The sequence below is a fragment of the Juglans microcarpa x Juglans regia genome, chromosome 2S, assembly GCF_004785595.1.
Source record: "Juglans microcarpa x Juglans regia isolate MS1-56 chromosome 2S, Jm3101_v1.0, whole genome shotgun sequence".
NCBI lineage: Eukaryota > Viridiplantae > Streptophyta > Magnoliopsida > Fagales > Juglandaceae > Juglans > Juglans microcarpa x Juglans regia.
Genome location: NC_054597.1, coordinates 6,062,263 through 6,113,573, shown reverse-complemented (window position 1 = coordinate 6,113,573; position 51,311 = coordinate 6,062,263). Strand labels below are relative to the sequence as shown.

Below are 51,311 nucleotides of genomic sequence, written 5' to 3'. Positions count from 1 at the left end.
TTTCTAGAATATCTATTTATTTATTTACTTATTTATTATTATTATTATTTTTAAATCTATATAGATTGATCATGTTTGTAGAACTCCTCCATATACCTGAAATTCCTGTTGCAAACTGTACTTATTGTTGAGGAGTTCAGAAGCTTTAAATAATAATTGCTTATCTTTCCTCAAGGCGTGTTTCTGCATCGTTTCCCTTCAACAAATTCGGCATCATCTTGGAATATGGTGGTTCGTATGGCTCATCTAGAATAAACTATCTTTCCCCAAAGTTGGTAGGGTTTCCTCGACTTCACTTCTTGAAAGTGGAACTGGATAAATCTAGTGCTTCCAAAGCACTCTGTGAAGGTGTTGATATGCCCCGGATCACAGAAATGACAATGTTAACTCTGCCCTACATGACAATGGTAAATCTCCCCCACATACTTAAAAACATATTTCTTATTTGTCTATTCCTATTTCTATTCGTCAAATTACATGCATATCTTTGCTAATCACCGGTCACATGTCAGTGGGCATAAATTAGTTCTTATTCATATTTGTTCATATTTATGTTGCACAGTTTTTGAGTAAAGTGAAATATTAGAAGATAAATATAGATTGTTACATGTTAAGAATATGTCGGCTTTGACTTGCACGTCTATGAAATACAAAAGTGTACCTGATTTCTTTCAACCAAAAGCTTTCTAACTTCAATATCCTGAATTTGAAAGTTATCACTTTGTAGGTGATGGAGGCTCTATCTAATTAACTTGGTAGCATCTACCAATTTTGACAAAATCCCGATATATATATATATATATATATTTTTTGTTTTAAGTTAAAGTTTGATATGTGCTATTCAATTTGATATTCGTCATGAGCAGAATGAAATGGAAATTGAATATGACACTGGAACTGTCTGGTATGGATGTTACCTTGCAATAATATTGTGGAAGAGATAAAAAATTTTAATAATTAAAATTTTCATCAGGCAGACATGGGGTTAGATCCATTAATTGACGTAGGGCTTTAGTCTGTTCAGGCTTTACCTTGATTCGGTAGCAAGTTATCTGTACCTTGATGTGGTAGCAAGTTATCTGGAAAATAAGTAGCAATTAGAAAAAAGGCCATCACTCAATGTTGGTCCTGCCACAACAGTGTTCTGGGAAGGGAGACAAGCATATTGCTTGTCCAAATATTTCTCCTTTTATGATGTGCACTTGTGTGTAGATTAACCATTTTACCTAGTTCCCATTTTTTAGGTTGACTATTCCATTCTGTAAAGTAACATTTAATCCTATTCAAAACATGGCATGAAGTTGCCGCAGAGAATAAAATACTTGCAACCTGTAATCTAATGAGATCAATAAAAGCTAGAAAATGTGCTGGTGGTAAATTGGAACATAATACTGATACTTTCTTATTGCCAACAAGCGTCAGTCATTTTCTCCCTTTAACAAGGCAAATTGACTAGGTAAAAATCAGTGGCATCACAGTTTGATCTGATATTATTTTCAAGCTTAAAAAAACAAACAACAATATGGTTTGTCGCATGAGCATTAGATAACATCAAATTTGAGACTACTTTCAATAATGGGTTAGAAGTTCATGATACCAATCTACTAGATTGATGTTCTATCCTTTTATTGCAATTAATCATCTCATTCTAAGGGTAATGCCAGTTCTCGGTTCATGTTGTTGACTTATTAGTTTGTGGGCTTATTTAAATCTCTAGACAACTATGCTAACACTTGTTGTATCCTAGGAAAAGAGCGAGAATATGAACATCCAAAAGCTAGAGAAACTGATAAACTTTTTGCCCATTGAAGGCAAGTTCACTATGGGACCCTTGGGAGCTGCAGATGAAGCAGAAGCTTGCTGTATGCCTCTGCCAGTTCCCACTGTGCCATTTGCTATGGAATCAGAGAATGTTTCACAAATCATGGTACCTTCCCCTGAAAGAATCATTATTGTGAACACTCAAATTTTTGATAAGCAAATGATAGTATCTAGAAGAAGTACCTACCAAAGAATTCTTGCAATGGAGAAAGAAGGAGCACAAGTTGTGGAACGAGATTCAGATTTGCCTGTGGATGTTATAATCAGTTCTGCTATTTGCCTAGTGTGGTATGATTGCAGAAACATTGGAAAGAAAGCAGCTGCATTAGATGAGGCTTCTTCTTGCTTACCTTTGTGCATTGAGAATGTTGCATCAAATGTTTTAACATTGCTGAGTTTTACTTTCAGTGGCTGCTTTCTGGTAATTTCTGTATCTATATGGCTTACCTTTAGGGCGCTAGCTATATCTGATCTTTCATTTTTCAAACGGTTCCATGGAAAAAATAATGCATTCTCCAGTAGGGCTGCAATACAAAACTGAGCAACTCGATCTTCAGTTGACATGATCTTGGTGAGGGTTATTTGAGGAGCCTTTTGTTCAGGTTCTAGAAAATACAAGCTGATCTGGAGCAACCTATTATTTGGCTTTACTTGATTGTTCACTCGATGCTCCTAAGATGATGAGCAAAGCTTGAGCAGTACCCTACTCATATTAACTCTTTTAGGCCCTTGACTCGAGAGGCAAAATAATACTCAAAAACATACATGTGTCTTCTTTTAGACTTTTTTTCTTTTGAGGATTTTGGAATACTTTGAATAAGAATGGTAAATCTGACCTCATTCATATGCTACCACCAGGAAAAAATTGCTGATATATTTTCTTTTGTTTTGGGGGGGGGGGGGGGGGGGGGGGGGGGGGGGGGGGGGGGGGGGGGGGTGTTTAGCCTACCATCAGCATTCCATTATGACTCCTACATTTTATTAATTAAATTGGATATTTAGTTCATATTTTAACAGTGAGGTAGAATAATCTAGAATAGCTAGTTACAAGATGAAATTTATTCTTACTTGCTAAAAAAAGTGTTTTTTGTTTCTCAGGTCTTCGAGGGAGAAATCAGCTTCCTTTCCACCATAATGGAATCATCAGATGGACTCTATGCTGCAGCAGCGAGCCTGGGAATTGATTTACAGATCTTTTGCTCCTATTCATCTGAGATGACTGATGAAATTATATTGAGCTGCATCAGTTATGCCACTAAGTTGACTAAGGGCCTATATCCTAAAATGCCTGAGTCAGAAACTCTTGCAGAGTCATTTCTCACGAAATTTCCTTCCATTAATCCTTTGATGGCTCATGCTATATTGTCTTCAGGAGGCGTTCTCATTGAATTTCTTGAATGGTCACCTGAATTCAGGACCCGTGCAATCCAAAAATATAATGTTTCTGAAGAGAGTGTCAGATTGTTTAGTGCTTTGTGCAAATACGGTGAGCGGGAGGATTCTAAGTCAATAATGACAGACTGCTCCTCAGTATCTTCTGGCCCTGACTCAGAAAAGTGTCATTTTAATATTGGTTCTGGAAGAAGACGAAAATACAGCGGTAGCCCTCACAAAATTGACTTACATATGGATGCATTAGTGAATTTCGAGACATTATACAAATTCCCTGATGACGCCTTGGATCCTTCTCCATTGTCCAAGCCAAATAATATGTGGATGTCAAAAGATCCTAAGATATTTGATCGGTTCAGAAAACCTAGTACACTTCCGAATGGGCTTTTTGGTCAAAAACAGGGATTGGATATGGATATGTTGACAAATCCCTCCAGTTTACCCAATCCATGGGATTCTCAGTTCTCTAAGAGTCCGCAGATGTCAAATGAAATAAAAAGGCCCTATTTCTCTTTTAGTGATATAATGCCCGGTCATAATCAGGTATCAGATACTGCTATGATGAACAATTTGGATTGGCATGGCATGAGGAAATCTGAGAATCAGAGTGGGGACATTATAGGTGAAGTTATTGATCTTACTGATAGTCCAGTATCAGGTCAGGATTTTTCCTCTATTGGTAGTTCCATGAAATTCTCACTTTCTGTGCCTGAGAGGGATAATTACTTGACAAGAAAGTCTAAAACTGCTAGAAAATTGTCATTTGGTAAAAGCAGTCACCCACCTTGCTCAGTGGCTGCTGAGATTAACTCAAATTCAGATATCTGGAGTTTTAAAAAAGTTCAGAGGCAAGATTTCCCAGAAGTAGCCAATGATTACCAAGTGCTCTTAGAAGAGGGCTCAACAGAGAGAACTGTAGCAGATTCAATGGGGTTAGCATTCGAAGAGAACAAGATATCATCTTATGGGGCAACACCGCTCTCAAATGCCCTCAGTTCAACTCATCCGCAACAGAATTCACCCTGGACGATAGAATTTCTTAACAGAATCAGGGAAAAAAGCAGATTGCGTCAGCAGTCCCTTCCATGTGACACATCTTCTCCTTGTTTAGGGTATTCAGGGAATATATCAAAAGTTTCTAAGAGAAAAAGTCCCTCTATTCTTGAATTTTACAAGTACCAAGGAAGCAGCATGCCTAGACCTGAACAAAAGAGGCAGAAGAAATCTGTACAGTCATCAAACTCATCCAAAAATAAAAAAGCTTCATCATCTGTTTTTCCCACATGGACCCCTTCTGACAAGAGAGCACGAAAGGTTTGTCTACACTCCCTTTTCATTTCATAGACAGTTGCCTTTGTGTTCTATGTAACTTCACAGCAGTTTTATTCATCTTAAAATATTTTAAGACTCAACCAACTTCAGACGCTATCTTTTGCAATGAATGGAAGTGGAAGCCAAAGTAAGCTGGTCTGGAGCGATGGAACTCATGGTCTGAGTAAAAAGTTTCGGAATCAACTATAAAATGGCGAGGAAGTTTTTCAGCAACATCAATTAATTTAAGATTGTGACGAGAAAACTTCAGGTTGGTTCTGAAACCCGGCACAATAACAGCGGCGCCTTTTCTCAGTCTAATAATAGAATGATATTTGAAGTATGATAACTCACGTTTAACTTGGTTGTTTGCAGCCAGCTAGAGTGCATCTGTTTTAGACAGAGACATTGCAACATGTTTCGAAGCATATAAATAAGGGGCGTCTCAATAGTAAGCTTCAACATCACAATTAGTAGTATGTTACATCACAGTCTGAAGCACATCTATAGTTGGCCTCTTAATGGTAAGCTCCAACATCACACCTGATAGCCTACTATGCTACAATAGAATATATGGCGAATAGTATTGAACTTACTTCACTGATGCATTCTGGTTTACGCTCAAATGGGCATTCTTCAACGATTTTGCATAAAAGCCGTCTTTCTATGTGGCACTTAGTAGAAGTCAACTCCTTCTCAAACTGATCACTAGATTCTGATTGAATATATTTCCCTAAAACGTGGCACTAGCCACATACGCGGGAGGTATACAAAGATTTCGATGATTTAAAATCTTGCAAGAACTAGCGCACTGGAAAACATGGAAAGATCAAGAAAAGAGGTGTTAAAGATAGAAACCAGTACGAATAAGGAGGTATGGACGCCCTGAGGAAAGTTGACTTATAATGTGAGAGAGGTTTTTTTTAATCAGTGACTTATAATGTGAGGAAGTTTGATTATAACTTATATGATATAATAAAATATCAAACTGATCCAGACAACTGAAATGTCAAACTAGTTTCGGATCTCAAATTACTTAAAACTGGCAGAAATAAAGGACAAAAGTTGACAATTTTATCTAGATGATAGTTTCCAAAATCTGCGCCAGTAGTTCTGTTACTACACATTATATTTGGTAAATACCATGTTCCTACCCTAAACTATAAGGCCAGTTGCTTATTAAAAAAAACTATGAGGCCAGTTGCAATGTTCCCCCTATACATAAGTTCAATTAATCAATGCTGCTCTGTATGGGATTAGTAACAATATTCTCCTATCTTTAAAGGTTCTATAATTTGTATTTATACAAATGATGGATAAATGCAATTCACTTCTCTTTTTTCCCTTTTCCTTTTACACGGATGGTCTATTTATTGTCAATAACCATACATCAAAAACATGAAGCTGATGTTAATTTTTGAGAAGCTCTTCAAAATGGTAGTGAACATGGTCGATATTTTTACTTTTGACAAGGCTACAAACATTTAAGAGATCTTTTTCATGCTGTGTTTTCATAGAATGGAATGAGATCCCAGCTTTGTATAATTCTTCATTTTAGAGTGTCATATGCCAGTGAATACGGGAATCCCATAGTTCCTTAAGCCCCAGAATGTAGAATTAACTGGACATAGAAAACTTTTATATTGAGAAAGCATTTATAGTTTCACAGTATTGGGATTCCATGAGAAATCCAAATCTGCTCAACCAAACTTAGTATCGATATTTATAAGTGGTTATATGACGTGAATCTGAATTGGTATTCCAAGACACATACCTGTTTTTGAAACTCTTGGTTCACCCTCCAACCCTTATTTATGGCAGATAGAGAAGCCATTTGGACCAAAGACCAACGGTTTAGTACGAGTATGAATTCATTGACAGCAGTTAGTTCAGTAATTTGGGTCATCTTATAATTTTTTAAGAAAAGAAATCATAAACCATTTCAATATTTGTTTCACTGTCATTATGAGCAATATAAACATTTTATAGTGGCAAATTCCAGAGATTAGATAGTGTTTCCTGCAACTGTATTATCCAGATGAATATCATAAATGAGTAAGTAAAGGCTGTTTCATTTAAGAAATGTGTCGATGATAATTGAAAAAAAATACATTCTTCTTGACCAGATCTACAGGAATGCAGATCCTTGATCTGCTGTCTGAGCATATCAGGACCATTGGTTGATTTTCTAGTAATCTTGTATTGTCCCTGACTCCCTAACTGGATGAGCAAGAGACGCATACGGAAGTGTTACTTCACAAACTTTACATTGTTTTCTTGACCACAGTTCAATGAAGGTAATGGTCACACCTGGTTTTGGTGCTCAATTGTTTAACCATATCTTGCTGCTGCACTAATGCGAGGCTCCATGGCTCTTATATCCATCATGTTATAGAAAGCTAATTCTTCTTTCCATTCTTGAGGTTTCGTACAGTCATCACTAGTTGTTGCCTTTCACCTTCAACCTCTGCAAACTTGAGACTTATCTCTGAATATCTCTCTTCCATTTCTTTCAGCTCTTTTTCCATATATTTGTTCCTTTGCTTCAGCAATGCCACTTCAGATAACAAGTTGGTATAATTGTTGTTGTCCCCAGCATAGAAAGTGGAGACCTTCACCTCTTTCTCAGAGTGGATATCTCCTCTCCTGTTAAAAAAATAAAATAAAAAATTATATATAAGAAAACAATCAGTAACTCAACTTTGTCTCCTATGACAAGCGCACCTATGCAAATAAAACGTGACAGCTTGAAAGCTAAATATATCCATAACAGGGTACTTGTAACGGTGCAGCAAATTGAATTAAAAATATATGAACCTAAGCTCACTTAATCCAATGCTTGTACCTTTCATGTGGTACTACAATATCTTCTTTCTGCAATGACTTGTCTTCGGTAGCACCCATTTTAGAAAGCAGTGGGTTTTCTTGGGCATTTTCTCTTTCTTCAGATTGTCCATTGCAGTTCATGAGCTTCTTCTCCTTACCGGTCATTTCTTCTTCCTTCTGTAGCTGATTTTTAATTTGAAATATTTGCCTCCTTAAGTTTTCCTTCTCCAATTCTTCTTTGTCCAAGACATCTTTTAACTCATTATGCCGGGCGTTAAGGTCTTCCACTTCTGACTGTAGATCATTACTCATCGCTTCCTTCTCATCTTTTAAGGACCTCATAGCAATAAGCTCTTCATGTATTTTTTCTGTTTCCTTCTTTGCTGAACCTAATTTTTTCTCCAAATCACCCCTTTCTTTGTTCCATGTTTGCATGAGCATCTCCTTTTCACCAACAGATGTCTTAATTTGTTCCCTGTCCACCTGCTCAGAGAAGTTATACTTTTCTTTTGTGAGCCTTTCTACCTCTGCTCTAAGCATTTGGATATCCATCAAGAAAGCCTCATGGTCTTCCCTATCATGCTTTTGTGCATATTCGAGTTGCATGGACTTTTGGTCTAGTTCCAATGACATCTTCTCTATCTTATTTTCATCTAAATGTATTTGGTTCAAAAGCTGTTGCTGTTTCACTTCATTCTGATGTTTGATTAGTCCAAGCTCTTCATTGGCTTTTTCGAGCAGTTCTTCCAAATTTATTTTCTGCAGACGCAATTCTTTAGCTTCTGTCAGTGCTTTTGTGGCCTGCTTCTCATGCTCATCAAACTTAGATGCCATTTCTACTGAAAGCCTTCTAAACTCCTCCTGGAGACGCTCAGCCGTAGCAGCATTGTTCCACCTGGTCTTCCTCAAGCCCTCCTCTGCTCGGATGGCTCTCTGTTCCTGCTCAGTTTTGGCACATGTCATGGCATTGAGATTTTCTTCAAATTCCTCTGCCTGCTTCTCCAGTTCTGTTTCTAAATTCTGAACCTGGATTTCAAGTTCATTTATGGAGAGCAAAGATTCTGAGAATTCCTCAGTCTGCTTCTTGAATTTTCCTTCTAATCTCTCTATCTGAGATTCAAGTCCTTTTATTGTTTCCATAGCCGCTAAATATGCATTTTGTGTCATTTGTTCTTGTTCCTGGTTCTTCTCCAACTTCAATGAGATATCATGGTTTTCCTGCTTCAAAAGCTCATAGTCCAAGACTAGCTGTTTCATATGCATATCTAGCTCTTCCTTGTGTTTCTTGTAGAATTCTATTTCCCCATTCAGGTCTCTAATATTCTGCTTCAACAAATCTACTTCCTCCGAATTATCATGCTCTTTAGCCAATTCTTCCAGTGTTGAATTTTTATCCCCATTCATTTTGGAGGTGGAAAGATCAGTTATTTCCCTATTTTTTCTCTCCAGCATTTCTTCAAGATCTCTTACTGCATGAATTAAATCCGTGTTTGAGTCTTGTGTCTTCTGCAGCTGTAACTGAAGATCCTTATTTATATTCTTTTCATAATTAAGCTCTTGCCTCGTTGCTTCTAATTGAACTCTTGCACCTGTAATCTCAGACTGCAATGTTTTTGGAGCTTCTGCCTCGTTAATACGTTTAAGTTGTGACTTGAGTTGTTCACATTCTATTTTGAGTGCATCTTTCTCCTCTTTGAGGCTAAAAACATTTCTCGATAGGGTGTCTCCTTGTTTCCTCTCTTTCACAATTTGTCTCCGAAGTGACTCTAGTTCCATTTCCGATACTTCTGCTTGCCTCATCAGAGCAGCAATTTCATTTTTGAGTTTTTTGAGGGAATCATCTGATGCCTCTTGCAACTTTTCTCCTGGAAGGTTGTCCTCGGGGCTGTTTATTGAGTCAACTAAACTTCCGTATGAAGCTGAATCCATTGAGCAATCAGTGTTTGACCTCCGATGCACACGATTTTTTGTGATTATGGAATCAAGAATTCCCTTCTGAGGCATGGAGTTCCGTCTGATATGTGTGCGCAAGCTGGTAGGTTCGTAATGGATGCTATTACTTCTCAATCCAGGATCTTGTTGAGTACTTTGTATAGAGCTGGTATTCCAGCATGATGCTAATGTAGCACTAGAACCAGTAGATGCTCTGGAGATGCCATTTTGTTCAGATATTTGAGACATGGTTCCATTCCGATGCCTATCCTGTACAGCAATCAACAAAGAATTCTATAATGACTCTTCAACGATGCCATATATTTCTAGTATTTTGATATTGTGTCATTTAATCTTATTGAAATTGTTATTCAGGAGCAAATAGGAAAATACTAACAAGTATATGACCCAAGACCTTACTTTGTACAAGTTTTCATCCGTACTGCAATTGCCCGGTTGGTTCTTCAGGTCTTTGTCATGGGAAAGCGATGGAGCTCTATATTCTTCACTGTCTCTGTGTTCAAAATCTTAATCATGTAATTTGACTTTTTTAACAGAGAACAAAAGAAGAGAAGAAAAAAGCAAGCTATGGTGAATAAACTAAATTTAGTCATTTATTTATTTATCTATTTAATTTGCTTCCACTTACTTTTGATCAGTAGCTTCCTCCATCTTCTGAATTGTTACCTGCCTCAATAATTATTTCAAATATCAGGAATCACAGAAGAAACTAGAATCCAATGAAGATGCAGTTCTAATAATTTTTTATTGTGTTTGTTGTATGTTTGTAAGTTACATGTAGGACGGCGCCAGAGTTGGCAAACTTGAGGGGCAGAGAAACAGCGGACGGCTTGGCTTCTGCGGCAAAATCTGTAAAATCAATTGAAGCTTCTCCGAGATAACCAGATTTCGATGATCCCTGCAAGAACACATCAACTTGCCATGAAAACCCACTCTGAAAGTAAAATCAAAACTGAGAAGCGGCGACAATGCCATACAGTTGAAACAATGAAATGGTAGATCTTCTCGTTGAGATTCCCTGTTTTGGGATCCTTGATGAATTTCACTTTCTCATATATAGGATTCTCCCAATAACAGGTTCCATCCTGAACTGCTGCTCTCTCTAGTCTCACCGTTGGCTTTCCAACATCCTCCGGCACCAAAGATATCACCAATGTAGATTTTTTCAGCTTTGGCACCTGAAAAAATGGAGATGCAAAAACCAGGTAAATTGCTCCATCACACTATCCACTCTATATGCATTTCCATGTATATTTCACAGATAAAGTCAAACCAATCACACCCAACTAAAACAAAGCCCATCTAGAAAATAGTAACGGGAAGAAACACTCTTTTCTTTCGCTTCCCCAAATTCATACCTGAGTTGCCTGAAACTCCATTTTGAATACAGCTTTGACCGTTTTCTTCTTGCTCCATGACTTGAACATGTTTTTCTGTCTTATATATATATATATATGTATGTATGTATATATATTTCAGATCTCAGCCAAATCTCACTCACTCACCTCACTTAGATTTCAGGAAAGATAGTTTGGTCCTCTACTACTGCTCAATTCAAGAATATTCTGAAAGCAAACAAAGGATGTGTGGTACAGTTAAAACCTTGTAATTTTCCAGCTTAAAACACTAAAAGGATTCTGGTAAAGGGTCTGCAAGTGAGAAGTTGAAGATGATTTAGATAAAGAAATGATGGCAACGTTACAGTACATAGTAGAGGAAGCTTCTCGTTAATATTTTAATCAAACCATACATAGTATTCGTAAGGGGAGTCAGACATGAGTGAATCACATCATCGTTTACTTTTGGCTCGCATAAAGCACGAGGCTTTATGGTTTAAATGACATAGATGACCCTGTACTTCAGAACCGTCTACTGTAGCGTGTCATTCTCACTTATTAGGAGCCATCTTTTTAGGTTTGGGTTTCAATGCGGCCTTTATGGTTTTGGTTTGCTGCTTCTTCCATTTGTGTATTCCGATCACAAGAAGATCGTGAATAATTAATGATTCTAAATTCTACGTTTAAAGCTGAAAGAACACACATATATAATATGCATGAAGTCGTTTTTTTTTTTTTGGAATATTCTAATTAAATTAAACATCCACATTTCAATATAGTAAAAATACTTTATTTTTTTTCTTTAATTGACTGAGACACCTATTTCCTTTTTTTTTTTTTTTTTTTTTTTTTTGGGTCTCTTATCGCTTTTGCCTTCTATGTGTTTGCTCTTTTCTCTCTTCACCCATCTTTGAAGAGAGCCTGCTGCCTGCGGTACAATACTGGAAAAACATTATTGGACCAAAACCATAGTGCTTTGATATGTGCTCTTGAATAATCAATGAGGCAGCGGTGGCCCAACAAAACACATATGCCTCATAATTAAAAAGGACATATATATCATATCCTCTCCCTACAGACCACGATATATAAAGGTAACTTTTCTCTTTTCACTGAGCAGGATGCATAAAGCTGCTACATTTATTATTTGGTACCTCATTTGGGATCAACGGCAACCACCACTTAAAATGAGTGGGAACACGTGGGGACATGTGCTCTCTCTCTGAGTTCTTGGGGGCAATATTTATCTTGTGGGATGGATGGATATACAGCTGTTAAGCAAAAAAGAAAAGCAATTTATCGTGTCAGACTCAAAATGACTCTGGCCGATAAATATCAGTATTTCCTTTCTGAAATTTCGTATGGTAGCCAGTGAGCTTGCCACTTGCCAGCTATATGTTGTACACGCCGCCCTTTCAGTGTTTGACCTTAATTCTTGATCTGTGTTTGGAAACAGTGCTACTCATGTTTTGAATGTCGTATTTGATACCGTCGGCCATTCATTAAAACGATATATTTTGATATTAATATCATTTCATGTATCGTTTTAAAATAATCAATATATATATATAAATTATATATTAAAATAATAATTTATATATAAATACATATATATATATATATAAATTATAAATAATATATTCTGAATTGAGAGTCAAAAAAAAAAATTAAAAGTCAAAATATTAATCGGTATGAATCGAAATAGAGGTCGGTACATATTAAAATATAGACCGATACGATCAGTATTTGGACTGGTATAAAATATATATAATACTTATACCGTACCAATAGTCGGTACGGTATATACCGGCCATACGGTACTATATTTAAAATTGTGTCTACTAGTCAACTCCTACCCTTCTTAACTTCCAACTGAATTAGTAAAAGGAGTAATTTATACCACAACCTTGTTAGAATCATGTGTTTAACTTGTCTTCCCTTTTCTCGCAGTGTGCAATATTGGACCCCCACCCGGATTAATAACATGACTTTGGTACAATATTATTTTGGTCATGAACGTTTGTATTATTAATTAGGTGCTTTTGCATGCTTTGGTACCATATCTTGGTCATCATAAACATTGGTTAGGTGCTTGGAAGGCAAAGTACAACCTATTTCATTATTATTTTTTATTGCTTTGTCTGAGAGCTACTACCATTTGATTCATCCGGGGGAGAAGAAAATTAATATGCTCAAAGTAAAGGAAAATAAATGCTACTACTTAGCTAATAAAATAGTGCAAAAACAAATTATATTAAGTTACTAATAATTAGACTACTTACTGTATTCGAGATAAAGAAGTATTAAATAGGATCACGAACTCAGGACAGTGCAGGGTTTAGTTTGACTTTACGAATTTCAGTACTCCAGCAAACAAGTAACAGAACCCAGCATGCACAAGTAGCTATAAATAAATAGGGGATTCTTTAATCAAGAACTATTAATTATCTTTACTTTTATCTTGGTCATTTCCTTTTATAAGCAATTTAAACTAAAAAGTGATGTTATAGTTACAAAGAAATCTTATAAACTATTAATTATCTTACAAAGAGATCAACAACTATTAATTATCTTTACTTTTATCTTTGTCATTTCCTTTTATAAGCAATTTAAACTAAAAGGTGATGTTAGTTATAAACAGATCTTATAAAGTAAATTAAAAAATTAATGTGATTTTGTATGCTATGTTTAATTTACTTTACAATAAAAGTAACAATATTATAATTTGACATATCATATCAAGTCATGTTAATTTATAAATTTATTTTTATAAGATCTCTTTACAGTTAAAGTATTTCTCATTTAAGTTTGTTTCATGCAATATCTACCGTTTAAAGAGTTATTGTGAAGGAAAAAAAAAACCATCCTCAAAAAACAGTTTGAAAGAAGCGGTTTGTTTCTAAATGGGATTAGGTAAATATCTGAAGCCCGCAGAATAGTGACTAGCCGAGCCTTGAATTCTTAATTGTGGGCTAGCCCAACAAGAAATTAATATGATGATGGGCTATAACTTACAAAATCTTGTTGAATGCATGCTTTTATTTCTTGTGAAAAAAATATTATTTTCTTTTATAAATTAAAAATACTGTACTTAATATCTTATTCACAAAAAAATCTCCCTATAATTGTTTGCAATTCATATATGGATTAGACTCATGAAAGAAAAGGCGGGACATGAGGTAGTTGGTACGTAGAGGAAAAGACACGAAGCAGGCTGGGCCCCAAAAGTCATCAATCAGAGTAGGTAACGTGGCATTCATCCAGAATACATAGACATCTTCATATGATCTAGGTCAAATAATCTTAAATAACTTGGCAGGAGAAAGATCGTAAATAAAAACACGCGGAAGTCTTCACATTGTACACGTACGTACACAATCTATAAAAAGGTAAATATGCAGTTTAGTCCATACTATCGGTGGCTAAACGACGTTTGCCACATCTGCATAATTGAAGAAAAAAATAAAGTATGACTTCAAATATTAAAATAATCTAATGCATAAGAGTGAAATTATTATTTATTTATGTTCATAATTTATTATGAAATTTAAATTATATTAAAAATTCAAATTAATTAGATAATTTTATTCTTAAAAATATTTAGTAAAATTTTATCATTTATTTAATGATGAAAAATTAGTATTTTATAAATTAAAGTTGATTTTAAGTGTATGATATAATATTTATATTTTAATTATCTATTTTATGTTAGTTTAAATCAATATTTAAACTTCTACCGTTAGATTAAATCTGAAGATTCAAGATGAAGGGTTGAGATTTAAAATCCCAAACCTAATATTTTCTCCCACGTTTCCTTTCTCTCTCTTTGCAAAAGTATATAATAGTAACAATTCATTAATTAAATAAAAACTCTTTAAAAGTATATTCTGAACAACACCTAATTAAAAACATCATTATTTATATAAATGGGTCAACATACAAAATCATCATTCAATTGACAAGCTCACGAGAGTTCCATATTTAAAATCACCAAGTTTATAAACACAATTTGTTACATAAATATTATCAAGTTTATAAGCAAAAATAATAATAATAGTAATAATAATAATGCATGTTGAAGTTACGATCAAATATAATTGCCCAATATATGCATGGCAACATGCGTATAATGTCGTACGGTATGTAGTAACTAAAAGTTGATAAATTCAAATTTGTTTGTTCAATAAAAGGGTCGGATGGAAATAAAATTAGTGAATTGTATAGTATAGGTCAGATTAATAAACTGATCGATGCTGTAAATGGCGATCTACAAGGCAGAAATGATAAAAAAGTAAATAAAATAGAGCTCAAGTAATAATGCAATACGAAATGAATAATTTGGTTTCACTCACCAATTACGTGCATGCTAGCTAGCTAGCTGCATGATTTAATCATCACCACATGATATACATAATTATATGCTAGCTAGTTTTTTCTAATTTAATATGGACTCTTATCCATAAATATATACATGATAATATGGTTTACATTATTCCTAACAAGACATACTATTTACTTGTTGTAATTTTTCAAAAAAAAAAAAAAAAAAAAAAAAAAGAAGAAGAGTGGCTCTGTAGCCACTGTTGCTTTATTGAGGACTCCTGCTAGGGTATTTCATGTGTGTTTTTTTTTTTTTTTTTTTTGCCTTTTTTCACATGTATTTTTTAACCTTTTTAATTTTTTTTTAAAAGATAACATCATTAAAAAATATTTCTTTAATTACCAAATAAATATAAATATAAAAAAAAAATCCAGAGAGCCAGCTGGAAGACTAATATTTTCCAAAAATAATTGTGCCTGGCTAGTGTATATATACGTATAAGTTTATGTGACTATGTCATATTGCACGTATGCCAACCCATCTAAAAAAGTCAGGTCATTTTTGTCAATACACTAAAAGAGTTCAAAACTTTTAGAAGATACTACACAACAAATTATTTTTAATGGCAATTTTTGTAATTTTTGTAAGCTATTTTTGTACTTTTTTGTAAAACTGAAGATCTAAATGGACACAATTGTAATAATAGTCAGTTACATAGGGGTATATGCAGAATAAAAAGTATAAAAAAAATATTATTTATTACTGTTCATATGAGGATAGGCAGAATAAAAAGTGTAAAAAAGAAATATTATTTATTACTGTTCATATTACTTAGTCAATTACATAAGGGTATATGTGGAATAAAAAGTGTTAAAAAAGTACTATTTATTACTGTTTATATGAGAATAGACTATGCCGAATAAAAAGTGTAAAAAAATACTATTATATGAGGATAGGCTATGCGGAATAAAAGGTGTAAAAAAAAAATATTTATGTTACTGTTCATACGAGGATAGCCCTTTTTAAGGTATAGGAGATATTTGTTTCAACATCTGAGGAGGTGAAGGCTTTTCCATTCGCGTTTGTGGTTCAATTTCTGGGATTGCTGGTTTGGTTTTGGTGTTTGTTTGGACCCTGCATTTTAGAGGTGGTTTTGCATGGGAAGCTACCAACAAGTCTCATCTTCAACGTGAGTACAACGATTTTTTTTTTTTTTAAGACTATAATACAAGTAATTAAATCTATCTCTTGATCAATTTAATCTTTTAAGATAAATAGTGATATTATATGATATTAGAAGAGATGTTCTAATTCGAATATTGACTCTATATTTTATTTTATTTAATTAAATATTTTACATGTTGAATTTCATGAATTTATGTGATTTTGTTGGTGATATTTCAGAGATGGTTTTATAGTAATTGTCTAGGTTTCCATCTGTTACTCTTTGTTTGCATTGGGTCCATTTTCTCTCTTTTTTTTTTTTATTTTAAATAAAAATCTCATTTTAGTAATTTCTCATATCTTCAGTTTTTATTTTTATTTTTTATTTTTATGTCAAAACTCAAGTTTGTGATTTTTTTTAATATTATCTTTTGACAACAATATTTCTATTTTTTTTAATGTTTTCATATATTCGTTTTAGAAATTTTCAACTCTTATATATATATACACAAACACATACACAAAATGTGTATTGCCATATATAGTATTTACAGAGGAAGGACATCTGCATGTACACATTGTACAGCAAATGTACAGAATGCAGAAATAATACCGAGTGCAAAAGAGAGCTGCTACATAGCATCCATTATAGTGGGTGCACACAATGCCTTCACTATGTGGATGCTTTTGGTCTATGTATATTTTTTTTCACTAGACGGCTTCTCTCGTCTCTCTCATCCCTCCCATCGTCTCTTACATAGCATCCACTATAGTGGGTGCACACAATGCCTTCACTATGTGGATGCTTTTGGTCTATGTATATTTTTTTTCACTAGACGGCTTCTCTCGTCTCTCTCATCCCTCCCATCGTCTCTCTCATCTTGACGCTCTCTCTCATCCTCTCTCTCTCTCCTCGACTCTCTCTCATGTTGACGCTCTCTCTCTCATCAAATCTCTCTCATCCTCTCTCTCTCTCCTCGACTCTCTCTCATCAGAACGACTCTCTCACTCATCTCGGGCTCTCTCTCCTCGACTCTCTCTCATCAGATCGACTCTCTCTCTCTCTCCTCGACTCTCTCTCATTCCTCATGCTCTCTCTCTCTCATCGTCGGTCTCTCTTTCTCATCAACTCTCTCAGTCTACAGTAATTTCGAATTTGAGAGATAAATATTATAGGATATTTTCATCATTTGACTTATGTCACGTAGGGTATGCAGCGGTTGCACCCACTACAGTGGCTTCTCCCCAGAATTTTTCAGTACAAAAATAATGGGATTCATATTTGTAGTAAACAATTTGTGGAAGCTTGAACACACACACACACACATATATATATAATATTGGATACCAAAATCATTTTATACCATTTCATCTCATCTCATCATTACAACTTTTTAAAATTCTCACACAAAATATAATAAATAATTCAAAATTTTCAAATCTTAAAATAAAAATTATATTATAATATTATTTTATTCAACTTTTAATAAAATATATTATCTCATCTCATCTTAACTATGCAGCCAAACAAATAATTTTGTTGAATTTTTGGACGTTTTGCTGTACGATTAGCTAGTCATGTCTACCAAAAGTTGTATAGAAAATGAATAATAAATATATATATTGTAGAATTCATTTTATGTATTTGGCGTAGCAAATAATTTAGTACTGTAACAAAATTGTCCAACTTTAATTAAAACTTAAAAAAAATAAAGTATTTACAATGGATTATTTACGACAATAATAATTACTTGAGATAAAAACAGACTCATTTTAATATAAAATAATTATTTTTGCTGTAAATAATTAATCACAAATAATAAATAATTTTCTTGTAATATTTTTTCTTGTAGTATTTATAAGTGCCTCGATCGGCCATATATATATATATATTTGTTACTATATATAATGTCATAGATTTGGAGAATCAAAATTAAAATGAATCCTGTCAACTGGATTTGTAGCTTGTGATCATCATTTATTCACATGAGCAATACTTATGTTTGGCCATTTATTTCTTGTACTGACCACTACGTGACGTGGGACTTAATTAGTTGCCCAGAAAATGATGTTCATTATGATCTACAGCCAATTGGCAACTCATGAAATTGACTTAATTTAATGAAAATGATTTTTTTTTAATAAATTTTCCAAAATTTTGCAACATGATCAGTACTTTTCTAACTGATCTTCCTTTTATAAAAATTAAAAAAAAAAAAGATTTATTGATTCGATTAAATTGGATTGTCAAATTGTCTAGTTCTACTCGATCACTAGCATGCAGGACCCAGCTTGCCCTTGCACTTGTATATATACTCCATTAATATTAAATGAAAGCCATCCACCGGCCAATAAGCTGACGCCACATCATGAGCCATTCATTAATCCAAAATAATCGATGCTAATAAAGGGGGCCGTTCATCGAATATAATTAAGTTACACGTGAAATGACTTAATTACAAAATATCACATGATATTCTATATTATAATATAAGTATTGTTTAATTATTTCAAATGAAACGGAAATAATCTTATAATTCCATACGTACATGAAGTGCCTCAATACGAAGATCGATCGAGGACGCTCTTGAGTCTTCGAAAGCAATTTATATATCTTCCGACGTCGTTCCATGATTCCATCTTCAAATAATCAGGTATTTGCGGACCATTAATTTGTTAGATCTTAAAAGAACATGGCATATTAATATATTAATCCCATACACCATCTTTATACCTATTTTATCACTTATTAGAGTACTGTGATATCACACTAATCTGCATCTAAGGGACGACGACCTTGTATTATTATTATTATTATTATTATTATTAATGTATGATTTGTAGCTTTTGCGGGGCCGGTGACAGCTAGCCCAATGTGCCGACGACGTTTCACTCCGGCGTACGTACACGTAACATTCAAACGATATTTTGTCATGAAAACAAATAGGGAATCTTCTCTTTCTCTCTAGCGTCGTCGTTTTCGATAACCTAGCTAGCAAATTTGTCTCCTTCCTAAAAGTCCGTTTTGTCTCTCTTAATATATTACAAGACCATATATCCTTGTCATATATCTAAGGAATCGACGGCCTTAAACCAGCTTCTAACTAACAAAATAATTTAAAATAAAAAACAATCACTCGTAATTCTTCAGAAAAAAAAAATATATATATATACATGATGCATTAGATAGAACTAATGCTATTATATATCTTGCATTAAAATACTTTAATCGTGTGTTTTTCTCTTATTTGTTTAGAATTAACGACAATTACAAGAAAAATGAATATTTATGACTAGTCATTTGTGACGAAAATAGACTCATTTTAATAGAAAATAATCATTTTTAATAAGAAATAACTGATCACAAATAAATAATTTTCTTATAAACATATATATTAGTTGTTGGTATATTTTTAATTTGTTGCGTTGCCAAGGCCACTGCTCCTTGTTCGTTGCAAGAAAAGTATGATCAAAATTAAGTGGAGATTAGCTCTGATATATAAGTTAGAAGCCTTGAATAAGATATAGCTTAAGATGCAAATGTAAAATATAGAGGAGATGCATTATGATAAATGCTACAACCACTAAAAAAAAAAAAAAAAAAAAATCTCACAAAATTGACATGACTTCATATAATATATTAGATATATTTTACAATAAAAGTAATTTTACAATCTAACGTACCATATCAATTCATGTCAGTTCGTAAGTTTATTTTTGTGAAATTTTTTGTAGTTAAAACATTTATCTTTTACTATTTATACTAGGATTATGAACACAATGTGAATCGAAGACATCTCTCATGTCAAACATATATAGGTATCTTCGGATATTTTGTCAAACACGATCTCATCAGTCAAGCGGTTCTCCTATTTTTCAAAATATCGATCTATAGTTCGCCTCATAGACAGCTCGCTTTTGTTATTGCTCGCATCCCGCGTTGATGATCTTGTTTGAGACTTGCATTCTCCATTGCTTGCGTTGCCTATAGCTTGCCTCCTTTGGTCTTGCATGGACACAAAAATAGTGGCAGACTCCACTCCCAACGTCATTTATACCGTAAAATAATTGCATACTTCAAATTGAATGGTAAAGATCTCATGATTAGTCTGTTAGACTGAAATCGTATAGAAGGACAAGGGTAAGTTTGAGTAATGAGATGAGTTGAAATTTCTCATCATTTTTTTCTTAAATATAAAATATTTTTTAATTTCAAATTTTTTATCTAATTATTATCTCATCATTACAACTTTTACAAACTTTAAAATAAAATATAAAAATAAATACAACTTTTCAAACTTAAAAATAAAAATTATATTCAAACAGTTTTTTGACTTCATAATATTTTTATTTAATTTTTCTTTCTTAGTTTCTAAAACTCAATAAAACAAATACTATTTACAGATCTTTTCAATATTATTCACATAATTTTGAGATACTACAAATGTTCAAGCTCTTAGTTAGAAAGATTTGCATACACAAAAACTTAACATAGAATGATGTGCAAATAGCCTAAATTTCAGGGACTAGCTTTGCAATTAAGCCTTTAAAAAAAAAAAAAAAAGAACTTTCCAAGATTTTAAACGGGTTTTGTACTTTACAACGGACAAGTACTTAAGATTTTTCTATTGGGTATAACGGACATGTAAATAAGAAGAAAGACAGTAATCCCAGATTCCCAAGTCACTGTCGTTGTCTCTGTTTCTGTCTCTCACTCAAGAAGAGGCCATGTGTAGGTGCCCAACATCCAGCTAAGTCCAGCAACAGTTATCTCCCTCTCAACATCCAAGTTATCCAACCCGTCCCCAACTATAATATCCCGATTCCCAACCAACACTTTCTCTCCTTCCCCATCCATCCAGGCTTTCTTATCACTTAAGTTTAGCACAGACATGGCCGACCAGGAACTCATAAAGGTGGAGCCCAAGGTACGCGAGAACCCTCCCCCGGCTCCTTCTCCGGCACCAGAACACGTCGAAGAACCTCCCAAGGATGTTACTGAGGAGAAATCCGTAATTCCACCTCCTGAAGCTCCTCCTGAAGAGAAGCCCCATGACTCCAAATCTCTTGCCGTGGTTGAAAGTAATATCATCTCTCTCCCCCTCTCCTTTTCTCTCTGTTCTTTTTTCGTTTTCCAATAAATGATAAATCTTTTTTTAATTAGCTTAAACTTCGACTTCCGTTTTTTGTTTGTTTTAAATGTTTACGCTCACGCCTCTTTGAATTTTGATCTTATCTTGAGAGGGATCTCTCTGCTACTTCTTCTCTACTGCTTTAGCTTCAACTTAACGTGTTTGGTTGACGAGAAAAGTAAAAGACATAGAAGGGGAAAGCACAGAAAAGCAAAATTAACCGGCTCATCTTTTTATATCGTTTCTTTTCATTCAAAATAAAGTTGATACATCCCTTGGTTGAGTCGAGGGGATGTTTTTTGTTCTTTTTGCATCCTAAACTGATACTTCAATCTTTCGGTGTTCTACTTTGATTTTCTTTTTGTTTAAAAGAATTCTCGGTTCAATTGCTATGATTTGTAAAAACTGTAGAAGAGTTTTACTTCTTATTAGGGATTTTCGCAATAAATTTCCTTTAAAATTTTCTTTAGCTTTAAAAGAATAGCTTTTCTAATTATTCAGGATATCTTTCTTAATAAACAAGCGAATCTTTTTTTGAAGATTTAGGAAATTTCGAGGTGAGAAATTAAGCCATGTTTTATTTTTTGAATCCCAACTACTTAATCAGCTTCAAAAGCTTAAGCAATTCATATGGTGTCTTTGTACAAACCTTTTTTTATTTTTTATTTTTTTTGTTGGGGCAGGGGTGGGGTGAGGTGGATTTCAAACTCTAGATCTCTATTTTGGAGGCTGGGGGTTATGCCAACTAGGCGACAAGCCTTTGGCAAACAAACTTTATTTTTCAACTTCATAATCAATGTCCTATAAAATTCACAAAAGTTCTCCGCATCAAACACCTAGAATATTTAATTAAATTTGGTTTAAGTGTGGTTTATAGTCAAGTAACTCTACTCTAATACCATGTTAAATCACGATTTGTCTAAAAAATTTAAAACTCATGAGAGGAGATAAATATAACAATTTCAATTATGTTTTAACGAACACATGGTTTTATGTAAATTGAACCATGGTATTTTCTATTCACCTTGTCTTCTCACAGATAGATTACATCGCTCTTATCTTCAGTTTCTCTATTATCAGCATGGGAATCAAACTCTTACTTTAGCAATGTTTTTTTAAGTTGGCTATTTTTCTAAAACAAAGTAATCTTGGCAGAAGCTCCGGAGTATGCTGAAGAGAAAAGTACTGAGGGTTCTACCAACCGAGGTAATATCAGATCTTAACATTTCTTTCCTTGTCCTTTCACCTGCGTTCTACAGCCTATCATTGGAAGAAGTAAGTAAATTCAAAATTACTTCAGATGCTGTGCTTGCAAGAGTTGCAACAGAGAAAAGGCTATCACTGATCAAGGCATGGGAAGATAGTGAAAAATCAAAAGCAGAGAACAAGTAAGAGCTTTCTTGAGTACATGTTCTTTCAAGCATTTATGGAGAGTTCCTATCCGTATTTGTTGCCTAGTTGTTGCTGAGAGAACTAACCCAAGAAAATGAGAGGCATGCTTTGACCAAAACCTGTACTATTGGTCTTGAGAAATACTTTCCAAAATAGATTTGCAATAGAAATGGATTAAAGTGCAACTTGAAAGTTAATTTAATCAAACTGATAAAGTCTGTTTAAGCTGATTAAGACAAAAATTGATGTGTATCATTACACTGAAGCGTATCGTGCTTGTTTGTGAATTGACTGAATTGAGATGCTCACTGCTCGGAGTTTTTCTCTGAATGCATTCATCTTACCCTATTCTTGGTTTAGCTCAAAAAAAGTTTGCATAATGTGCCTTTGCTTGAAAATATCTTTTCAGAAAATTCATCACCCAACTAATATTTGTTACCTATAGACAGATATACAATTTACTAGCTCTGAAAGCTTCATTATCAATGTTTGCATGGCGTTAAAGTCTAACTTAACCAAAAGACCTGATGTGCTTTAGTAAGTGCACAATAGCTGTGGCTGCTTTAGAGGTGTATTGATTTTTTTTCGGTTTTATTTTTATTTTTGCTAATTCATTATCATGGCCTGTTATTTATATGCTAAAAAATAAGGCTATATTATAGTAAAATTTTCCTTTCTGATAGAATTCAATGTGAATTTGGCATACTGAAAACCGAGTTGAAATTATTGATAAGGGCTCATAAGAAGCTATCTGCCATTGGGGCGTGGGAAAACAGCAAGAAAGCATCTATAGAGGCTGAGTTGAGAAGGATTGAGGTAATGGGTCACCTATTCATTACATCAAAGATCCTTTTTTTTTAATGCCAATTGAACTGCATCAAACTATAGGACCAAAAAAATAAGAATTGGCTTCATGGTCAACTGCATTATAACGCTCAACTTCTATGTAAGCAGGAAAAACTGGAGACAAAGAAGGCCGAATATGTGGAGAAAATGAAAAACAAAGTAGCTCTGATACACAAGGAAGCAGAAGAAAAGAGGGCAGTAACCGAAGCTAAACGTGGGGAAGATCTTCTCAAGGCAGAGGAAACAGCTGCAAAATACCGCGCCACTGGAACGGGTCCAAAGAAGCTCCTTGGTTGGTTCTCAGGCTAAAAAAATATCTCAGGTCTAGTCGAAATATGTTTGAATTATTTGTAGTTGTTCTTCGTTTTGAGTTAATTTGTTAATTTATATGTGATGTTTCATGTTTGGTTATGTTGTTGGAAATTGGTCCATAGGTTTGTTTGTGTGTTGCAGTGATATATGTGTTGCCTTATTAATTTGTAAAAAACATGTATATTATAGCATGGAGGCATGAAGTTGTTTGAAACCATGGTGTAATATTACTTCGTCCATAACTTCTGGCCTTCAGTGGGAGAGAAAAAGATACACGAAATAGACTATATAATAAATGTTGTAAAGCTTGCTTTATATATTTATTTTTCATTCTACTTAATGTCCTCAAGTTCATATAAGAACTTGCAAGGATCCTGATATTTTATTAAGCAGAAGTTTTGAAAAAAGAAAAAGAAAAAATGGAATCGGCACCTTTTTCATCTGTACATACAGAGGATAGAAGATGCAAATTGGACCATTCTTAAAAAGTTTATCCTCGACATCATAGCTTGATCAAAAGGAATGTTTTTGTGACTCTTGGAATAATCCATCTTATGATTCTTTTCTGGGTGTGTCTTGTTCCCTGCTTGTTGACAGAGTATTTGTTGAAGTTGCGATTGGATCACACTCATTGTTGTACCATGTGTTGTGACAGATCATATAAAGCCCTTATTTCTGCTATCATGACAATATAATTCTACAAATGTTACCTGTGTCAAACAGGCTCTACCGACAAATTCATACTCATCATTCACTTATTATGAGCGAGACACGTTCTGATTTACTAAAAACAAAAGTCAGAAATATACTTTTAATAGAGAGAGCATGTTTTCATACATAGCACAGAACTAAATTTGCCAGAAATGAATGGCTAATCCAGTGAAAAAAAACGTCTCCGGTTGTCTCAGACTCCTACTGTAGTATTTCGTACGAGTAACACAACATATTTTACAACACATATGGTAAAATAATGTTACTCTTATAAGTTAGTTTACAAAAATAACAATTTTTAAAAAAATATTGTTGTATAAAATATTATGAAAAACGATGTGTTTATCATTTCCTATAGGCCCATAGGATCTTCAAGAAGTTGTAAGCAAAGGGAAGACAACCCCTACTCTTATCTCATCATTATAATTTTATCAAATTTTCATACAAAATATAAAAAATAATTCAAATTTTTTAAATTTCAAAACAATAATAATATTAAAAAAATAATATTCTAATAATATTTTATTCAACTTTTAATTTTTATCTCAATTCTTTAGTCAAAAGGCACCTTAGTGTTTCCTGTAGGCCCATATGATTTTCAAGTTTTAATTTGTTTTCTGCTTCTTTTCAGAATAAAGAGCATTTGGTATGAAAATCAAGGAAACCGATTAGACTAACAAAAAGATATACAAAAAGTGAAACTTAATAGGTGCCAAACTATCTATTAAAGCTAAATTAGCTAATAACTAAACTTTTCTTCGCATGTTAGCCTCATTAAACTGCTCTAACCGTGTAATGCAACACCGGAAAGAGGCATTTTGTACTGACATCTAGTTTGGAGCAAAATGTCTATCCTTGAAACATGTCATCACCGTCTGGGAAATCTAGCAGCAGGTCTAATGCTGAATCAGAAGAATCCATGAGATCGTAAGAGGTGAGAGAATCCGAGTTGGCCATTGCGTCGTCCACCATTGGTCGATAGTCATGCTCTTGTTCTGAAGTCATGTTAGTAGTGCTGCCAACGGTGCTGGTGTTTTTCACTTGTATTGTAACATCAGAATCCGAACAACATTTTGTCGATGAAGATGTTTGAGGGACAGGGCTTCGACAGGCTGCACCATCTTTTTCTTTGATAACCCGAAATGATTCTCCGACTTCAGTATTCCAAAGACGGAGGAAGTGATCACAGTCGGTCTGACCCATGGATGAGAGGTTGTGCAGCAACGATTCCATTGACAAGCGTGCCTCAGCCTCCACTCTGGCACTCTCCCACTGTACCATATGGCGAGTTGAAGGAGATTCGGATTTGGCATTGCTTGGCTCAAGTTTGGCGAACTTGGGCACCCATGGGCCACGGAGACGCTTCTTTAAATGAGTGTTCCAATAGTTCTTAATCTCGTTGTCTGTTCTTCCAGGAAGTTGCGATGCTATGGCAGCCCACCTGCAGTGAAAAATCCACAAGGTCCAGAATCCAGATCATGGTAATGGAATCTACGGATTTTATTTTATTTTTTATTTTTATTTCCCTCATAGAACAAAACGCATACTCAATACTGACCAGAATTTATCATTTTATGGGCCTGAAATTGGATTTATTCATAAAATTACAAAATTGATTTACACATCACATATTAAGCTCAAGCTGAGTCATTATTAAGTCCACCTATATACACGAGTTGAAAGCTAGCAATCTACGAGGTGATTTATGCATCAAGGTGACATGATGAAGATTCAATGGAAAGGAAGATCACTCATGTTTGAGACTGAAATAGTGCAAAAAGTTTCATAGCCTAGCAGATTGAGGAGCACTTGACAATGTTCTACGAATATGCACCAAAATCCCTAAGCGAGAGTAAGATAAACACACACACACACACACACACACAGGAGTGACCACTGTATATTAGTACCTGTTGCCGAGCATGCCATGAAGCTGAATTACAGTATCCTCTTCCTCAGAAGTAAACGGACCGCGTTTAATGCCAGGACGAAGATAGTTAATCCACCTAAGCCGACAACTCTTTCCACATCGAAGAAGACCTAGTCAGAGACATAGTTCATTGCTTAAAACTCTGGCAATTAAGATTTACAAAAATTGTCTGTAGGTTCCTTGCAAACATAGAGAAGCATAAAGTAAAGAAATGTCGTGATTTTCAAACGAAGAATCTCTCTGTCTCTCTCTCCAGTCTCGACGGATGGTAAAAGAGACAAAAAAAAAAGCAACTTTACCCATCAAAAAATGTCTTCCAACAAGTATTTTCCCATAAATTACAGCTTCAAAATAGATGATTTGACAAGTCGCATTAAAGCATCATATCAACCCACCAAATCTTATATGAAAATAATCTTTAATGAGCTCCTCGGAAGTACTTCCCTCATGAAAGAGCAAGTTTTCACTCACAAATGCAAGAAAAGCTCTTCCAGAACACTAACCAGAGGATACCCATCTTCCCCCTTTTCAGTAATCTATCAAAGTAACCTCAAACCCAAGACGTCAATGCTAAAACAGAAGATCAAAATCATTCTTATGAAAAGTAGAATATATACCAGCATGCTTGGGGAGGGTACGCCAGCTGCCATGGCCATGCTTGCTGATGTACTGTACCAAGATTTGGTCCTCTTCAGGACTCCAAGCCCCTTTCTTCACTCCTTCCTTGTCACAACACGGAGCCCTTCCCATATCCACTTCCTACCTCATTCACAGACGATGACCCCCACTTCTTTGACGACTTTTAATAGACTTGAAGCCCACAGATATTACGTTCCTCCCATGTTAATACAAAGAAAAAATTTATTCATTATTTTTTTTTTATCTTCTCGTCATTTTATAATATAATATTAAAAGATAAGTTTACTAATAAAATATAATAAATAATCTTTCATTATTTATTTTTATAAGAAGAGAATGAGAAACATTACTATAAAAGGTGGAATAATTCTATTAATTATCTTAATTTTTATCATTTTAAAATAAAATTTTCGTAAGAAGAGAATGAGAAACATTATTATAAAAGGTGGAATAATTCTATTAATCATTTTATAATATAATATTAAATAATTAAAATTTTTTTATTATATTTTATTGAATTTATTATTTAATATTATATTAAAAAATAATGAGAATATAACGAAAACAGAGATGAATAAATTAAGAGATTATACAGAATCAAAGTGATGGGATGGGATTTCCCAGCTGCGTCTGACGGCCATAAATGCTCATGTTTTATGTTGATCTTATGCGGATGCATGGTGGAAGATCGGGCGGCTTCTGGACCCAGTGTTGCATTTATTTTGTACTTTCCCACGGGCTGCTTCGTTGTGAAAGATATTACTTCAAAGAACATGATATTTATTAGCAGAACCCAAGATAAGTACGCACCAGAGATTGTTTGTAGAGGAAGAGATCTTTAAAATTTAATGAGAGGGAGACGACCGTGTTTGGATGTAGAGAAAATTAAAGAAATGCATGGAGAATGGGTGTCCATGTTCCAAATTGGGTCTCGTGCAACATAATTACTTCCAAATCTCGGTCGAAGATTGCGAAAATGTTTTGATATTTAATAAATTATGGGATTTGGAAAGTTAGGAATTCAAATAAGAGTATAAAAAATAATAGATAGATAGTAGTAAAATAATAACTCTATTATTATTCTTCAAAAAAGCCTAGTAGATGGAAATTTAGGTTTCATTTGGATCATCAATTTATCTCAACTCATCATTATAATTTTTTTAAATTTTAATATAAAATATAATAAATAATTCAATTTTTTTAAATTTTAAAATAATAATAATATTAAAAAATAATATTCTAACAATATTTTATCATCTCAACTCAACTCACTTTAATATCCAAACACAACTTTAAATAATTTTATTCGTTTTGACGCGTATATATCACTTGGTGTAAAGTTGGTAAGTTTTTGTATACAAAAAATTTTAAAATAATTTTTAAAAAAATTAAATTTTTTAAAAAATATAATATGTAGAGATTGGAGAGATTGTGCTGTATTACTCTTTTGTATAATGGTCTTTCCTTTTAAAGAGATTAAGGTCCCGTAGATTAGAAGGGATGAAAAATTGGTAAATAATAATAAAATAATTTTAATTATGGTTTTTATAGAATTTTAAGTAAAAAGAAAACAAAATACAAAAATTAAAAATGAGGATTATAACATAATTATAATTTTTTAATAAGAAAACTGAAACAGTCCCGTGTTCAAAGTTGACGAAAAACTGTAGCTGATGGCCAAGGTATATTTGTGATGGTTAAACCAATGCAACAATTTTTACAACATTTTTATGGTGGGAAAGGATAAAAATTAAAAGTTAAATAAAAGATTATTAAAATATTAATTTTATTTTAAAATTTAAAAAAATTAAATTATTTATTTATTTTATTTAAAAGTTTAAAACAATTATAATAATTCAAAATTATCTTTTGGCATAGTGTCATGCATGCCATGCATGTATGTGTGTGGTGGCAATAATTGAGTAAATATATGCAAGTTTTGAGTTTAGATTTTATTAAAAATATAGAAAAATCTAATTGTAAGCGATTCTGTATACTAATACGTACACTCATATTGGTCAGAAAGTAAATTTTATTGAAAACAGTACTAATTTGAATTTAGAATATGAAGGTAACAATATTAGTACGCAGATTAGTACGCAAACTTGTTTGTAAATAGTAAAACTCTAAAAATATATCATGCACGTACGAATGGAAGGATTAGACGTAAGAGTAAAACTATAGAGCAGCCTACTATAGTACATCAGCCTTAATACATCTGAGCTGACTTTTTTTTTTTCCTCTGTACGCTATTTTTTTTTCCCTCTACACACCGAGCAGCTCACTGTACCACATCACCGAGCAGGTTTGTAGCACATCAGCCGTTCTACACGTAAGGTGTGTTGCGACTGCAATCAACAGTAAGCTGATGTAAAGATTTACAGTAGGCGTAATTATTCTGGTTACGTACTTATGAAGAAAAGTATACTATGTGCGTCTGAAGCGTGTCATAGCCTCATCGGTTCTGACCTCGGAAATGACGACTACACACTCTCTATTAATAAAATTTTATAGCCAGAGTTCGTCAGCAACTTGTACAGTAATAATAATAATAATAAAAAGAATAAATATAAATAGAAGTCACTATTAGAAGTATCTATTTTGTATACATGATGTGACATCATCTAGACCATACATCTCCTCAAATGAATGTTAAGAACAATTAACTAGAAGTAACCATACAATAAGTACAAAGTATATATTATTACAATAACCTCTCTCTAATATTACTCATTATTTATAAATCATTTTAACCCTTCTCAATTTATGGCTGTATAAACGGAATTGTAACCTCATTCTCTGCACTTTGATATTAATAGGCATTCAAGTTTTAAACCCGGCTTCCCTCCTGTATTAGCCGGCAGAGTTATTGCTTTTGACAGCCATTTAAAGCAATTCATTCAAGACATTGATCTTCGGTATTCATGTGCAGGTTTCCTCCTTTCGGGAATTTATAATATGTATTCCTTTCGGTGACTTTTCTCAAGGCTTAAAAACCCCTTCGCAAATTTGCATATATCTAACTCGGATACCTTATCTAATCCGCGTTAGATTTGGAGTTGTATTTTAAGGGCACGTTAGAAAAAATTTTCATTTCAAAATTTTTATTTTATTTTATTTATATATTGTTTAAATTTGAAAATGAAGATAAAAATAAATAAGCCGTTATTAGTGCTCTAACCCGCGTTAGATAAGAGTTGTATTTTAAGGGCATGTTTGAAAAAGTTTTCATTTCAAAATTCTCATTTTATCTATTTTTTAAACATCATTTAAATATAAATATTTTTAAACTAATAATTACAATTTTTTTAAACTTTTAAATAAAAAATTAAAAAAATAAATTTTTAATAAAAATTATATTCTAACAATATTTTAAATTTATAATATTTTTTATTCAATTTTTTTTCTTTTTTCGAAATCCTATATAACTCAAACTATCTCACTACTATTCACAAATTATCTTATTACTATTTATAAAAATTTCCTCTCTCTCTGAGCATAATCTAAAAATACTACTATTCATATTTAAAATTAAAAACTTTTGAAATAGAATGGAAGTTTTTAGAATAATGATTATTTAAAATGCTATCAAAGTAGACGATAATTTTGACTTTACAATTTATCTCATTAAGGAAAAAAATTTGATACACTATTTAAAAATGTTAAAAATATAATATAAATAATTAAATTTATATTTTTATAAAATAAATAATATTTACAAGTCTGAAGTGTACAATTCCCGTATACTCCATTTGAGAAAAATGGATAAATTAGATGTCTGAAAAAATTATTTTTTACTAGTAGCCCACACTTTTTTTAAAGGGAGTACGTAGGAATTACACCTTCCGAAACTGTATATACATAGCATTAGCCTTTTTATCGATCTGAATTTTTTAAATAAGTGATGCTTTCCCATTGAATCACGTTAATTTTCTGTTTTTTGAGAAAAAAATCCTTCTGCCTCTTGTATATGATTGTGTGGTTTTTGTTTTACTTTCCACTTCAGACCATTGATCAATGATGACTATATATGCGCGAAAAAATGGCATCAACAGACAATTAGTAGTACTAATGTTTGCATGAGATAAGATACCGAAGAAACAAAGGGATCAGGAAATGAATATTCTTACGTTACTCAATTAATTAGCTATGTCTGTCTGTCTGTCTGTCTGTCTGTATGGTAATTACTTAATTTTGCCACCCCTACAAGAAACCGAGCTGTACGTTCATGATTCTCCTCCGGCTAGGGTTTCTTTTGCACACCCAAAGAATAACTTCATCTCCAAGTAGTACTACTCCCCTCACATGACTTCCCTTCCCCGCCCCCAGCTAGCCCACCCATATTAATTAAGTACTTTTCTCCCTATTTAAGGAGATCCAATTGTCATGATCATCTCTTGGGAAATGGTCAAGCTCACAATTGTTGGAAGAGTGAGGGATGGGTTGCCTCTTGCACAAGGACCTCGATATCTGGGTATTACTGATCATGGTCAGGAAAATGACAACTTCTCATGTTACAAACAGCAGGCAGAGTTATTACTCAGAGGAATCTCAAGAGGAGATCAGTTGGCTCCTTCCAAGATGACTATCCGCCTTGATCACGGCCAATGCTTTAAGTATCCTTTAATTTTTAATTAATTATTTATTTATTTTAATCAAGCATTAATTAAGCTGTATATTTTTTCATGGCGTTTGAAAGAAATTAAGCCATCATATGCAAGATTTGATCATGATATGCAAAATTTACTTAATCTTTTTGACGTTAATTAAGCTACTTGATGGAGAATGGTATCTTCTTCATCACGTTGTGCGATTCTTCATATCCAAGAAAACTAGCTTTTCATTATCTACAAGATTTGCATCAGGAGTTTATTAAGACGTTCGACAATAGCCACATCGAGAAAATCACAAGGCCATACAGCTTTGTCAAATTCGGTACGTATTTTTCCTGTTTAACATGAATCTTATTTGGTTAGATACAAAGAATTTGAAGAAGGAAGAACAAGTAAATCATGGGATATTATGTAATTTATAGTACATGCATGACGAACAGGCTAACATGACCAATTGATACTTAATTGTAACGTTCATATTTTCTATTAATCTCATCATGAGTATATAATACTTTCTTGGAAACTATATACATATATATATATATATTAATGCTACTTTGGTTCTGATCAGATAGCATCATTGGGAATATTAGAAAGCGATATATTGATACAAGAACACAGGCCAACCTATCAAAGCTTAGTGCTAACCGGAAACAAGATTTAGATATTGTAACGAAACACGTGTCTGAAATTTTAGAATGCAGCAGGCAAAACTCAGGTGATATTAATCATTTTCTTTTACGTACGTACTTGAGTTAGCTTGATTTTATATGATCAACCACGAAGTCACACGTAAATCATGCATTTAATAATGTTCCTGTCTTGCAGATCAAATTCCAGAAAGAATATTAATAATGGGGACACCTCCAACTCCCTCGTCAATATGGGGTTCCTCACGCCTTCAGGTATGTATACATACATACATATATACATATATATATATGCTTTTTTCACAGACCTACGCATATCGGCAACCGATCGAATTAAGAACAAGAACATGTTAAGTTGTAAGATTTCGATTTTTTTTTTGGTACACAGGTAATTGCCCTGAAATGGACGCCTATCACGATTATTGTTGTGGTTGCTGTTGTTCTTTTATGGGCTAGCTTCATACTCACAGACAACTTCATCATTTCAAGTTTATAAATCGGCTGAACTCCAATAGTTGAATTAAGGAGCGATACCTTCGGAGTTCAGCATAGATAGATAAGGCCGGGTCGAGATCGTTCAACTTTATACATGACTTTGGGAGAACGTACATACTATTGATTTGCCACATGATCAAGCTTGCAATTACTCGAAAAATGATTGCATTCCTTGTATGCAGATGATCATGTGAAAGATGTAACTTTGATTTGGTCAGTGTACTACAATATGTAAGAAGGAAAATGATAGTTCTATTACTCTCAAATATGCTCACTAAATGTGTCTTCTCATATATTTTTACTTTTTTTATTTTTTTTTAATGATTAAGGCTCGATGTTTAAAAAAATACTTTAAGAAAAAAAAAAACTCATTTACATGATATAGTGTGCATATTTGGGGTGCACATGTAAGAAATAAGCAACTAGAGCAAATTTGCTTGATGAGCATGCAACAGAGTAAGCATGCAAATCTTGTGTTGAATATAAATTGATAAACCCCAATCTGCCGCTCGCCGGGGGGGGGGGGGGGGGGGGGGGGGGGGGGGGGGGGGGGGGAGGGGTGGGGGGGTGGTGTTGGGGGTTGTTGAGGAGAGAGCTTGTCTATTTTGTTTACAACTCTATGCTTGGTGGAACGATAGTACTTATGCTTGAATCGGATTTTCTATGACTTAATTAAGTCTCGTTTGGATGTTAAGATGATATGAAAAATATGTAAATAGTAGTGAAAGAGTTTGTGAATAGTAGTAAAATAGTTTAAATTAAGATGTTTTATGAGATTTTAGAAAATAAGAGAGAAAAAGTTGAATAAAAATATTATAAAGTTAAAATATTGTTAAAATATAATTTTTAATATAATTTTTGTTTTGTAATTTGAAAAAATTGAATTATTTTTTATGTTTTAGTTGAAAATTGGAGAAAGTTGTAATGATTAAGTAATGATTTGATGAAAATGTTCAAATTTGAAATTGAAAAATATTTATATTTGAGTGGTATTTGGATGTTAGAGCATCCTCAATGGGTTTTGTAAAACCTATTTTTATGTAAAATTTGAAGGAAAGTTGTCCAAAAGTGCATCCAACGGATGATGCATTTTATATCTATTTTCAATTTTCTTACAGTGTTGCCGCTACATATAGTGTGGACTGTGCACATGATGTAAACATTTTTTTTTCTCTTTTCTTGTACTTTTTATCTCACAACAATTTCTCTATTCTTGTACTTTTTCTTCTACAAAATAATAAAAAGTATAATATTTAAATGATATGAAGAAAAAATAAATAAGCTAATGTATGGTATATTGTAAAAGTTAATATGTAAAAAAAAAAAAAAAATTTAATAATGTATTTTAAAGATATGAGGAATATCAATTCATCAGGAATGCTCTTAAAATGAGATGTGATCATGAGATCATGTGACGAGACCATTTCATCATCCAAACAGGGCCTAGCTTAGATTTATTGGAAAGTCGGTCCTACCATAACCTCTGTCGGATCACCATGCATGCCAAAAAAAAATTATAACATGTAGAAGGCAGTGTATGTACTCCACTGCATTAGTGCTATTAATTGCACCATTATTTGTTCACGTACACCATTTGTTATCATATTAAAGGCTTGATTTCAGACTTGCGTGCCTTCTTTTGTGCAGCTCATGTAGAAGGCAGTAGATGGAATACTTGATAACCCTGTTCCAGATAGCTGGATTGATCTTTACCTCTTAATCACCAAGTCATCGCAAATCATCAACCATCGATGTGCGAAGTTGCGGATGAACTCCACCCACCATTATTTGTTTATACTTGTATCACCTGGATTGTGGATGTTTGATATGTACTTTAAAACTTGTAAGAGACATTAGTTGCTCCTATTTGTAAGACTTTATTGCCTTCCATTAATGCACCATATGCCAGTTTATAGTAACTTTAAAGGGTCTGATGTACTGATCATGTATTGGATGAAAACTTGAATTTTCATATATTAATATATGCTATTATGGATTAATGTACAATTTGGTAATATTGTGAATGAGTTGGAGCAGGAAATTAGATATCCAAAAAAAAATTATGCATTCTGTACGTGCAATGTTACTGCAGTTTCAAAATTCCATTTGCGGCGATTTTAAGTTCGCCGAGAAAAAACTTAGATTTATGTTTTGTTATTTGCGGCGAATATATATAGACGCTAAAGTGCCGAAAGATTATTTGTGGCAATTTCTTGTCGCCGCTAAAAAGATGCCTCAGTTGTTAATACTTATCTACGGCGAATATACTTGGACGCTAAAAGTATCAATTTTTTTGCGGCACCTTAAACTCGCTGCTAAAGATCATTTACAGCCAAACAAATGTGCTGCAAATAATTATTCGCAGCGATACGTGACCGAAATCCCAACGTTATTTGCGGCGTCATTAATAATATTAGCAGCGAAATAAATCGCTGCAAATAAAAATTTTTGGCGACCATTTTTGTGTTTCGCTGGCTAATATTTTAAAAGGCTCTACATTTGCGACGAAATGTCGGCGCAACATAAATCGCTGCGAATAATTATTTGCAGCGATTTCTGGGGTTATTTGCGGCGAATTTAAGCACTGGAAAAGATCCTGTTTCTTGTAGTGACATGATAAGCTTATATGTATTATGTTGACGGAAAATGCTTAGGTTAAAACATTTGTGATAGATAGACATATAAGCTGACATGGCACGGTTAGGTTATCTGCAAGATAGTGACACATCACTCAATTTTGCTAAAAAAGAATTTTGGAAATAGTGTAACTTCTAATAATGTGCCACGTCAGTTTGTATTGTTTGTAATATGATATTGTCGGCGTAGTAAAATCCTATGCCAACAAGGTGATATTGTTGCACTATAGCTAGAGATCAGAGGAAACGTGTGATTCCCATATCATCATCAACCAATTTTTGTTTCCTCTCCTTTGGATAATTTTGGCTCCCCAAATGAATTCTCTAATTGTTGCGTAATCAGCCATTTCATGCCACGCTTTCTAGCTACTAGCTAGAGTCGTCTTTCCATTTATATACAAGTCTAAAAAAACTTAAAAACAGATTCTTCATTTGTGTAATTTGAAGGCCATTCTAAGACTAGTACTGGCCATTAATTAATAAAGGTCAAGATCATGGAGAAAGGAAATTACGTATGGCCAGTAAAGGTAACGTATTTCTCTTCCAACCTTTGACATGATCAAGTACCTTTCAGCCTCTTGCAAGCTTCATCACTCCAGAACTATAGATGATCAATACGTTACACCAATGGTACTTACGTACTTGCTAGTACTGTTAATCTCTTCCAAGGCTCAAGTTTTCACACAACCATGCATGGAAGAATTTCAAAAAATAAATGGCAATATATATATATATATATATTAATTGAGATTTGATCAGGGTTTCTCCAAAAGAAATTAATCCATGGAAGAATAACCACTAATTAAACTTTTCGATCTAATTCATTGGCTAACTTCATTCATTGTCAAAGTACGTAATCAATCCCTTTCAAACAATTTTTAGAGGCATTCTTATCAGCAGCTAGCGATATTAGTATTCTTATTAAAAGAATCATTTGTGGTTATTCTTGATCCTCGATATTCTTGCCTTTGAAACTTTTCCATTATGTAGTTATATATAATATTACATGACATGATCACTAGTACTCATGATATTGTTGAAATCACGAGATACCTCAATATCCCGGCCCGGGGATAAAATATTGATCGTCCCCAAACATAAATTGTGAGTTAAACATCCCAGCAGTGGGCGAAGCATGCAGGCTAATTAGCACGTTATTAAACTCGCCACCATATGTTCCAACATCATTTGACGGAAAACCATGGATGGGAGTTTCCTGCAAGTTTGAATTATGAGAAGATGCAGCATCTCTGGAAAGGAGTCGGCCTTCACCTGAATTTGCAGTACTGTTTCCGCCATGAAAATGATCTAGGGAAAGCCACTCTGCGAACAACAGCTTAGGCAAGAAGCTATGGTTTGCCTCCCTAGGGAAGTCTGAAGGCTGTGGAATGGAGTCATGATGATGATCATGAGTGGTATATGTTAATGGTACTGATTTTTCCATGTGTCCATCGTAAATTGAAACTCCGATTCTGGGCCTTTTGGGTGAGGACGGAGAATCCGTAATATGATCTGAGCTTGAAATAATTGTATTCTGGGTTTTAATGTACTGAGGTTTCATTTGATCTTGAGCTTCGGCCACTTTTTTCTTCAGATAAGAATGCCAGTAGTTCTTTATCTCGTTATCTGTTCTTCCAGGCAAATGCTGCGCTATCTGCGACCATCTGCTAATTGAAAAGCGCGCGGTATTAGCTAGTATTGCCTCATGCATTATGTTGATCATATAAACGTACATAAATGCTACGTTTCAAACAAATCTTTGTTGTATTTAGTCACACCGATTGATGGGCATACACAAGCCAATTATCACTTAAAATGAAAGTGAAATAAAACACGACCAAGATGACAAATTAATAGAGAATGAAAAACGTCATTTTTTTTGTATTTTTATATGAATAATGTTAAATATAAGTTTCAAATAGACAAGTTCATATAAGTCATTTGTAAAAAATGGATCTCATTAATAAAAAAAAGTAGTTTTGTTTACACTAGCTTTTTTAGACGAGGTCCACTTTTTTACAAGGACTTATTTGGGACTCATCTACTTAAGACTTGTTCAAATAATTTCTCTTTACATATACTTGTCTTAATTAATCTTGATTATCAAGAAAAGTAGAAAACAACGAGACAAAAATTAATCTACAGTAGTGTTTTCATCTTTGACATACAATACTAGTCGCATGTATATACCCACATTAATATATAATACACACACACACACACACACACATATATATATATATATATGATATGGGGTTGATTATGGAGTAATTTAAATGCATGTACGTGGTGATCTTTATTATTATTATTATTATATATATGAAAAGATCAAGACAGTAAAATTATATAGGAAAGAAATGGAAGAGTCTATAATATATAAGACCTTGAAAACTCCAAATTAAATTGGATAAATTTATTGACATCACCTTTTACATTACTTTTGAATACTTAAATTACCAAATTCATTGATATTCAATAACAAAATTTAAGAAAAATTATAAAAGAATACAATTGATTAAATAAATGCTAATTATAAATTTGGCTTAATACAAACATGTATACAAAATTATATATAGGTAGAAGGCATATTTTAACCTAGAAATTAGCTGTACAAGAATTTAATTGATTCATAGATTAAACCTAATTAATCATAAATTAAAGCTGTGAAATTAGGATCAATAATATTGCATATATGCTAATATGCACCCTAATTTCTTGCTTACTTGTTGCCCAACGCTCGATGAAGTGTCAGGATTGTCTCCTCCTCTACCTTGCAAAACATCCCTCGCTTTAATCCTGGCCTTAAGTAATTAATCCACCTTAGTCTGCAGCTCTTTCCATTCCTCTGCAAGCCTGCATGCATATATACATACATACATATATATATATATATATCAATATTATTTTGTACTGATCATGAGGATCGATGGTATCCAGCATTTTAGTGATCAATTCATGATGCATGCGAAACTTAGTATATATTTCATGCTGCAGATGAATTAATTGCAGTAACTCATGTGGACTTTGGATTTTTTTCATGTTTTAATTATATTAATTAGCGATCGTCGAAACAAAACGAGGTAAATGGCTAAATATTATATAGGTAAGATAATAATGATCTTGAAATAATTGGGTTCTTCTTCTTCTTCTTTTTTTGATGAATCATATTAGATTATATATATATCAACGTCGATGATCAAATATTAATTTAATAGCAACTCACCAGCGTTAATGGGGACTGAGTTCCAGCAGCCATGACCATGTATGAGGACATAGTTTCGGAGCCTTTGATCTTCTTCTGGTGACCATAATTCCTTCCTGTGTTTCGGCTGCTTTGCCATTTCTGATGATTTGCACCCCATTGTACCTTATATTAAAATAGATTGGGCTTAACTACAACAGCTTTCCGACCCTCTGCATGTTGTATGTTCTGTCTTGTGTCTGAGGGGGAGAGAGAGAGAGAGAGAGAGAGAGAGAGAGAGAGAGAGAGAGAGAGAGAGAGAGAGAGAGAGAGAGAGAGAGAGAGAGAGAGAGAGAGCCGACCCTAAAAAATAAAGACTTTGGTATTTGAAGCACCTAATTAGCAAGAGAATCTTGTGGAATTACATAAAAATAAAATCTTAAATTGGAGTATATATTCATATAATCAAGTTGATTTATTTTACGATAAAATTAATTTTACAATCTGATATATCACATTAAAGTATTATGTCATTTTGTGAATTTACTTTTACAAAACATTTTTTAGACTAATATATTTCTCTTCAAACAATGATTAAGTCGAAGTCTGCTCCTTTCGGAAAACAAGATGAATTAACAGATCATATATTTGTTTAAAAAAATTCTATACATCAGCTACTATTTATAACCCTACACCTCAAACCCTATGAAAAAAAAATTATAAGTGTGAGGTCTGAAAGTAAATAGTAGCTGATGCATAGAATTCCTCATTTGTTTAAAAGAGTCTTTAGTTTTTAACGTATTCTTTTAGGAAAAATGATTTGTACAAACTCCAAATAGACAAGCAAGATACAAGCCCTTGTAAAAAAATAGACTCCACATAAAAAAAAGTATAAAAAATTATTCTTTATTAGTGAGATCTATTTTTTTTACAAACTTTCTGTATAAAATTTGTCTATTTAAAATTTGTACCTAGCATGACTCCCCCAGACCATATATCTTGCATGTACAGATGACATCACAATATCATATAGATAGCAAGACATTTTCTACTTCTAATTTTACTACTAATAAGTTGGTATGCAAATATAACCTCGTTTGTTTATCTAATTTAGATGAGATGAGATGTTTTGTTAAAAATTGAGTAAAATATTCTTATAATATTATTTTTATTTTAAAATTTAAAAAAATTAAATTATTTATTATATTTTATCTAAAAATTTAAAAAAATTATAATAATTATATGAGATGAGATAATTTAATTTTATATAATCAAATTAAGATTTGACAGCACAAAGGTACAATTGCAATATAATATCCTTAACAGCAGGTCGAAGACCCACGTAATTAATTCAAATCATTTTCTCATCATGATGTCTTCCGAAGTTGATATTGATACTGAGAAATACTTTAATTATAAAAAAAAATTATAAAATAAAATTATAAAATAAATATAATATATTAAATTATAAAATTATTTTTATTATAAAATAAATCGTGTTATAGTATAAATAAAATGGTCCTGCGATACCAGCCAATCTAAAGAATCTGCCAATCCTATCTTGCATTCATCTAGCTGTACGTTGGCCCGAGATAAAGACATAAAAACCTAGCTGTGGTCAGAATTAACCCTTATAGGCTTTGTAGAGCCACTTTTCTGGCAAAAAAAAAAAGGGAAAAGGAAAAAGGCCAAAAATGAAAATATATGATTTCTAATTTTGTTGTTGGAAAATGGAAACCCATAAAAAATTGGAACATATACACATGGAAAAGCTTGTTCATGATCAATAGCGTATCTGCTGTTGACTGGAAGCAAATAACTTTCATGATCAATGGCCTTAATTGATCAGATTATGGTATTTAATTAGGTTGAGACTTGTGTTAACAATACAAGATTTGTGTCATTCTAATACCTAGTTTAGATCAAGCAGATAATTATTTTTAGAGAAATGATAATTACAGTCGTGATGATATAAATATTGTGTAATCATTTAAAAAAATAAATAAATATGAGATTTACATAAAAAAAAATTAATTTTTTAATAATAAATCTTACTCTTTTTTAAAATAACTATATAATAATTATACATTCTACGATTGTATTAAGTATAATTTTTTTTTAATGAAGGTTAATGAACTTTATAATTTTCTTGGAAACCCACAAAAGCTAGCCGGACTAATTAATTGTCTAAATTGGATAATTTAATTTTAAAGATAGATAAAAAAAAAAAACAGCTTGTGAATTTTATAATATTTATTATTATTGCTTGAAATTTTCGTACAATCGGGCGTTATTTTATTGGCAAAATTATTCCAACCACCGACGGGCCAACTCATCAGCTGATTCATATTCTATTGGAAAAGGGAAATAATACAGTGGGCGTATAAACGTTACATAATTATTTTAAAAAAAAATTATAAATATAGAATTTATTTTAAAAAAATTAATTTTTTAATAATAAATATTACTATTTTCTAAAATGACTATACGATATTTACACATTCTATAATCGTATATAATATTACTCATTTATAAAATTATTCCAATCACCCAAAACTCGATATATATATATATATATATATATATATATATATATATTTTAATTCAACGAATTGCCTTGCATGATAGGACATGGGATATTCACGTACAGTTAGAGCATCCGGTGCGTCATGTTACCAGCATCATTTTTTTTTCTTTTTTCTTTTTAAATAAAAAAGAAAAAATATTCTCCTTTGCTCTGATTGTGACCAACGATTTTATGAGATGAATGGAGATTGCAATCGAATTCATCCAATGTGGGGGAATCAGTGAAAGTGGTTCCCAAGTTCACGATTAAAGTACAGCTAATAATGTAACGACTAGTTAATAAGATGTTACACGCACTAGTTCTCGAATTACTTGCGAGGCATGTTTATCCTGTATTATTATAAATAAATTATTTTAAAATATAAATATTTAGTATAGAAAAAAAAATTTAATGATAAGGTCTACAAATATAATATAACTCATTCCAGTTAAAAACGATTAATTCAAACAGAAATAAGTTTAACCAACTTATGACTCAAACCTATGACTTTCAATCTCATGAAGTTTTGATTGAGCTGAATCATTACATATTTTATACATCTAGAACTAATTTCATAACATTATTATTGGTTTTAGATACAAAAAAATAGTTAAGAGGCATAAATCTGAGTTGTGAGTTGAATTGGTTAATAGTATGATTTATACTTAATTTTATAACTTGTGATTTAATTGGATAATGTTTATTCAGATACACAACACATCTTTGATATTCTATTCTTCATTTTTTTAGTTTTTTTCTGTTTTCCATTTTTTTAGGCCAATAAATGCACAACATTAGCAAACCAAAAATGGAAAAACGTCTTTACAAACAAATAAAGACCCCTTCTATCCCATTGTGCACGTTTTACTCATTCGGCATTTCTAGATGCCTACCAATAAAATATTTTGCAGTATAATTCAAGAGAGGCTCAAATAGATGAAGCACAAGCGTTGCAAAATATAAAAGTAAAAAGAAATACTTTAACCATAAAATGATTACACAAAAGTAATCCCACAAATTGATGTAGTTTGATGTGATTTATCAGATTGTAAAGTTATTTTTATTGTAAAACAGATCTGACGGATCACATGAAACCACGTTAGTTTATAAAATTACTTTTATATAATCCCTTTGTAGCTGTAGCACTCCTAAAAAATAAAAGGAAAAGTGGGCTGGCGAATAAAAAAAAAAAAGAAGGTAGCAACTTTACTTGAAAAAAGCAGAGTTTTGCGCAGGGGCATTGATGAAAAACAAAAGTGTCAAACATAAAATAATATTTATTACTGTTCATATATCTATAGCCTCTTTTAAGTATAAGGATATATTTATATATATATATATATATATAATATATATATTATATCTATCTTGTATGCATTTTAAAGTTCTTTGACAAAGTATTCATATACGAAGAAATTTCTATAAAAACAAAGTGAAATGTCAACACTAAATGGAGTAAAGGGGAGACCGGAAGTGCTGTAATGTGAAGCTGTCGTGTGCCTTTCCATGGTATTTCAGGAGCATCAAGACATTCTATAATATAGAAAAATGATAGTTGCAATCATGAATGAGCAAACGCCGTGCAATCACTTTAAAAAAAGTGAATAAAAAAGAGACATACATGAAAAAAATTAATTTTTTAATAGTAAATTCTACTCTTTTTCAAAACAACTACACGGCGCTTATACACTTTACGATTGCACGTAACATTAGTCATCCACATCTTTGCTTTATGGAATCCAAGTTTAGTGGACTAAAATATTTGTCTACGAAAATGAGAATCACCCAACTAGAGCAGAAATTTAATGCCTAATTGTGGTTTGGTGCTGACGAAAATGCCTTAGGAGGAGCTCAAGTAAGCTGGACCTGAGTATCTTCAATGCATGTATCATTTACTTGCAGCAGTAGAGTAGTTGAGAGTAGAAATCATCTGTTACTATGAATGAAGCTTTTCAGATAGAGTCTAAGTGAGAAGAATCTTGGATGTTGTTTAGTCAAAAGGCAGATAGAGATAAGTACTTGGGCTCTGGACTTGCAGTGGGCTATTTTCAACTTCAGAATGGAGGAATTTTCCTTAGCTTTGGTAATGTTCACTATTGCTAGAAGGCTGTACAAGGAGTCATGGTGGAACTCCTAGACTTCAGAGGATGGGGTATTCCTTTTATCTAGCCTTTCAGCTATCGTTAATCACCCATCTTCCCCCCCGTTAACTGAGCTTGCATGGTATAACACATACATCCATCAAAACTACAACTACATTAATGACCATTCACCTTAGACTATTAGTAGTAGCCACCCAAGGAACCATTGATTCCCTAGTCGAGCTAGGGTCTAAACTATGGTTTAAACCCGGCTTGAGGAAGAGCCTGCGGCTTTCCCTCGTCTAGGCCCCCAGGGATGCCACCTCCGGTTGCCCCCTTCTACCCTTTTTTGCCCATTAAAAATGAAGACTAACCAAGAGGCTAATATCCTAAGGAAGCAAGCAGAATTAGTAAGAAATTACAAGGATGATCATATATCCAAAATGAGACCATGTAGTTGGTTGCTTCACATACTATACCGAAATAAACAGAAACTGCCTGATACATGCTACATACATCTCACCTTCTGTACCCTAATTTCCCCCACAATAGTACAACGAAGCATAGATTACATTTAACCAATTGTGTCCCTGCTAAAATTTCACTGGACTCTTCACTCTCAGACGGAAATATCTCTCTTCCACTAAAGTAGATATGACTCCGACAAATCACACAACAAACACCTGGTTTGAACAAGAATCCCAGGGTGAGGTAATACACATCACTAGATATTCGAAAGGACCAAATACAGGCAGAGAGACCATTTCAAAAGATAGGTTTGCATTATCAGCCTAAGTGGAGAAGAACCATCTAACCAACTTAAAATTCAGTCATGAAGTAATGTCCAGGTCTGAGCTCTAGCAGTCCACCTGATTAAATCAAGGTACGAACTTCAGAAACTATAAGCAGAGCTATAAGAACGTGAGTTTTAGAAATCCATGCTTCATTCATTTAGTGATCATGTTGAACTGGAATCTGGAGAGTTGCTGAGGAATGGTGGATATAACTGGTCCATATCTCTGCAAGCATGTACGTTAAATGCATTACAAGATTGATAACTCGTACGAAACCAACATTTAGGATGATAATGTCAACCCCAACAAGTGAAAACAAAATGAGAGAATGAAGGGGCCATGTTTGCCACTTTGAAGACTACAAGACTAAGAGTGGAGCGTAGATGGGGGGAGCTTATGGACAAAAAATATCAAAACTTCATAGCCACTGGCATGGGCTGCCAAAATTTTGATGCCAAACCACATAGTTATCCCCTCGTGATTCTCCAAAATAGCCACATGAGTCCACTTGACTATAGTCCTTTTCACCTAAAAGGCAGTTGCCTTTCGAAAGGTACAGATTGTGGCATACGTGGTGTGTTGACCTTAAAGCGTTTATAATGAATAATAGCGACTGTCAAATTAAGTAGCAGATGAGAAAAATGCCATAGGATTCCCATACCTGAACGTTATCATAGAGCTCAAACAGTGGAACGGCAAGAAGTTTTAAATTTTTTGGGACTGCAAAGTACTCCCTCTCAGACAAGTGAACAAGGTAAAGCTTCTTACACTCCTGCATTACCAATATGGCAAAGAAATAAAAAAGCATAGTAAAAATATGACCAGAAATCAGTCCGTTGGAGTAGGAGGCCAATCCTGCATACACCAACGAAGCCAAAAAGCAAAGCCTAACTAATGTGAGGAGGAGGATCACGAACACCAATAGCATTCAGTATTTTGGCCCTCAACTACATTTTACCTTAGGTTTTGTTATGTGAGGTGGGCAATATGGATACATTATGGTTTCAAAGTTTGGCCGCCACCAGACAGCCACACACTCACCTATCTGCAAAAAGATGCCAAGGAGCAACAATAAGCAATTACAAACATAGATCATGCTGTGCCTGTTCTGGCTCACATAAATGTTCAGAAATATGGCCTTCAACTATTCTACCCAATACCCAGATTTCAAGCAGAACTGGCTTCCTAGTAAAATAGAAGTATGGCAGCTATTTAAAACCAGAAAGCAAAGTATAATTAATGCAAGCCCATCATGAAGCACCAGGCAAAGGCTAGCCATCACAGTCCCAGCCAAATAACAACTTTGTGTATGTATAATCTTTCTGCAACCCACTCTCTTTCAAGTGATAATAGTCGCATGTTTCCCAATGCCCATATCAGTTTCCAGTATCTGCTTTGATCCTATAATTAGAGGAACGGTAGAACAGGTAATAATACCTGCCAGTCTGGCACAAGAGCAGGTACTGTAGCACCAAGCTTGCTGGTCAGCTTTCTTTTCAAGCCCTCAATTTCTGCCACAGAAAGAAAATGAAAGAACAAAAAAGGCCGACACTATGAAAAATGAGGCGAATGGTGGGGGGAAGAAGAGAGGGAAACAAAGACCCTATGACAATTATGAATATAACAAAGGAAATATCATACCATTCTCCCCAGGCTTCAAACGCCCACCAGGAAGTTTACAGAAAGTGTTCCCAATTTGAAGAAGAAGTATGTGAGGATGATTATGTTCCTGTACCTGTATTATCAACCCATGGATTGAGACTGAGCCAAGATAATTTTTTTCGATAAGTAATAAATCTTCACTAGTAAGCACAAGATTGAGCCAAGATAAAGTAAGCAAATGTTATTCAATAAAGTTTCATACTTATTAAAATAAATAAATAAAGTAAGCAAATGTCTGGACATGTAGAACAAAGAAGCATATGCCCAATTCCTGTCCACCCAAGGAATGCCATGTACAAGAAAGAAGCAGGCTACTAGCATGTTAAGCATGAGAGAAAGAAACAAAACAAAAATATGATATAACTTTATAAAAAAGGATAGCTTCTGATCATAAGTAAAATACGTGACTCTTATTACCGTTGGAATATACAGAATCACATTTTCTGTGAAAAAAACTTTGCAGGTCAAAAAATTGCCTTCAAAGAAAGCTACTTGTGGGTGAAATCCGAATGCCTCTTTTATCAAAGTAGATAGCATCCAACTGAAAAATCATCTATAAAAGGTGGCCATAGTTATTAATTTGTTCATGCTTGTCATCTACAGCTATATCTTAGTTGTGGTGAAGCATATGTGATAATAACACAATGGTTCAAAGGAAAAGCATGCGAGTCTACAGAGGATGTAAGATTGACTTGTAATGAGGTCCTACTAACTTCAAGATATTATTTCCACTATTCGGCGACGATTAAACATGAAGCTTTGAAGTTTGAACCCAGAAATGTGGGTCTGGGGAATATGGATCAGCTTGACCCGAAGCTGCTGGAAAATATATTTAAACAGCCATGGTTTAAAATAATCGAGGAACTATAAGCCCAGCATCAGTTTCATTTTCAACAAGTATGGGTTTCGAGTCAAGTGCAAGAGAGAGGAGAGAAAGCGGCACGTATTAAATACATGAACAAGTAAAGACCTTTATTATATGCACAAAAAACTGCAGAAATTTAGGCTATGCCTTCTCCTTTGGATAAAAGAGGGACGACGCCACCTTTTTGGTGGGTATGCCTTCTTTTACTCATGAACATTCACTCTGAAATGAAAGTTTCAGAAGAGAAAAGAAAACATACAATCAGCCTAAGGTGCCTAACGCGAAGACAACGGTGAAAGCAAAATCATTAATTAGATTCTCCAAGAAAGAAGTTTTTTATTTCATCAAATACATTAATTGGTCCACAAAAGCGGCTCCAGATAGAACAGGATATGCAGTTCCTAAATTTCTCCTGAGCAAGCAAAAATGACGATGAAAACAAAATCACAAAGTTGAGTTCCCACAGCATCATAACACAAAGCAGCTAAATCAAATGAACCTACCAGTAAAATCCCTTCCACGCTGGTCCTCATTCCTTCTTTCATATAGCTGCAATCAAGAATCATGGACAGGAATCACATCTACCCACCTCCACTCTGGTAGTTAAGTGACATTTTTCACAAACGCAATGATTCAAAATCAAAACTTATTCGCTAATTTCCCTCGTTCCATGATTTAGAACTTCTACTTCAATTGTTGGACCAGCTGCTTCGACAAATTTCAGCGTTGTCCCATTTTTAAAAATTTCATCAATGCATTCTGAAAAGTAGAAACACGTTTTTTCTTCCTTTTTTTTTTTTCATTCTACATTTCACAATTCGTTACGTTCCCAAGAAAAATAAAAATAAAAAAAGGGTTAGGTTTCGGATTCGAGCTCCTTCGTCGAACCAATTCCAACGCAACTAAACGGATTCCAAGTAAAGAAATATTTTTTTAAAGAAACCATAAAGAAATAAGAATCTGAAAGAGTAAAGAAAATATTTTTCTAGTTTGTTTTTTCGTTCAGTTCATTTTCTTCCAGCTTCTTTGGAACCAAACATGGGTAGCTGAGGTTTTTATAGGATTTGACGAAACAGAGAGAGATCGAAGAAATTACTTGACTTTCATGCGAGCAAGGCGATCGGCGACGGAAGTGTCCTTCTCCATCTTGGGCTCTTTGGTCCCAAAAGTGTAGCTTGCCAGTGGATACGTATTCACCAACGATGATGTCACCATCTCTACCTGTCAGTCTCTCTGCAAACAAATCTTTCAAGTCTCACTCTCAAATGCTCGGCGAGAGTAGGATCTGGGCCTGCACGAGGCAGTGAGAGATACAGAGGGAGAGAAAGGAAAACGCAGAAGAGAGCCGAAGGATTGATCTCACGTCAACATTATAAAATAATACTGAAATATAATTATATAATTTCCAAAGTTTTTCTATAATTTATTAAACGAGAATTCCACGTTTAAAAAAAATGAGAAATAATTTAAAAATGATGAAAATTTGATAATATATAGCAAAAAAACTAATATATAGAATTTACCATTTTAATCTCAGTACTGAAAATTGAATTAGGTATATTTTAATTGTATCCTTGTTACGAAATACATAAAGAGAAATCATGCAAACCGATCGGGCTTATATTTTCCAAATAACAGCCCACTAATAATGTACTGACACATAGATTGTCTACCACAATAATCTTGTGATGCACTGCACGGAACCTGATCAACCTGTATCCGCCTTCTTCATCTTCTCATTTTCCTGAACAGTTCTTGTAAGACCCAGCTCACTGCCATCCATACACGTGGTTCGCGGTTCCATAAACTGTCGCACGGGTTCACACCTCACATCGCTTATGTTCACGTTCTTTTTCCATTTTCATGCATGTACGTTATCCTTTTTTTTTAGGTTTTATCTCTTTACTATTTTTATCTTATATATATGTTAAATATCATCAACCCTAGGTTATGTGCCACTCTTTCCCCTCTTCACAGAATGCCATCGTTTCTCTGCAAAACACCAAACTGAAGGCTCGGTCTGCAACCAGTAAACTGCCACCCGCAGAGCCGTTTTTCGTGCCGCAACTCCACCAAACACAGTCTCGTCGGTACCTCAATCACTCGGAGTTCTTCCCCCAACCGTGCGCCACCGTCCCTCCGAGTTCCATGTCCGGTTTCTCAACTGTCGGTTAAGACTCCCCCACCCCTGTTTTTACACCAAGAAACAGAGGAGTTTTCCTCCATTCGTGTGCCGCCAACCTGTCAACCCACGCCGCCAGCCTTCGTCGCACCACCCTCAGTCCACCGCGTGCCACCTTTGTCCTTCAGTAAGCCACCAACCTCCCTCACTACATCTCCCCTTTTCGGCTTTGCTCTCTCCGCCTCTCACTCGTTCACCTCGCCCTTTCTTCTTCTCTCGTGCTCAGCCCAGCTCGGCGGCAACTTTGCCGCACCCCACGGTCTCGCCAACCAACCCTGTCGCGCCGTACTCCTCCACGCTTGCCTCGGTCTCCTTGGAGTAAGTCCCTGCCACTGCTTGTCCGTGTGTTTTACTCCTTTTTTTTTTGTTCTTATGAGTTATATATATATATATTTATATAAGTTATTAACCTAATAGTTGAGTGTTATTACCAGTTTACCCTTGGTGTATGTTCCAGATTCATATTTTCGAATAAGGGGTCTATTTGAGTTTATGTTAAATGGGTTTTTATTTATTTATTTTGTTTTAAGTCTCATAAAATATTTTATTTTTGTAGATGATATTTTTAATAATATTGTTAACTAAAGAAAGTAAACCTATTTTTAAGAGATGAGTTTTTCATGACGTATTTTATAAGATTTCTTTTAGGTAGTTAAAGTATCCTATCAATTTGTAATACGTTCTTGGTATTTTAGATATTTTAATAATAGTATTTTTTTTAGCTCCGTAATTATCATAATACTTGTTTAATTAAATTTTTGTTCAGTACGAATTCAATTAAGTGGATATTGATGGTGTTGGGAAATGATGCTATTTTGAGGGTATGAGGATTTTAGATTTGAGGAATTTAAAATAGGTTATTCTAACATTTTAGGCTTAAATATTGAAGTATGTGATCGATTGAAAATTTACGAAAATTACGTGATTATTTTATAGATGGCGATTAATAATTTTTGTTCGACACTTTTGAGGAAAATTTTCGAAAGCTAAGAAGTCCGGGTTAGCGGGGTTCCTATGCTAGATTTGCATTAAAAAAAAAAAGAAGTGAACTGAGGTTGGTTTGTAAAAATGTGCATGTTGTTTTAAAAAGAAAAAGTGAAAAGCAACCTCAGTATATGTTTTGCATTCACTCATGAGATACGTATGAAAGAGAAAAGAAATGTTTTTGACATGAAATGTGTAGACATGAGCAATATTTGACATGTTTCTGAAATATGCAAATGAGCGAATATGATATCATTGAGATTTTTATGCATGTGGTATGAAATGATTTGGATATGTTTTTTATCAAATGGAAATGATATGAATATGTTTCGCACGTGTTTTGATATGATGTGGATATGATAAAACTTTGGCATACTTATCTGTTCTGAATATGATTCTGAATATGGTTCTGATATGATGATATTGGTTCACGTGATATGGTTGGTACCAACATGATATGATATAATATGAGTGCACCCACTTTGGAAACAAAGTGGTCTTTTACGTGTTCTTTCCTGTGTGCACACTCGGGGCTCCGAGATTGAAAAAAGGGGAAGTTTCACAACATGATACTGCCTGGTTTGGCCACCGGAGATAGCACAATCCTACCATGGGGGTTAAATATGGTATATGACATGATATGATATAATAAGATGAAGATGTGCAGTTACGTTATGCTAAAGCAGTTTTTGAATATGAAATTGGTTTGAGTATGAAAAGATTTTAAAAGTCGCTCTGATTTTTCCTGACAATACGTTTTGAGATGTGCATATGAAAATGAAATGATTTATTTCTGCATACTAAACTTTCTAAAATTGGCTCATGTTTACATACTAGTATATGTACTATGCTTACTGAGTTGTGGATAACTCACCCTCTTATCTTCATATATTTTCAGATGTCATTGATTACCCAGCCGGGGGTCAGGAATAGAAATTGAAGCTTGGCTAGATATGGATGGAAGGTTGGGTACCTAAGAGTACCATTGTTAGTATAAGGATTTTAACTTGAGTATTTGAAGTACTTTATGCTGTTTGGACCTATTAAGACCTAAAGATGTATCGTTTAATTTCGTTGAGGTTATTGGGAGATTGTAGACCCTCATTTGGTTTATGTTTTGTAATGATGACTTATGAAGTTTGTATTATGGTTATTTGGAAGATATGAGTTTGTGTGCTAATCATGAAGTCCTTGGAGTTTTAAGTGCTTGGAGAGACAGGTTTGTAAGTGACAGGTAGTAATTCTCCGACCCTCCCGGGTACGGGGCATTACAGTTCTTCCCCTTCATCTTCCCATTTTCCCTTCGTCTTCCCCACCACTATTTCTTCTTCAACTTTCTTTTGATACTAAATTTTGCTTCAAATCATTCATCAAGTACCTTGCTTAGAGTCCCAACTTACACTTACATTCTTCCAATCACTTCATCTTCGAATTAGTACAAAGTAATGCTTGATCCAAACAACACAAAACTCAAATATTAAAATAATACAATAAACTACAAATACCCAGTAGAGA

The 51,311-nt window shown here is 33.7% G+C and overlaps 7 protein-coding genes across 11 annotated transcripts in view; 3 read left to right on the top strand and 4 right to left on the bottom strand.

Annotated features, from left to right (window-relative positions):
- Positions 1 to 10,224, top strand: part of LOC121252370 (protein SHORTAGE IN CHIASMATA 1) — a 15,992-nt gene extending 5,768 nt beyond the window's left edge. Inside the window, exons 6-11 of one of the 3 annotated variants that reach the window (XM_041151964.1) lie at positions 176 to 407; positions 1,748 to 2,242; positions 2,920 to 4,527; positions 4,636 to 4,795; positions 4,900 to 4,975; positions 10,085 to 10,224. In XM_041151964.1, coding sequence (XP_041007898.1) covers positions 176 to 407; positions 1,748 to 2,242; positions 2,920 to 4,527; positions 4,636 to 4,734 — 2,434 coding nt within the window. In that variant the 3' untranslated portion in view covers positions 4,735 to 4,795; positions 4,900 to 4,975; positions 10,085 to 10,224. Of the gene's footprint in view, positions 1 to 175; positions 408 to 1,747; positions 2,243 to 2,919; positions 4,528 to 4,635; positions 4,796 to 4,899; positions 4,976 to 9,657; positions 9,787 to 10,074 lie in introns of those variants that run through there. The other 2 variants (XM_041151962.1, XM_041151963.1) reach the window with 2 other exon arrangements.
- LOC121252371 (myosin-J heavy chain) lies at positions 6,762 to 10,799 on the bottom strand. Its single transcript, XM_041151965.1, has 7 exons — positions 10,662 to 10,799; positions 10,281 to 10,481; positions 10,079 to 10,201; positions 9,932 to 9,969; positions 9,706 to 9,790; positions 7,370 to 9,564; positions 6,762 to 7,170 (listed from the first exon to the last, which is right to left on the bottom strand). Exons 1-7 carry the CDS (start codon positions 10,728 to 10,730, stop codon positions 6,924 to 6,926), a joined length of 2,958 nt encoding a protein of 985 aa, XP_041007899.1. The 5' UTR covers positions 10,731 to 10,799; the 3' UTR covers positions 6,762 to 6,923.
- Positions 10,800 to 20,809: 10,010 nt separating this feature from the next.
- LOC121253095 (remorin-like) lies at positions 20,810 to 24,021 on the top strand. Its single transcript, XM_041152990.1, has 5 exons — positions 20,810 to 21,207; positions 22,413 to 22,463; positions 22,558 to 22,645; positions 23,384 to 23,465; positions 23,604 to 24,021. The coding sequence occupies exons 1-5, from the start codon at positions 21,018 to 21,020 to the stop codon at positions 23,802 to 23,804; spliced, it is 612 nt and encodes a 203-aa protein (XP_041008924.1). The 5' UTR covers positions 20,810 to 21,017; the 3' UTR covers positions 23,805 to 24,021.
- A 1,193-nt stretch (positions 24,022 to 25,214) lies between these two features.
- On the bottom strand, positions 25,215 to 27,253 carry LOC121251553 (transcription factor MYB17-like). The gene is made up of 3 exons (XM_041150828.1): positions 27,066 to 27,253; positions 26,429 to 26,558; positions 25,215 to 25,959 (listed from the first exon to the last, which is right to left on the bottom strand). Exons 1-3 carry the CDS (start codon positions 27,196 to 27,198, stop codon positions 25,368 to 25,370), a joined length of 855 nt encoding a protein of 284 aa, XP_041006762.1. The 5' UTR covers positions 27,199 to 27,253; the 3' UTR covers positions 25,215 to 25,367.
- A 4,191-nt stretch (positions 27,254 to 31,444) lies between these two features.
- On the top strand, positions 31,445 to 33,297 carry LOC121251602 (25.3 kDa vesicle transport protein). Of its 2 annotated transcripts, none has more exons than XM_041150882.1 (5): positions 31,445 to 31,703; positions 31,916 to 32,022; positions 32,272 to 32,418; positions 32,529 to 32,605; positions 32,739 to 33,297. In XM_041150882.1, exons 1-5 carry the CDS (start codon positions 31,474 to 31,476, stop codon positions 32,844 to 32,846), a joined length of 669 nt encoding a protein of 222 aa, XP_041006816.1. In that variant the 5' UTR covers positions 31,445 to 31,473; the 3' UTR covers positions 32,847 to 33,297. The 2 variants fall into 2 exon arrangements, with proteins under 2 accessions (XP_041006816.1, XP_041006815.1); XM_041150881.1 differs by having other exon boundaries at positions 31,859 to 32,022.
- A 3,238-nt stretch (positions 33,298 to 36,535) lies between these two features.
- LOC121252410 (transcription factor LAF1-like) lies at positions 36,536 to 38,843 on the bottom strand. Its single transcript, XM_041152015.1, has 3 exons — positions 38,705 to 38,843; positions 38,205 to 38,334; positions 36,536 to 37,145 (listed from the first exon to the last, which is right to left on the bottom strand). Exons 1-3 carry the CDS (start codon positions 38,841 to 38,843, stop codon positions 36,536 to 36,538), a joined length of 879 nt encoding a protein of 292 aa, XP_041007949.1.
- A 4,901-nt stretch (positions 38,844 to 43,744) lies between these two features.
- LOC121252792 (pre-mRNA cleavage factor Im 25 kDa subunit 2-like) lies at positions 43,745 to 48,015 on the bottom strand. Of its 2 annotated transcripts, XM_041152606.1 has the most exons (7): positions 47,727 to 48,015; positions 47,134 to 47,179; positions 45,745 to 45,838; positions 45,541 to 45,614; positions 45,062 to 45,148; positions 44,765 to 44,875; positions 43,745 to 44,328 (listed from the first exon to the last, which is right to left on the bottom strand). In XM_041152606.1, exons 1-7 carry the CDS (start codon positions 47,843 to 47,845, stop codon positions 44,257 to 44,259), a joined length of 603 nt encoding a protein of 200 aa, XP_041008540.1. In that variant the 5' UTR covers positions 47,846 to 48,015; the 3' UTR covers positions 43,745 to 44,256. The 2 variants fall into 2 exon arrangements, with proteins under 2 accessions (XP_041008540.1, XP_041008541.1); XM_041152607.1 differs by lacking the exon at positions 45,062 to 45,148 and having other exon boundaries at positions 47,727 to 48,007.
- Between the last annotated feature and the right edge of the window lie 3,296 nt (positions 48,016 to 51,311).

Coding starts and splice junctions, on each gene's coding strand:
- LOC121252371 (XM_041151965.1), bottom strand. CDS start 10,730: ATGTTCAAGTCATGGAGCAAGAAGAAAACGGTCAAAGCTGTATTCAAA. Junction 10,482..10,661: donor TGGAGTTTCAGGCAACTCAG/GTATGAATTTGG, acceptor CCATTTTTTCAG/GTGCCAAAGCTGAAAAAATC. Junction 10,202..10,280: donor ACCATTTCATTGTTTCAACT/GTATGGCATTGT, acceptor GTGTTCTTGCAG/GGATCATCGAAATCTGGTTA.
- LOC121253095 (XM_041152990.1), top strand. CDS start 21,018: ATGGCCGACCAGGAACTCATAAAGGTGGAGCCCAAGGTACGCGAGAAC. Junction 22,646..23,383: donor AAATCAAAAGCAGAGAACAA/GTAAGAGCTTTC, acceptor ATTATTGATAAG/GGCTCATAAGAAGCTATCTG. Junction 23,466..23,603: donor CTGAGTTGAGAAGGATTGAG/GTAATGGGTCAC, acceptor CTATGTAAGCAG/GAAAAACTGGAGACAAAGAA.
- LOC121251553 (XM_041150828.1), bottom strand. CDS start 27,198: ATGGGAAGGGCTCCGTGTTGTGACAAGGAAGGAGTGAAGAAAGGGGCT. Junction 26,559..27,065: donor TACCCTCCCCAAGCATGCTG/GTATATATTCTA, acceptor GTCTCTGACTAG/GTCTTCTTCGATGTGGAAAG. Junction 25,960..26,428: donor CATGGCATGCTCGGCAACAG/GTACTAATATAC, acceptor TTTTCACTGCAG/GTGGGCTGCCATAGCATCGC.
- LOC121251602 (XM_041150881.1), top strand. CDS start 31,474: ATGATCATCTCTTGGGAAATGGTCAAGCTCACAATTGTTGGAAGAGTG. Junction 32,419..32,528: donor ATGCAGCAGGCAAAACTCAG/GTGATATTAATC, acceptor CCTGTCTTGCAG/ATCAAATTCCAGAAAGAATA. Junction 32,606..32,738: donor GGGGTTCCTCACGCCTTCAG/GTATGTATACAT, acceptor TTTGGTACACAG/GTAATTGCCCTGAAATGGAC.
- LOC121252410 (XM_041152015.1), bottom strand. CDS start 38,843: ATGGGGTGCAAATCATCAGAAATGGCAAAGCAGCCGAAACACAGGAAG. Junction 38,335..38,704: donor CTCAGTCCCCATTAACGCTG/GTGAGTTGCTAT, acceptor ATATGCATGCAG/GCTTGCAGAGGAATGGAAAG. Junction 37,146..38,204: donor CATCGAGCGTTGGGCAACAA/GTAAGCAAGAAA, acceptor TTCAATTAGCAG/ATGGTCGCAGATAGCGCAGC.
- LOC121252792 (XM_041152606.1), bottom strand. CDS start 47,845: ATGGTGACATCATCGTTGGTGAATACGTATCCACTGGCAAGCTACACT. Junction 45,149..45,540: donor CTCTTGTGCCAGACTGGCAG/GTATTATTACCT, acceptor ATCTTTTTGCAG/ATAGGTGAGTGTGTGGCTGT. Junction 44,329..44,764: donor AGCTCTATGATAACGTTCAG/GTATGGGAATCC, acceptor ACATGCTTGCAG/AGATATGGACCAGTTATATC.